The sequence below is a fragment of the Podarcis liolepis genome (assembly GCF_965112155.1).
Source record: "Podarcis liolepis genome assembly, chromosome: 13".
Lineage (NCBI taxonomy): Eukaryota > Metazoa > Chordata > Lepidosauria > Squamata > Lacertidae > Podarcis > Podarcis liolepis.
The window spans coordinates 35524877-35596965 of NC_139573.1; the positions used below are offsets into that span (position 1 = coordinate 35524877).

At 44.6% G+C, this 72089-nt stretch overlaps 1 protein-coding gene and 1 long non-coding RNA gene across 6 annotated transcripts; both read right to left on the minus strand.

Annotated features, from left to right (window-relative positions):
- Positions 1-3537: 3537 nt before the first annotated feature.
- On the minus strand, positions 3538-57830 carry SPOP (speckle type BTB/POZ protein). Of its 5 annotated transcripts, none has more exons than XM_083470135.1 (11): positions 57701-57794; positions 28928-28969; positions 19673-19817; positions 19026-19147; positions 15481-15632; positions 15213-15340; positions 11181-11358; positions 9623-9678; positions 8419-8541; positions 6140-6282; positions 3538-4917 (listed from the first exon to the last, which is right to left on the minus strand). In XM_083470135.1, the coding sequence occupies exons 3-11, from the start codon at positions 19748-19750 to the stop codon at positions 4773-4775; spliced, it is 1125 nt and encodes a 374-aa protein (XP_083326261.1). In that variant the 5' UTR covers positions 19751-19817; positions 28928-28969; positions 57701-57794; the 3' UTR covers positions 3538-4772. The 5 variants fall into 5 exon arrangements, with proteins under 5 accessions (XP_083326261.1, XP_083326263.1, XP_083326259.1 ...); XM_083470137.1 differs by lacking the exon at positions 57701-57794 and adding an exon at positions 56937-57318; XM_083470133.1 differs by lacking the exon at positions 28928-28969 and having other exon boundaries at positions 57701-57830.
- A 7680-nt stretch (positions 57831-65510) lies between these two features.
- On the minus strand, positions 65511-70046 carry LOC310690916. The gene is made up of 2 exons (XR_014518282.1): positions 69775-70046; positions 65511-68850 (listed from the first exon to the last, which is right to left on the minus strand). It is a non-coding gene; the product is annotated as an uncharacterized lncRNA (long non-coding RNA).
- Positions 70047-72089: the final 2043 nt, after the last annotated feature.

The window sequence follows — 72089 nt, forward strand, 5'->3', positions numbered from 1 at the left end:
AAGGAGGGTGAAGCGGGAAGAGAGAACCAGTTTTCAAAAGGATACACCGCCAGGTTTTTTTGCCTGACTTAAAAACCACTGCTAAGAAATGACTGTGTTGGGTCAAAGTGAAGTTTCACTCTGCCTCTGGAACCAGTGTGGGAAACTTGTGGCCTTCCAGGTGCTGCTGAACTACAACTCCCATCATCCCTCAACACTGGCCTTGCTCGCTGGGGTTGATGGGAGTTGTAGTTCAGTTGCACGTGGACCACCAATGGTTCCCTGATACATCTTAGAAGACATGGAGCAATGGTTACTCCAGAATCTGGTGAGTGGAGGCCATGAGGTTTCTATTTTTTTTGTGACTGGCACCTAAAAGCTATTCATAGACCTACCTGCCATATATCTGCCTAATACTCTTTTTCCAAGCAGGGGAACAGGCTGCTGGAGTCAGCATAGGGTACGGGTTCGAGTGCCAAGACTACGACTGGCAAGACCCAGGTTCAAAGTCCCGAACATCACCTTGACATCCCTGGAGGAAAGTCAGGCTACAATTCTAATACAGTGGTACCTCGGGTTAAGTACTTAATTCGTTCCGGAGGTCTGTACTTAACCTGAAACTGTTCTTAACCTGAAGCACCACTTTAGCTAATGGGGCCTCCCAACGTCTTCTTGGAGAAAAGCTAGAGTGTGGTGTATTTCCAATGGCAAATGCAGCCTGGATTAAAAAGTTACCCTGGAAGTAGACTACCTGGTTGTGAACTGTCAGGGCTGTTTCAGGGCCATCGTCATTGCTTCATCTTAAAAGTCCTTGCATGCAACTCTCTTTTAACTTCTTTTTCAAGGCAGCATAGCACAACATCATGTTGGTAGCGTGTTTTTTTACTGTGCTTTTCAACTGTGCAAAATGTTCCACGTACAAAAAGGCATCAGCAAAGCTCAAGGATGCAGGCCAGGCAGGGGAAAACATTCAAGGAGAGGCAAAGCAGGACTAGGGAGGGGTGTGGCTGAGGAGGGAGTATGGCCTGGCAAGAGTCCTCTGGGGCTGCATTTGGCCCTTTATGCTGTCAACTGCCCTGAGATCTATGGGTGAAGTGTGGTATACAAACAATAATAATAATACAGTGGTACCTCGGGTTACATACGCTTCAGGTTACATACGCTTCAGGTTACGGACTCCGCTAGCCCAGAAATAGTACCTCGGGTTAAGAAGTTTGCTTCAGGATGAGAACAGAAATCATGCTCCGGCGGCACGGCGGCAGCGGGAGGCCCCATTAGCTAAAGTGGTGCTTCAGGTTAAGAACAGTTTCAGGTTAAGAACAGACCTCTGGAACGAATTAAGTACTTAACCCGAGGTACCACTGTATTACATTATTAGCTCAGTAACCCTTACCACCGGAGTCAGTATTATCTGTGTACTGGAGATGGTGAAGGGAAGAGGCTGAGAGGGAACAGAGGCAGCAGCCCAAATCGTTCCCAATTATATTGTCCCACTCAGTTATGATAACCTTACTCCCAATTTACAGTTCTTTGCATCGGCTGCCAGCTGTTCCGCCCACACCCAAAACAAGTTGCGGCTTCTTACATCTAATTACCTATTCCTTCTCCTCCTCTCCTTTTCTCCTCTAATCTTTTTTAAATTCTCCAGCTTGGTCTCTCTGTTCTTCTGATAACTGTTCTACTTGTTAATTTCTACTTCTCTTGCTCATTTGCCTCCCTTTTCCATCTTGCTTCGTTTTATCGTTTGGGATTTTCCTCTCTCCTCATCTTGTGTCCTGGTGGCATACTCTCCTTTCCCCAAGAACTTTCTCAAAACCTTTTTCCCTCCTAGAAGCAACCAGTATGTCTGGAAATCAGCAAGAAATCTCGTTTATGTTCATGACACTTTAAAATTTCCTGTTTCAACTTATTCCTCCCCCCCCCTCCACTGTGCCTTGTTTTGTTAAGACTGTGAAGCTGTTGCCGTAGACTTCCTTTGAATTTGTACCAAACCTGGCATAATATTATATGTATAATATTACTCGCCGCTGTCTGACAGCAAAATTCCTCAGGGAAACGGCAAGACACCAAATATACATTTCAAAAAGCAAGTCTCTGGCCTCTGCTCCCCATCTATAGAAAGTGGGTAGCAGAAAACTTATTCACAAGGGGCCCGAATACAGAAACTAGGGTGTGAAACACTCTAAACGTGACCCTGATATTCTGCTCTAGAGTCACAGTGGAGGCCCCTAAAATAGTATAACCCCAGAAAGACCTTATTGGATTTGACAGCAGGCACGCTGTACAGCCTGAACACTAAGAGAACAGCTTCAGAACTTGCATAACTCTTACGTTCTCCTCTCAACTCACCTTAACTGAGAACGTGGGGACCTATTTACAGGGGAATCTTCCATAGAGAGTGATCTCCACCACAAGTGATTGCTACTAAAATCAGAGCCAAAATGTATCCAAACTCCAAGGTTCAGGAAAGCACAACCCATCTTCAAAACATGAAACAGCCCTATGAGGAACAAACATTTGTGGTAGCTGTCGAACGCTGACTATCAGTGAGAGAAGAAAAACTAAAAATTGCCGCTGTTGGTGAAAGAATGGAGAAGACGAGAATGCTCTGCAGCTATCAGGGATTCCCTGCAACATAAAACTTTGGGGTGGGGGATGACCCACCCACCAAGTTCATTCATCATCATCTTTTCCATCCGGCCCAAACTTATGTTCTTCCACTTATTCAAATGGCAAATTGAGACGAATGCAGCTGTTATCCAAATAATTCATATTGAGATATTGGTCATACTGTGCTGCTGTTTCCGGGAACTTCTCCTCAAGCTCGGAGCTGAAGATGGTTGTGAGCACACCTACCACCCTAAAGCTTGCTGCTTTAGGCAAAGTGAGGGGATTGGAAGAGGCTGGACCCCTGATTCTTGGTCCCAGGGGGCGTACTGAAGGGTTGGCTGGGTTGGCCCCTGCCAATGGTGCAGGCCCAGGGAGGGGGACGCAAAAATCTCGTCTCCACTCTGGCCATCCATGTGCTCCCCAGGTTGCTTTTCCGAGGAAAAAGGAAGGAAAGCAGGAAGGAAGGAAACAGACGGACCAACTGATGGAGGAGAGGAGGTGGAACAGAGCAGACCCGACCCCGGTGGCCATGGAGGAAGTCATTGGCACAGCGCAAAAGGCAACTTAAAGTAAACTTTTGAGATTCTTGCCCATGGCTTCAGAGGACCAATACATCTCCTTGCCAAGGATGCAAGGGAGCCTAGGTACACCTCTGCTTGGTCCAATCACTTTATGCAAAACTGAAGAGGGACAAGCCAATCAGGAGCATTGACCTCCTCTGCTAAGTCCAGGAGTGTTGGTGGGAAAGGTTGGCTCCCAGAACTAGCTCTTACTGAAATAGGAAACCAAAGTATCTTGGTGGCAGCTGCCCCAGTTCCTGGACTGCAAATAACATCAGCGTAAATAAAGCAGACACATAAACCAAATATGAATTTGAGGGGAAAGGTCTTTCTCTTTTTTTATATAAAAAAAAGTGAAAGAAAGCCATAAAGACAAGACAGAACAACACACAGTACAAAAGAGTAATTATATTTTCAAAAAGAAAAGGAAAGGGGGTGAAAAAAAGAAAAGCTTTACCAGTTATTTTGGAACTTCTTGCCTGTAAAAGGAAACTGGCTTAGAACGGAGAAGGACCAGAATCTTCTACAAACCAGCGGATTGGGTACAAACACTCGATAAGAATCATTTTTGCAACGCAGGACAAGAAACCTTTGACACAGTGTTCATGAACGATAAAATTTCTTTAAAAAACAAAACGAAACAGAAAAGGATGTGAAGAAATCACAGGAGTTCAGAGGAAGTAAACTAAAACAGGGAAAGAGAGATACCAAAAGAACAAAAAATCCCACAATATCTAAACAGGTAACCATTGTTCTTGGACAGCCAATTCCAAGTCCAGAGCATCACCAACAGTTCCTGAAAGCCGGTCATGGCTGTCTCCATCCTATCCAAGTCGTCCAGGGAGCGTATCCTCACACCAGCCCCTTCATCACTTTTTAAAAGTTGCCAGTTTGTGAGAGGGGCTCGCTTTTGCCGTCCATGTACACAAGTGCTACCGAGAGAGACCGGTGTCGCCTCATGGCTGGAAGGCGGATGGAGGGATTTCACGGCGGCCGGGAGTCTCTCCCTCTCCCAAAAGTCCCGATACAAATCCCATGGATGCTCCCGTGAGTGGGCTTCATCTCATCAAGGCAGAATCATTCCCCACCCCACCCCCGCATCCCCCGTTGTCATTTCCGGAACGAAAGAGAGTGTCCTCCTCGCTCTGATCATGCCCGACTTCTTGTTCTGTGCTGTCAGATGCGGAGGCTATAACGTCGTCCCTTTTCCTCTCGCCTTAAATTCCATTTAGCACTGTTGGGATCTGTTGTCTCAGGCCAGCACCCGGCCAACTCCTTAAGTTCTTGACTTGGCCAAGTCAAAAGGGAAACACACAGACATTGCAGCAACAGGGATATATTAGGTTGAACAGTCCCCTTTAACCCAAAGTCCACCCCTCCCCATTCGCCCCAAAGTTTATTTGCTGCTGATTTTTTGTTTCGTCTTAAAAGTCTGCACGCCTCAAAGCAGTCTCTTCCCCCACCCACCCACCCCCACAACAGAGTTAAAAGCTCCACAGGTTGCATCGTCTACCTGGTGGTCAAGGTTTGGAAAAGCAACTTGCTTCTGTTGCTACTTCCATGTTTTTTCTTTGTTTAAAAAGCCACACATACACACACAGGGTTGTGCGATGGGGTCCGGCCTTAGGATTGCTTCAGCCGCTTGCGTGGGGGTCCCAGAAAAGGGCACTGCGCAGAGGCCAACGAGCGATACGCCTCGGCCACCAGATGGGGGTGAGACACGACCATCGACTTCCATCCTGAAGTCTCCATGACGTCGGAAGCGTGGCTGGAAACAAACAACAAAGGAGCCAAGGTTACCAGTTTGGGGGGGGGGGGGGAATACACGCACACAAAAGTTGACAGTGAAAGGCAAAACACAGAGAAGGGAAGGGGAAGTTCTCAAGCTATCAATCGTATCAATACTTCTACTTTAGGGTTTCAGCAGCTGCTTTTATGTCTTGTATAAATGCCTTATCATCTGCTGTAGAAACTTTGCGGTGCAATGTAAGCAAGATGACACTACCTTGGCCTGTAACATGGGTAGGCAAACTAAGGCCTGGGGCCCGGATCCGGCCCAATTACCTTCTAAATCCGGCCCGCAGACAGTCCAGGAATCAGCGTGTTTTTACATGAGTAGAATGTGTCCTTTTATTTAAAATGCATCTCTGGGTTATTTGTGGGGCCTGCCTGGTGTTTTTTTCATGAGCAGAATGTGTGCTTTTATTTAAAATGCATCTCTGGGTTATTTGTGGGGCATAGGAATTCGTTCATTCCCCCCCTCCCAAAAAAAAATATAGTCCGGCCCCCCACAAGGTCTGAGGGATAATGGACTGGCCCCCCTTCCGAAAAAGTTTGCTGACCCCTAGCCTGAAAGAATCGAGGCTGCTTCAGGGGCTACCCCCCCCCACTTGCACCCCAAGTCAGAGGTGCTCGTTTTGCATTTAGCAACTCACCGTTCAGATGCAATGGGTGTGACATCTTTAAGAACTCAAGCAGTTCTAAAAGAAACATCCAATTCATCCAAGAAAGAGAAAGAGAGAGGGTATTTTGCACTGGTTGTCCACTGCAGAACACACCTGTCTTCTCTTCTCTTACAGGATTTGCTTTCGAGGCTCCTTGTTTGTTTCTCTTGGGATGCTTAAGAGAGAAAGAATATGAATGGAGCTACCACTGTCCCCCTTGGCAGAAAACAGTGGGGCAGAGTGCCCTTTTGGAAAAGTGCCTTCCACACTCCTCGCAGGAGGAGCATGCAACAGCCACTACTTGATTCTCCAGCCCAAGGGCAAAAAGGGAAGAAATTATGTTTGATAAAAAAGAAGCTGCAGATGCACCAGTGAGAGAAACCAAAACAGAGGAAGTGGAATAATTTTTTTGGGTGCACCAATTTTAGCTGGTTATGAGAGTACTTGAACACAAAGAGGTGCAATGGGGCTTTGTTCTCTAGGGTTCTTACTTGTCAATTTCCCCACATTCTGAGGGGAGGGGGAGAAAGGATAAAACCTGCTTACTAGTTGATGAAGTCAACCGCCTGAGTTTTTAGCTGGTCAGCACTGTGTAGATCAGCCAAGATGAGGATCTCTGCTGCATTTTCTACGGACAGGTTGCTGCACAGAGCATCCTCGCACATCACCTTCAAGCGTTCCAAAGCATACTTAAAAGAAAAAAAGAGTACAGAGAGGTACTGAAATAAGCTTGCCCTGAAAGAGGAAGACCCAAAAGAGGCTGTGCTGTGGTGGCAAAACTCCCTACAGGTGGGTTTTAGCACTGTTATTTTGAATGGCTTTTGTAGATGTGGTGCCCCACTTCCCTTAATCCTATAAAGTCTCTGTGCTAGCAGTCTTCTCCTTCTTGGAGCAAATGTTCCAAGTCTTGTGCAGTGCTTCTGTAACTATAGCATAGCACTGATACATGCAAAGTGTATTGTACTGTATTATTATTTTTTTCAATTATTCAGTAGTAATGTTTGGAAGCACAATATTCGGGAGGAAGAGAGATGCATATTCTGGGCAATTGTCAGCATATCTCACCAAAGTCTGAAGCCTTCTGGCTGGGGAGAAAAAACAACGAAGAGATATTTTAAGTTCTTTTGCCAAAAACACGCATAACAAGTGCCAAACCTAACTGGAGAAGCAGAATTATGCAAAATTGTAGTAGGTAATCTGCATAACTTAATTCTGCTTGCAGAGCTTGGGAGGGCTGGGCAAAGAGAACACACAAGCCCAAGCAGCTGGACGAAAGGTCAATGGAGTCTGGATCTTTAGGTACGACAACATCCTTTCCCATCCTCCTCAATAAACACTTCTGAAAGACAAAGCCTAACTCTCTAATCGCATCTTCACCCAAGAGCCCAATGGCAGGTCTCCAGGGTTTAGGATATGCACTGTGTTTTGTTTATAGTATAATTACGTATTTTCCCCAAGAGACTGGAGGAAGACAGAACAAGCTGTTCCCAAGCCTCTCGGGCAAATATTAAGAGGCTTCATGTGCTGCCATAAAAGGTTTTGCTTTCTGTTCTTATACAGACACCCTGGAAGGATTAGGGGGTGGGGAAGAGCTATATAAAAAGTCACAATTAAAGACCCCCTAAACCTTACTGTCTGACCAATGGGCTGGACAACTGCTGTTGCTAGGCAGGGCTGAAAATTAACTTGCCACTAAACCATCCCCAGAGGCCAATATGGGCTTCTGCTGGGCAAGTGTGCAAGACTCACTTGGCATCTGCTGCTGCATGGTAGTATATTTTGATTTTGTGAAGGGGGCACAAATTTCTATACCCCCCCCCCCAATTAAAACTGCGATATTCCATCCTAAATTCCCCGTGCTGCTTTTCTTCCCTGCATACATACGGCAGGGGCTTTTCACTGCTATTCTATTAACGACTTGAACCAAGGGTTGGAAACGCCAATTCTGAGAAGCCCAGCTTCTTCACCTCTGCCCTTTTGCCCCAACCTGCCACACACAGGTAAGGAACAGCACAAAACCTCACAATTCAGTGGCGTGAGATGTGACCTTGAAGCATCAGCATAGGGTCCTTAACTTGCAGGTACCCCCATATTCCTGGAGTTGTGAGAGGCTGGCTCTGAGGCTTTTTCACTGAGGCAGTGAAGTCTCATTTCACAGACATCACATCCCTTTTAATCAACTCAGTGCTGGGTCCAGGGGGTGATAGTGATTTACTTAAATGGCAGTGTACAAGAGGGGCACACACACAACAGAGCAGGGCACCCCTCTCTCTGTGCAATGAGGGGTGTACCTAAAGATTGCTGTCTCATCCTAGAAGCTTCTACAGCAGACTGTTCATCTTTCAGTGTGTTCCTGCAAAGATCAGGAAGCAAGAGTTTGTCTCTATTGGCCCTGCTTCTCCTCTCGCAGGTCAACATCTTGAGGATGGGACAGACTACTAGGAGGAGAGGGGTTAGCAATGCCTCATGGCTGGGCCTCTTGACAGCAGTGGGATGTGGCCTGCCTCAAGTATACAGCCACTCACAGCTTCCAAAATAGGCTGGGCGGGCCAAGGAAATCTCTTTGAACTGCGCCCAAAGATCCAGGAGTGAATCTGGTAAGACACCAATGGCATGTTCATGCCAGCGGGTCCCCCACAATTTCGTCTCCAGGAGAAGAGAACTCCTCTGGTTTAAAAAAACCCAAAAAACCAAAGGCCTAGGTATCAAGTATAAACACAATGATGTTGAAGCCACGGTTTCTCTGCTGGTCCCCCTCTCCCTATTTGCAAGAGAAAAAGAAAAGTCAACGGCTGGCCAGCCAGCCATCCAAGCATCCTGTGTACCTTATCAGCAGCTGCAAGCAAATCGTCGGCCATTTTGTCGAGGTTAGGTGCCTTTCCCGTGTAAATGAAGCACATCATTTCTTTAAAAACTTCAGGTTCCACATCGTTGATTTCAACTCGATTCTGCACCGGGGGGAAATTAGGGTTACTCTTCTGACACGCAGGCAACAGACCCAACTGTTGGTCTCCTCCCTCAGATCTCTCTCTTTTTTGGGGGGGGGGGGGCAAAGTAGAACTATTTGGAGAGAACACGTAAATATTTGGGGAAGAAGATGCAGAAGGAACAGAAATGTTCTAGTCTCCTTTGCCTCTTCCAACTACAGAAGAGAACATGGTGAGACTTTTCCTTAAAGCTTTGCTTTTCCACTGTCTCAGGCAGCAGCAAGAAGCCAGCGTTTACTGTTACATAAATGCCATCACAACTGTAAAACGCTGGCAGCGCAGGAGTATTAACTCATCCTACGGTGCTTTCCAAATTTCTTTTCTGGTCTGTCTTGAAGGTTCCTGGTGGCTTACAATATGCCCATCTCTCAAGGCTTAGTTTCACAACAAGGCTGCAAGGTAGGAATGGTGGGGACAGTGTATCTTGGAACGAAGGGCATCAGCTAGTAAGCTTCTCAACTGAACAAGCCTCAGACTTGCAGCCAGGACTTTAGCTCTGGCTCCCTGAAACATAAAAAACCGGAAGGCAAATGTCCACCTACATGCAAAAACTGGAAAGGGTAAATGCCAAAATACATATTAGGGCAATGCCTTTATTAGGTCCAGCAAGATGCCGCAAGATTGATGAAGGTTTCTGGAGCACTCGCAAGCTTGCACATTATATTGTGTGATATTTTGGTTGGCCTAGTAAAGGTATTCCCCCAACCTGGTTTTTGTTTCCATTGGCAGCGCTTGTTCCCCAGCCATTCCTCCGGTCAAGACCTATCTATCTAAAATACAGTTCACAATGTCAGCTCTCTAGCATTCCTTCCCATAGCAAGAGGCCTTGCCAACCTGGACACATGACAGCAATGTATTTTATTTCTGCTTTGAGCCTCTGTGCTGAGCAAGACCTTTGCAAGTGGAGGTCAAAAGTCTGCAGTATTTTTCAGCTACTTGCTGGGGGAACCAAGAGTTGTTCCAGCTCCTGAATTATCTCTCCCAGTCTGCAGATCAGCAAATGGCTCTTCCTCACGACCAGAAAGCTGCTCTGCCCACTTACCTTTTTACTCTCTTCCATCTCGTGTTCAAACATAGCGCTGAAAACCGGAGAACGTGCTGCGGCCAGAGGGGTGGGGTGGGGAACACAAGAATGAGAGAGAGAGAGAGATTGGGGAGGAGGGAAAAGAACACCACAAAATGCAATTAAAACTATGTGAAGAGATAACCTTCCTCTCCAGAGAGGAACTGACACATGCAATCAGTACCTGCAAATAAAGGTACCAATATAACAGGGCGTAAAAAATAAATAAAACGATCATGAGAGAAATGTTATCAAATGTCTTCCTAAGGGCATATGCACACTAGAGAAAGGAGACCAGCTTAAAACTAGCTTTTCCATCAGCCCAGCCCACCCCCCACCCAAGAGCAGCTCTGAAAATTGCAGTTTTGTGAAGGTGCAGACCACTCACAGACATTCTCTGCTCCATTCCCTCCCACTACAGTTCAGAGGGTTTTCCTCCAGGGAGCCATGGTGGTTAAACCGGCTTGGAGCAGAATATATACGGGGCCGTGTGCACCCTCTGCTTAATAAGAGAGACAAAAAACGTTCTGCTCCCAGGCAGACATCTTTCTGCTCCGAGAAAAGCTAGGTTCTGCAACACGCATGAATTATGCAAGTTGAACAAATTTTACAAGCTTGTCACAATTAATTCTGGTTTTGCTAGCCGCACGAAAGTGAAAAATCTACGCAGGGGCTTAGCTGAGGGGGGAACACTGGAGAGCATACTCCTAAACTACTCGGAAATCACATTGAGCAATCCGTCTGGGATTCCAGCAGGAATTGCCACACGCTTTCAAGTACAGTCATACCTTGGTTGCCGAACACCTTGGAACTTGTATGTTTTGGCTCCCGAACAATAGAAAACCAGAAGTGAGTGTTCCGGTTTTCGAACAATTTTTGGAAGCCGAACATCCGGCGTGGCTTGAACGGCTTCTGATTGGCGGCAGGATGCCGCGCTTTGGTCTTCGAACAGTTCTGGGAGCCGAACGGACTCCCGGAATGCATTCTGTTTGAGAACCAAGGTAAGACTGTATATCTCTGCAGTCATAAGACACAGAAACTTGCCTTTCTAAAGGGAGAAAAGAAAGCTGAATGGTGTATCCTAGGCGCCCACGGAACTGCATTATATACAGCAGGCATGTCCAACAACTTTGGCTTCCCCAAAAAAAGTTCAACAACTTTGGTCAATCTAATCTAATGCGTAGATCACTGCCAGTTTTTTTATAGTGGGTGTGGATCACAGTCTTCTTGGGAGTTGGACATGCCTGATATAAGTCCTAGAAGACCTCTGGCAAAGCGGTTTCTACAATTTGCACCTTCCCCGCCCTCCCAATAGCATTAAATGGGTTTTTAAAGCTGAGGTTTCGATGTGATACATTCCCACTGCCCCCCATTCCCCGGTCAAATCAATTGTTCCCATCTTATAGGACCCGCTATTTGGAGCCCCTTTCTGGAAAAGAAGGGAAGCAACCTCCAAAACACTCATCAAGGCTGTCGGCTTGTCCCTGATCAGTCCATCCGCCATCCTGCTAAGCCTCGCGCCCATGTCGATACCGACCTGCTAATATGGCTTTGTGAGCCTGGAACTCCTGGCCTGCCACACACAGGCAGCAGTCTGTGAAGCGAGAGTTTTCCCAGAGGCCTCCCAACTCATCAGCCAAGCGGCATTCAGGTACCTTCACCATGTTCATGGAGTTCTGGCCGGAGATATTGACAGAGTCCTGTACTACACTCACCTGCAAGGAAGTACAGGGGGTTAACAAAAGAAGAAGCAGCAGCACAGTGAACTTTAAAAAAAAGTGGGGAGGAGCACAGAGGTTCAGTGGGGTAGGGTGGAGGGAAACAAAACCCCACAGATGCTCTTGGTTAGGGATGTTTAAGACAAAAACAGCAATGCACTGAAAATAAACTCTGCTCCCACCCACATACCGGCACGGCTGCCTAAGGATTCCCACAGATTTTGATGGAATCAGAAGTTCATCTAAGTTCTCTCCTTTGGGATAAAAGGCAGGGCCATCCATTTCTACAGATTGGTCCAAGGCACTACGTGCCGCAAGCAAGGAGTAGAGATGTCAAAGAAAACAAATCTGCCGAGCTCCACATGGCTCCAGAAGACAAAGCTATCAGGCCACAAGCGACAAAAACCTCTCTACAGATGAATACCAACGAACACTTACTATATGGCAACCTACAATGGGGTACAGACCAACGCCAGGGAGCCCAGTCTTCTGTACGCTCTTCCTGAACCTCCTTGTTCCTCCTGATTTCATGTCAGGTATATGGAGGTGTAGTAAAATAAACGTCACCGCTTGGCAGAGTGTCACAGGCCAGCTTCCCAAGCAATTACAGACATACTGCAGCAGATTACCACTGTATGAAGTCATTTCGATTCAGCCAGAGTCACTAGCCAGATTCCTTCCTGACCGCACCTACATCTGTTTTATCAGTCCCTAACCTTGAGCACAACCCAGGCTCCAGGTCTTTCAAAAATGAAGGCTCAAGTTAACTAGTTCAGAGGTTCACAAACTTCCTCACCTGGAGTTATAAGCTATTTCGGAGGTGATTTTAAAAAAATTAAAATTAAAATTAAGTGATATAAGAATATCCCTGGAGCATGGAGGTACCATATGACTATCATGACTGGTTGCCTCTGATGTGACTTATCCTCCAGGAATGAGCATATTGCCCATTTTTAAAAGACTTCCAAGCACATGGCCATTACGGGAAAGAAGGGGAAGCTGATGTTGTTGACAGGCTCCCAACTCTCATCAGTTGCAGTTGGCGTGGCCAACAGCCAGAAATAGTAGTAGCTTCCCCATCCCTGCCTTACAGGGCCTTAAGGGCATGCTGAAAATTTTCACAGCCCAATACTCCAGCACCAATTGGAGGTTTGTTATCATCCCTGTTGGATGACAATACCCACATTTAAAATGTGTGCCCCACTCTGACGCTGCTTTCCAATGGGAGACAGGCAGCAAAATTTCAAATAAAATAAAAAAATACAATTTGCAAGCCTGCTCTGAATCCCCACCTCTGAAACTACTGCTTTTGAAATGTTAAAGGTAAAGGTAAAGGGACCCCTGACCATTTAGGTCCAGTCGTGACCGACTGGGGTTGCAGCGCTCATCTCACTTTATTGGCCGAGGGAACCGGCATACGGCTTCCGGGTCATGTGGCCAGCGAACCAGAGCAGCGCACGGAAATGTCGTTTACCTTCCCGTCAGAGTGGTACCTATTTATCTACTTGCACTTTGATGTGCTTTCAAACTGCTAGGTTGGTAGGAGCTGGGACCGAGCAACGGGAGCTCACCCCGTTGCGGGGATTCGAACTGCCGACCTTCTGATTGGCAAGTCCTAGGCTCTGTGGTTTAACCCACAGCGCCACCCGCGTCCCAAAGGAAATGTTGAATGTTTGAAATGTTACTTATCCTTATAAAGTGAACAGTTCAAGAATCAGTGATTTCAATGGAAGTTACGCATGCGCTTTAAAATCTCGCCCATCACAATTAGCAGGACTTAAATGTTGTGAGATGTTGGGTGGATTGTGTCTGGTACCTCTGAAGTCATTAAAATTAAAACAAACCCTGTTTTTTTTACTGAACAAAAACCGAGATCCTGAGAATGCTGCAAGTTGCTCTGAATCCTGCAGTGCAAACATGGAAAACAAAGAATCGGGTGCCTGCCTCTTTGAGAAAGCAGCCACTTCAAACTGGAAACGGATGCTGCAAGGATCTCAATGTAAGCTAACTGGCAGCTCCACAGGTACTAGACAGCAAAACAGGGGCTGTGCAAGAGCAGGTGTACCAGTATCTCATGTGATCAGGCCAAACTTGCAGCCTATGTTGCTGCAGGTTGACAGACGGAAGACCTGGCAGAACTAAAGCGATTTTTTATTTTTTTAAGACAGACAAACCCTCTTTCTCAGCAGTATTCCAAGTTTTAAATAAAAACCCTGGTAACAGTCTCCCAGCTCACCAAATGTTATCAAATCCTTAGAGAGCCTCAGCAGAGGGGAAAACACACACACACACACACACACACACACACACACACACACACACACACACTCAAATGGCATTCCTGCCAAATAGAAACACAGCTGTAAGCACCTGTGGCAAGAAACGGGGGGAAATTTGCTGAGCATATGGCACTAAATGGCAGGAAAACCTCCTGGCATCAGCAAAAACTAGCACAAGTTTTCATTTCTATGCATAACTTCTGGCTTGCCAGATCCAAAAGCTTTTTTCTCTGACAAAAGCCTGATACTTTCCAAGAATGAATCCCATGCTGTGCGGGGACAGACAGGCCACCTTGTCTATTGACGAAGAAGCCCCACACAGAGCGATGCAAAGGCCTGGAAGAAACATGATTTTCTCTACTGTGCTCTACCAGGACCCTCCCCCCCCCACCCCCAATCTATCCTACAGAAAAACTGAAAATGTTGGAGATCACTGACAATACTCCATCAAAAGTTGCTTTCTCTTTTGGCACGAGTCAAATGTTTTTTAAGGCAAGATTTTTTACTCACTCAAAATGTGAAACGTGAAGGTTCTGGTGTTAAGGCTACCTGAAGAACATGGCAAAAGTGTACGTATGTGACACTCAAACCCCAGATGCATTTCAACTCCTAGAGGTGCTGCCCTCTTCATCAGAGGACCATTTGGGGCCTTTGTTTTCTTGTACAGTGGTACCTTGGTTGTCAAACTTAATCTGTTCCGGGAGTCCGTTCGAAAACCAAGGCGCGGCTTCTGATTGGCTGCAGGAGCTTTCTGCACTCAATCGGAAGCCGCGTCAGACGTTCGGCTTCCAAAAAATGTTTGCAAGCTGGAACACTTACTTTTGCACCGTTCGGGAGCCAACTTGTTTGGGAGCCAAGCCGTTCGGCAAACAAGGTACCATTGTAAATTGCTACTTCCTTTCTTCTGGGAAATTTTGATCTAGTGTGGAGATACTAGAAACTAATACCCTGGCATCTACTGCCCTTTGGGCATGTACAAAACCAACACTGCAATCCAGGAGCCAAGGTTCACTGAATGGGGTTTACTTATGAGAAAACATGTTTTAGATTTCACTTTAACGCACTGATAGTTTTTGAGGCTGCAATCCTATGCATGCTTACGGGGGAGTAAGCGCCACTAAACAAGAGTGGGTCTTCTGAATAAAGATGTACAAAACTGTTTTATAAATTTCATAAAGGCAAAAAAAGGTAGTATTCCCCCTTCCCCCCAGATTTATGGAACTATACATTTCTAGTCACACATCTGCTTCCTCATCCTCCCCCTCCACAGGTTAATCCACGTAATTCACATGACAGCATGCCACAAGCGAGAAAAGGTGCTTGCAGAGAAATAGCTCCAGACAACTCAAGCAAGCGAGCCAAGCCACACCTTACGGAGGGAGTTACAAAAGGCCCCTCTCCCAAACAAAACACTCAGGGTCACCATTCGACTCCAACTACTGTGCTCAGTTCAGAAGGAGTGATGGACAAAGGGATTGGACATGCGACGGGAGCTGAGAAACGTCTTTGCAGCCCTTCTGCGGTTTTCTTCCAAATGAAAGAAAAGGTTTCGCGTCGTTTTCCCCTCCTTACCTCACAGAAGAGAGTGAGCTTGTCATCTGGGAGGAGTCCGTTGGCCTCATCCAAGAGAAAATCTCTTCTAATAAACTTCTTGAATCCCCAGTCTTTGCCTTGCACAAACCGGTAGGCTCGCTGACTCTCTGGAAATATATAAACAAGTGGGGGCTCTTTTTTGAAAAAGGAAAGCCAAGAGACACACAAGCAGGGCTCTCATTCGCTCTCGCTGCCTGTGTTTAAACGGCAACTGAAGCGCAAGGAACCGGCCACCAACTCTGCGTACCCATTGCTTTCGTTTCTTCTCCTTTTGCGTTCAGGATGGAGAACTTGAATTTGGCTCGGACTTCGCTCTTTGGACAGCTGACCAGTAGCAGATAGAGCGAAAGGTAATCTTTACTCTCTTCGTCCAAGCCCTTTGGATTCACACGCAAACACCTGCAGAAGCAGAAAGATAATCTTCATCTTCTCGATATGGTCTTAAACCTGCTGGCAGAAACAAGTTTCCACACACAGATCTGCTTGCACTGGGTGCACAAAAGAAAATGCAATGTAGGGAACAAGGGAGGCACAACCTCTGATAAGGCGATGCTTGCGGTTACTCCACAGAGATCCCAAAAGAGGAAAAGAGTTGTTTGGACTTTTTTTCTCTCCCTTGCGTGGGATTCGTGCTCCCACATCCTTAGCTTTCTTCTGGAGGAGCAAGGACAACCAGAACTAGATATTAAATAGGATGGAGATGCACCCAAGTGCTCTTCCTTTGGATTCCTCACTAGGTTGGATTTATCTTGTACGGGTCCCAGTTTAAACTGGCCAATGCCCATGGATTACGAGTATGGCTTGGCTCACTTGCTTGAGCCATCTGGAGATATTGATCTTGTGGTGTGCCTGTGGCTTAGATGGCATGGTCATGCCTTGCTGCAATCTGTTAGACAACACATTTTGGCCCCTTGCAGATGACAATATAAGATTTCTTAGCTACATTTTCATTTTTAAAAAAATAAATGTTAAAAATATTTTTTCATTATTACAGTTACCAGAACCACATTTACATTGAAATCAACATTTCCCTCATTCATATCTTACTTTATAATAAGACAATCATTTATGACTTCCCTTCTTGCCTTTTCCTGGTTCCTTTGATTTCCCCATTATTTCTGCATATTCTTATATAGCAATTTCGTTCTCTTTTCCTTTTATTATGCCTTTATTTTATGTTATACTGTTGAATTTACCTTAATCCTGCTAAATTTTTCACATATTTACAGTTATTTTCCAAATACTCCACAATTTTTTTCCATTTCTCTTTATATACTTGGTCCTCTTGTTCTTTTATTCTACTAGTTAAACCTGCTAGCTCTGCATATTCAATCATTCTTAGTTGCCAGTTCTCCTTGTTAGGAACCTCGCTCACCCTCCATTTCTGTGGCAACAAAATCCGAGCTGCAGTATAGGCATACATAAATAAGTTTTCCTGACATCTGGGTATTTCTGCCTGTACCATTCCCAAAAGGAATGCCTCTGTTTTTTGGGGGAAAGTTTTTTTAAACATTTTTCTCATCTCATTGTATATCATTTCCCAATACCCTTTAATTATTTTGCATGTCCACCACATATGGAAGAATGTTCCTTCTACTTCTTTACATTTCCAACATACATTGATTCCGATTTGTACATCTTAGCTAGTCTACTGGGGGTTAAATACCATGTGTGAACCATTTTCAAACAGTTTTGTTTCAACACATAACATGCAGTAAATTTTAAATCTTTCTTCCATAATTTCTCCCAATGGTCAAATTCTATACTATGCCCTATGTCTGTTGCCCAATGAATCATTGATGATCTTACCAGCTCGACTTTTGTTTCTTATTCCAATAACATCTTATACATTCTAGATAATAACTTTTGATTATTTTCTAATAAATCTCTTTCAAATTGCGAGCTTTGGTCTGAAAATCTGTTTTTCTTATCCATTTTGAATCACTCATTTAATTGATAATATTGTAACCAGTCTGTTACCTGGCTACTATACTTATTTCCTCCATAGTCTAGGTTCCCTTTCTAAAAAATCCAATAAGTCTCTTTATGTCGTCTTGTCTATCCATATTCATTCTCTTCTAAACAATTGCTTCTATTGGCGATAACCACAAAGGTGTCTTCCTTTCCAGCAAGTTCTCATACTTCTCCCAAACTCTATATACCTTCTTTCTAACCACATGGTTTGAAAAACATTTATGTATTTTAGTTTTCCCATACCATAGACATGTATGCCAGCCAAATTTGAGATCATGACCTTCCAAATGCAATCGGTGGGTGTTTTTCAATACAATCCATTCCTTTAGCCAACAAAGACATGCTGCCTCATAATATAATTGTAAATCTGGCAGAGAGAAGCCTCCTCTTTCTTTACTACCTATCAAAATTTTATGCTTAATTCTTGGTTTCTTCCCCTGCCAGAAAAATCTAGTGATATCTTTTTGCTGTTCTTTGAAGCAGTGTAAATTGTTGACCACTGGGATGGACTGAAATAAAAACGTTTTAGGTAATATAGGCATTCATTTTAATGGCTGATATTCTACCCACTAGGGAAAGTTTCATTCTCCCCCATATTTCCAACTCTTTTTAAATCTCCTTCCACACCTTTACTTAATAATCTTAAAATAAGTTGAGATTCCTCACAGCCAGCCATATCCCTAAGTACTTCACCTTTATACATATTCTTAATCCACTCACCATTTCCAGTTCTTTTTTTGAATGGTCACCCATGTTTTTACTAATATCTTAGTTTTTTCTGCATTTATTTTAAGGCCCGCCACCTTCCCAAACTTTCTTATATCCTCTAATGCCTTAGGAAACCTTTCAAGTGGCTGTTCTACTGTAAATATCACATTGTCAGCAAAAGCCTTTAGTTTATAGGATTGTTGTCCCACCGAAATTCCTTTCACTTCCCCGTTCTTTCTTATACACTGTAACATTACTTCCAGCATCAATATAAACAACAGCGGGGATAATGGGCAGCCTTGTCTAGTGCCTTTCATTATTTTACAGTTATCGGAGAGATTATTATTTACAATTATTTTCGCAGATTGCTCCATAAAGGTAAAGGGACCCCTGACCATTAGGTCCACTCATGACCAACTCGGGGGTTGCGGCACTGATCTTGCTTTATTGGCCGAGGGAGCCAGCGTACAGCTTCCGGGTCGTGTGGCCAGCATGACTAAGCCGCTTCTGGTGAACCAGAGCAGTGCACGGGAACGCCATTTACATTCCCGCCAGAGCGGTACCTATTTATCTACTTGCACTTTGACATGCTGTCGAACTGCTAGGTTGGCAGGAGCAGGGACCAAGCAATGGGAGCTCACCCAGTCACGGGATTCGTACTGCTGACCTTCTGATTGGCAAGTCCTAGGCTCTGTGTCCCGCGGATTGCTCCATATAGTTTGCTAATTTCTGTTAAGAAGGTATTACCCACTTGCATCTTTTTTAACACCTTGGTCTTAGCTGCATTTTCAATATGGATGGATGGTATTGAGAGTCACAAGTAAACCACAGGGATATTGATATGAAGCATGTTTGTATATCGTTTCTCCTTTCCCCTGAAGGTCAGGGCAGTTCATTGCTCCAGTCATTCTGAAGACAACCCCACGAGTCAAGTCATTATTGTGCCATTTTACAGAAGGCAGGATTGAGGCTAAGCATTAGCAACCTCCCCAAGGCCTCCCAGTGAGTGTGCAGGTAAGTAGGGGTTTTGAACCCAATTCTAAGCACCACAAGCTACCAAATGCCGTGTTTGTTGCTGGTCCCCATTGTGCACTGTATAATGATCCTTACCACTTCAATTTATCATTAGCTCCTGATGAAAATGTTGAACTTTTGATGACCTCTCCCATTTCCTCCCGGCAAAAGCTGAAGTTGTTGATGGTCCACATGTAGGAAAATTTGACCACTTTGATCTTAAGGGGAAAAAGAACATTAGAAAGACAGTTACAAATAGCAAGATGGTGGAAAGACAACATAGCTTATTTCCAATGATGATACATTAGACCAGCCTTTCTCAACCTGTGGGTCCCCAGGTGTTGAACTACAACTCCCATCAGCCCTAGCTAGCAAGGACAGAGCTCAGTGATGATGGGAGTTGTAGTCCAACAACATCTGGGGACCCACAGGTTGAGAAAGGCTGCATTAGACTATTAGATGGCTCAAACAGACCTTAGCAGGGTATCCAGAACATGGAAAGCAGGGAAGCCATTCCTGCGAAACTTGACACTAACATCACACGGGTCACGGGATTCCCTGCTTTTACACATCAGATTCATCACTGTTAAAAGTGGGCAGAACTCAAGCTTCAAGTTTTAGAAAGCATCACAGGCTGCCCAAAACACTGGCTCGGGACCGTGACAATTTGAACAAGGCACCAAAGATGCCAGCCAGTATTGCTTTTCACTAAGATATTCTTTGCCCCTAAAATGCGGACTTACTTGAGTGTAACACCAGCTCTCAGCAACAGGCCCACTTGACATCTCTGCCGGAGGAGGAGGACTCGGTACCCTTGACATCGCCAGTTTGGAGGTCAGACAGGATTCCACAGGTTAGTTAAAGAAATCTGTGTGTACAAACTTCACCCTGATTAAAGAGGAAGAGGGATATAAAGGTTAGTTAAAACTTCCCAGCAATTGTTAAGTTACCTCAGAATAGCATGGGTTCTGGCTAGTTTTCCAGTGCTTTGTTTTAAAAAAATTGTCTTATTACTGGAAAAGGTTAGGCACTGCAGATTTCCCCACCTCTGTTACCTTACTATACTGTCTCTACACCAAGTTGAATTTGCGGAAGGAAGATAATGCTTCGCAATGTTTACTACTTACCTTAATGCCCCACTGCGGGCCACTAGTTTCTCAGCTACACTAGTCAAATAAGGGTGTTTTAAATGCATTATAAACATGCAACACCAGATTGTGCTACTGAGCACGAAACATTTCTATGTACCGTATTTTTTGCACCATAACACTCACTTTTTTCTTCCTAGAAAGTAAGGGGAAATGTCTGTGCGTGTTATGGAGCGAATGCCTGCGGGTGGCGGGGGGGATCTGCTGCAGTCATGAGCAGAGGATCCATGGTTCCCCTTCCTTCCCTCCTCTGTGGTTACAAAGCATGGATCCACATGGATCCTCAGGATTTTTGCATTGGGCTACTCCAAACTCACTGTCAGATCACATGTCTGTGGCCACAGCACGAACCACAAAAATCATATATCCACTATTTCGTTTAGAATATTTCTTTTCTTGTTTTCCTCCTCTAAAAACTACGTGCGTGTTATGGTCTGGTGCGTGTTATAGAGCGAAAAATACGGTAATTTTACATAGGGTTTTCCCACCCTTCCTTTTGCTATAACGATTTATTTTATGACTTATTTATAGCGGGGTTTTTCCTGTGCGTAGATCAGGACTCCTCTTTTACGTATGAGAAACTGAGGAATAAGGAATTACAAAAGCAGAGATGGGATCTGAATCAAAGCATAGCTTTTAGCTAGTTGAACAAAGTGGCTGTCAAATCATGCACCACGGATGGGTTTGCAACTTCAAGAGAACAACCGAGAAAAACAAGAATCATGAGCCTACTGAAAAATATGGACCTTGTTTTCAATCCACAGGAATAAAAGGGGACGAGCAAGAAACAAGGTAAGAGTCATGGGACAGGTACAAGGTCTTGCACCACTCTACGTACAGAGACAACTATAATTGTTTTATCCCACGCTCTACCTGAGCTTTTTCAAACACAAGCTGACATTTAGCAGCGTTTGAACAAAAGGAACCTGGGGCCAAACCACCATCACAAATAATTCAAAGATTTTCAGTAGCAGCCCTGTGAAGTGTTGGCTTGCATCCAAACAATACAGCCCTGGAGACATGAGATGCATTCTTATTCTTGCCCACAAGTTACCCCTAAACCTAAAAGTAAGGAATATCACAAGGCTCCCTTCCAGAGTCAACTACTGCACCTTTCGTAGCACTTGTACACTGAAACAATATAAACCCACTTCAGACTCACTCTAGCTAGCTAACTCAGGTGCTTCGCTGGCTCCAAACTTTGCATCATTAACATTCAAAATAAAGAGCACTGTTAAGGTACACTGTACATTACTTTAGAGAGATGGCAGTCCTTGCCCCAAGGAGCTTACAACTGCAATTTTACCAGTATGTGAGGCATTAGATTATGGGGATTGAAGAGACTGGCAAGAACAACAAAAGCTGCTGCGTGCTATACAATTATATGAGTCTATGAACCAAGTTGAGAGCTATGTTCAATTAAAAATAAAGTAAAATTAGCGAACTCTTGCAAATGAGAGGCTGGCTGCTCACTATTCAATGTCTTTGGAAAACCATTATTCACACAGGCCTTTCTTTGCCAGTTGGCTTTTACTGATGTTTTTGACCTCTAGGTTAGATTAGTGAAATGCGTTATATGTGGGGCTGCCTCTGAAGACAGTTCAGAAACTTCAGCTAGTGCAGAAATCAGCAGCCAGGTGGCCCACTGGGGCAAGATGGTTTGAGCATATTACATCAATCCTGGTTTGACTGCACTGGCTGCCAGTTAGTTTTGTGCCCAATTTAAAATGCTGCTCACAGCCATAAGCCTTAAATGGCTCAGGACTGCAATACTTCTGAGGACTGCCTCTTTCCATATTAACTGACCTGGGCCCTGCAATCATAATATGAAGCCCTTCTACGTGTGCCTCCTCCACGAGAGATCCGGAGGGTGACAACATGAGGCTGGGCCTTTTCTGCAGTGGCTCCCTGTTTGTGGAATGCTCTCCCTGGAGAGGTTTGGCTGGCGCCTTCATTATACTCCTTCAGGCATCAGGCAAAATTGTTCCTCTTCAACCAGGCCTTTGGCTGATTGACATCTGATGCCCTTTTAAATGTGTCGTGGGAAGGGGAGGGATTATTGACTTGTTTTTTTCCCTTATTTTTATTATGTATTTTGTGTTTGTTTGCATTGTAATTTTATGTTGTGAACTTGCCTGAGATCTACAGATGAAGGGTGGCATGTATGTATAAATGTTGTAGTTATGTTTTTAGGCTGTGCACCGCCTTGAGATATTGAATATGAAAGTGTCTAAGCATAAAAACTTTCTTAAAAAATAAAATATGTGGCTCACTTATGTTGGGAAGATTATACAGTGGTACCTTAGTTTTCGAACGTCTCGGAAGTTGAACGTTTCGATTTTCAAACGCCAAAAACCCAGAAGTAATTGCTTCAGTTTTCAAACGCTTATTGGAAGTCAAATGTGCCACACAGCTTCCGTATTGAGTTTTCTGGAAGTAAATGCTTCAGTTTTCGAATATTTCGGAAGTCGAATGGTCTTCCGGAATGGTTTACGTTTGAAAACCGAGGTACTACTGTACTTTAGATTTGCTCATCAAAGCCTTGCTCACATGCTTTGGTGGAGTAGCTCAGATAAAGAAGAATTGCAGGTCCTTTCCTTTGTGCACTGTGGCTTGCTGCTTCCCTCTACAACCAGCACCATCCTTTTCTCAGACTTGCAAAACTATGAGCTACCTGCCCATCCAAAGCAATCTGGGTCCTCTGGGAGCAGCACAAGGCTCTCTCTTCCCATCCCTCGTGGCTCCCTAACACACTTGGCTGCTAACAGCTGGCAAAATGTGTGTATCCACCAGCCCGACAAAATCTAAAATTAAAAAAAGAAAAAACACACCAAAACAATCAAAACTGCCACAAACAGCAGAGGTGCGAGAGATAAGCTAAAGAAAAAAAACAGATGTTCTCATAGAATTTGCAATGGGGGGAAAGGGGAGAAATGAACAGAACTGCTGTTTTTTGTTCACGTTCCAAAAACAACAAACCTCTCTCATATATATATTTTTAAAATTGGCACATTAGTTCCAAGCTCTGATACAATTTTCAGATGCTTTCTACCTTCCAGGGTGCCGAAGATATAAACACATTCTTTCTCTATTCTAAGTAGAAAAACTGACACAAACTCCTTAAATAACAGATGTACAACCATCAGCGATCCAAGACAATTGCCTTCCTGTACACTTTGCACTCTCCAAAAGGCTGGTAATGAGATGAATGCTACCTCTACAAAAATCTTCATGTTAAGTAAGGAATAAGCCTGTTTTCCTACTGCAACAACAGTGTTTTGATATAGCACCCTAGTTGGGGTGTATCAGGCGTCATGCACACAACACCCGGACAAATCTGTTCACTCCATCCCGCAAAGGGTCAAACCTGCACATCAGAGTGTCATTTTCCCTTTTGCTGGGAGCTACAACTGGCAGGTCTTTAATCCAAGCACTTTTTCCACTGCCATGTACAGTGGTACCTCGGGTTACATACGCTTCAGGTTACAGACTCTGCTAACCCAGAAATATTACCTCGGGTTAAGAACTTTGCTTCAGGATGAGAACAGAAATCGTGCTCCGGCGGCGCGGCAGCAGCAGGAGGCCCCATTAGCTAAAGTGGTGTGTCAGGTTAAGAACAGATTCAGGTTAAGTACGGACCTCCGGAACGAATTAAGTACTTAACCTGAGGTACCGCTGTACTTCTCAATAGCCATGCCAACAAGCCAAAGCACTACTGAAGCCCCGCTTTTATTCACTTATGTCAGCAGCAGTTGCTTTAGCTGCCGTCACATATGCTGCAGTGTTTAGGCAGTGCTGCACAGTGGTCGGAGTGCTGAACAAGGTTTCGGGTGAGCCGAGTTCAAATCCCCTCTCGAGTATAATTCATGAGGCTCACTGGGTGCCCTCAAGCCTCTGCCACTTCCCCTTCCATCTCAAAGCATTGGTGCGAGATGAAAATGGCGGGGGGAGAAGTACAACTCTGAGCAACCTGATGAAAGAATCACAGAATCACAGAGCATTGGAAGGGGGCGACGAGGGTCATCTAGTCCAACCCCCTGAAATGCAGGAAACTTTCACCCATCGTGGGGCACAAACCCACGACCCTAAGATTAAGAATGGGCATAGGCAAATTTGGCCCTCCAGATGTTTTGGGTCTACAACTTCCATCATCCCTGACCACTGGTCCTGTTAAGCTAGGAATGATAGGAGTTGTAGTCCCAAAACATCTGAAGGGCCGAGTTTGCCTATGCCTGATTATAAGAGTCTCATGCTCTACCAACGGAGCTATCCCGGCTGACAGGGTGGGACAAAAATGCAATAATGCCACAGTTGAGCACTCTCTACACACAGAAATCGGGCAACATGAACTAGGAATGGAAGATTAAAAATTCAGGTAGGTAGCCGTGTTGGTCTGATGCAGTCGAAATTTAAAAAATTAAAAAATTGTCCAGCAGCACCTTAGATACCAACTTAGTTTGTTCTGGGTATAAGCTTTCGTGTGCATGGTATCTGAAGAAGTGTGCATGCACACGTAAGCTTATACCCAGAACAAACTCTAAGGTGCTACTGGACAATTTTAAAAATATATATATATTAAAAACCACTGCTAAGAAATGACTGTGGTGGGTCAAAGGGAAGTTTCACTTTACTTCTGGAGCTGGTATGGGAAACTTGTGGCCTCCAAGGTGCTGCTGAACTACAACTCCCATCATCCCTCAACACTGGTCTTGCTCACTGGGGTTGATGGGAGTTGTAGTTCAGTAACATGTGGAGCACCAATGGTTCCCCCATATGCCTTAGAAGACGTGGACCAGAATCTGGTGAGCAGAGGCCACAAGGTTTCCATTTTTTAGTGATCGACACCTAAAAGCTATCCATAGACCTACTTGCCATGTATCTGCCTAATAACTCTTTTTCCAAGCAGGGGAACAGGCTGCTGGTCCCAGCATAGGGTACGGGTTTGAGTGCTTAGCTGTAAATGGACCCCTTCATTTTTTTAAGTAAAGCTGCATGTTTTAAAATCCACGAAATAATACATTTAAACTACACATTTCTAAATATTCTCTCAAATAAACACTTTAAACTTTTTTTAAAATACTTAAAAAGAACAACAATGCCCATTTACACCACAAAGAACTCATAACCCACCTACTTTCAGCAGCCAGAAACACCATAACCAGACACTGGAGAGACCTGTCAGGAGTAAGCATGGACCAATGGTACCAAATAGTATGGGAAACAGCCCTACTAGAAAAATTAACTAATAAACTGAAACTGACACGGGGACAAACAGAAGAAGACACCTTCACCCCGGTATGGCTCCCCTTTATCACATACACAGCCCAACAGGACAATGACAATAATCCACCAACAGCATACAAATCAATATGGCTAACCTGATCCAAAACACCCACCCACCCCACTCACACACGAAAGCAAAGATCACCACAGCCAATCACAAACAAACAATCACACGCTAGGCCAACCCCAACCTCTCTCACCACCAAAGGAACACAAGTGAACAACACAAGCAACGCTGACACCAAACTCTACATACATTAAGCATAATAGAAACACTGCCACCCGACCCCACCCCTAACCATCCTCCCTCCCTCCACCCCCTTTCTTTTTTTCTTTTCTTCTTTTTTTCTTCTCCCCCTAATGCCTCAACAAATGAAACGGATTTGTAAAAATGTTACATGGGGGGGAAATACGAGGCATTACACCTACCTCTGTAAAACAAGAAAATCCTTAATAAAATATTTAATAAAAAAAATACTTAAAAAGAAGAAGTCAAAAACTGTTTCAGAACATATGAGAATTGCAAACGCCAGAGGGTAACTAAGTTCCAATCAACACATTGGTCCAAGAGATGCAGGTCAGGTCATACTGGAATGAATGAATGAATGAATGAATTTATTAATATGGTCACAGACCAGCATCAACACACACAATATCACAGATCATAATATATATATATATATATATATCAGAAATATAGAGGACAATTTGAATATAACAAGGATTTAAATATAAAAAATTAAAATTAATTATTAGCGTGCCCCCCTGTAATTAACATTTAGGGGTTTGGTCATTATGGGATACCACTTGCTTCCTGCAATTAATTGCAGACGGACAGAATTTGGCTACATTTCATGTAGTCTTGGGATTCTTGTCCTCTAGCAGTAGTTTTAAACTATGGTGTTCCGATTCTTTCCTGGACTTTTGCAAAACAGGTGTAATAAAAGTCAAACGTATATCCTCATAAAGACGACAACGTAGTAGTACATGTGAAGCAGTTTCAACTTCCAACGAGCCACAAGGGCAGACCCGTGCTGTGTATGGTTTACCCTCAAATCTGCCCTGAAGTAAGGCAGAAGGGAGAACGGGTCATACTGGAACAGGCAAATTTCTAATTTCTCAAGCATCCCTAGTTGGAACATAATGCCTGGGGCTTGCGTGACAGGCAACCTATGACCTGATTCTCAGGTGAAATGAAACCACTGTTTAAATAAACATTAACCAAAGCTTATGTCTGAACCCAACACAGTACCTTAACTATGGTTTGTTCAGGAAAAGAAACCATTATTTGTTGCTGGCTTACTGAACTTAGCTATGGCTTAGCAGCACATGCAAACCCAGGGTCCTCCTTAACCCATAGCATGTGGTCTCTTTTATCACCCTGCCCAAACAGCACACCAAGTGACAGAGACATCAGGCAAGAGTGGCTGGAAAATAAAGCCTCTCTCCGTGCTCAGATCCTCTTCACTGGCACTTTCCCTGAAGCCAACATTGCTGCTGCAACACACACACCATTGACAACCACACCTGCACTCCCCCCACAACACCTGCTGCTAAAGTTTTTTAAGCCACACGTGTCTCATCCAATTTCCAAGTAACATTCCTGCACAAAGACCTTTGGAGCGTCACGTTTGTGCTGCTAGGGTGGGCGCTTCAAACAGGAAGATGTTCACACCTCTGCAGAACTGGGCAGCTTAGCAGGGTTGGGATTTTACCAGACTTTTTAGCAGCTGGAAAAAGTGTGCGTTTTAACACGCACAAACAGAAATTGTACGGGTCAGAGAGTTAAGATACAGAGGGGTGGTGAATTTCTGTTTCCAAACAAATGCACTTTCCCCACGTAGCTAAAGGTTCTCTGCGACTTTACACTTTGATAGCGAAGTACAGAAGAGAGTCTGTTGAGTAGGGTTCAAAACCTCAGGTGTGGATCCTGAAATTCAAGCCAGCCAACAGGTGAAACGACTTAAAAGTTTGCATTAGTAAAAGCAGTCTTTCAGCAGCAGAGTGCTTACTAAGCGCAAAGCATAAATTCATTATGACACTTGATTGCTGGTTGGGGAAAGGAAAAGAAAAACGCATGGTTGTACAGGGGAAGAAAGGGGTTTGAAAAACTAAAAGCTTCAAAGGAGTAGGGGCATTTGTTTATTGGGAGAATGGAAGGGGAGAGCAGCTGCTTAATGGCAGCTGCACTGAAGATCGCAGAGATTTCCACACCCTCGCTCTCACAGCCAACTAATAGGAAGGGAAATGGTGACACTGTGAGGCGATGCCGGTCTATGAGAAACAACAGACTTAAGGGATGTAAAGAAGAGAAGCAGCTGAGGGTGGGCAGAGTATGACAAAACAAGCCATAGTTACTTTTGCATTTCACATCACACTATGTTCGTTTATATAATCCAGAATATGCACGGCTGACAAAGCCCGGTTGGGCGAAACAAGGAATTATCCTGGAATCCTTGTCTTATTTTCTGCATATGCCATTCTTCCAAGTTTTTCGTCTGATACCTGCATACAAGGAATTCTTAAAAGCATCTTCTCGTGGAACACGACAAGCTTGATATAAGAATTCCACACCGTGGATATTGCCAATATAAGAACTGAATAGATTGAATTTCCTGATCAGTCTGCTGGACTTTAATTTCTAATACAGTGGTACCTCGGGTTACAGACACTTCAGGTTACAGACTCCGCTAACCCAGAAATAGTACCTCGGGTTAAGAACTTTGCTTCAGGATGAGAACAGAAATCGTGCTCCGGCAGCGCGGCAGGCCCCATTAGCTAAAGTGGTGCCTCAGGTTAAGAACAGTTTCAGGTTAAGAATGGACCTCTGGAATGAATTAAGTATGTAACCAGATGTACCACTGTAATATGTTTTGTTTATATAAGTTGGTCTATAGAACCATATATTTTGATATATGTTGAATTGCATTTTAAAAAAATTTATATAGTTACATACAGCCTGTTACGTATGTGTTGTTATCAGTACAGCGGTACCTTGGGCTAAGAACTTAACTGCATGTAACCCGAGGTACCATTGTAGTTACTTTTGCCTGCAGAGAATGACGTCTGGTTGGTGCAATCAACAACTGTTAAATAAGTCGCGGTTTAAGAATGGCCTAGCATGACATGCACACTGCACCTATGGCTTATGAAAGGGGCCCGTGGTGCCGGTGCACACTGCTCAGATTGCGCACACCCAATCTTTCCTGTGTCACGCCGGAAGGAAGGAAACCAGAGGGCTAGCTTAGCATTATGTGCAAACCACAACCTGCGGCTTGTGTCTGTCCAAGCAAACCCCCTTTTGCTTGCTTACTTGTGGTAATCCACAGTTTGGCTTCCCATGGCAACAGCATTATTATTATTATTATTAAACTGAATTTATATACCGCCCTATACCCCGAGGTCTCAGGGTGGTTCACAGAATAAAATCAAAATATAAAACCACAAAATATGTAATCAAAATAAAAGCAACAACCCAATAATGCTTCCCCCCTCCACAAAAACCCTTCACATTTTAAAAGGGCATAGAAACCAGGCCACTGTAGTTTCCTAAAAATACCAGCTTACATGTAACGTGGTATCCCAGCTCAGAGAAGCGCAGAGACAAAGCTGAAAGAGAAAGAATGCCAAAGGCTCAGATTTCAATGTGTGGCTTTCTGCAGCCTCTCCCACATTTCCATAAAACTATCTGCCTGCATGTTCAATGGTGAGGGCTACTGAATTTGCCATGTGGTATGTGCCTAGTGTTGCTATGAAGGTAACATCACTAGCCTATAAATCTGACTGGATTAGTGTGAACTGTTCCGAGAATTGCTAAGGTTGAAAAATGGTATATATTTTATACAAATATAGAGTGGCTGGGGAAACCCTGTCAGATGGACAGGGTAATAATAATCATAATAATTCTACAGGTAAATACCGTATTTTTTGCACCATAACACTCACTTTTTTCCTCCTAGAAAGTAAGGGGAAATGTCTGTGCGTGTTATGGAGGAAATGCCTACAGGTGGCATGCCTATGGATTTTCCTCCTCTATAAACTACGTGCGTGTTATGGTCGGGTGCGTGTTATAGAGCGAAAAATACGGTACTTACAGAAGACACATAGGAAATAATCCCTCTTGTGGTCTTTATTTTTTGTTACTGCTAGTAGTTTTTACATCCCACTTCTGAAGCAGAAAAGCATTCATAAAGCAACCCACAATACAGCTAAGATTATAGATGCATATTTATAACATAAAGCGTAATAAGAACTAAACAATACAGTTGGTAGTGTTAAGCTAAGTTTTACTCAAATAAGACCCACTGAAATTACCGTACTTTTCGCACCATAACACTCAGTTTCCCCCCCCTAAAAGGTAAAGGGAAATGTGTCTGCGTGTTATGGAGCGAATGCAGGCAGGAGGAGCCACTCTTGCTGGCTGTTCGGCAGCCTCTCTTCCTCCGCTTGGCTTGCTGAGAAGCCGGCAACAGCTGAGCAACAGCTGAGTGTCGGGAGACAGCCTCTCTTCCTCCTGTCTGCCTGCTCTATGGTTTTTTGGAGAGGTGGGAGAAGGGAGGCAGCTCAGAAGCCAGCAGCGTGTAAAAGCCAAGGTGGGGAAAAGGAGACAGCCTCTCTTTCTCAGTGTCTGCCTGCTCTATGGCTCTCCCTTACACAAATGTAAGCAGCTCTTACTCTGCTTTCTTTACAATGAGCTGGAAGGAGGGACAAAGAGGGCATTCCCCTTCCGTCCCTCCCCCAGCACCTCACAGGTAAATTCAAACAAAGCAGCTTACAAGGCTCATGTCCCTGAGTCTCCTCCTCCTCTTTTTGCTCCGGTTCAAGGCAAGGCAGCTGCACAAATGTGAGTTCCCCCCCTCTCTTCCCTCCCTCCCTCCCTCCCTCTTCCAACTTCAAAAAATATTGGGGGGACAGCCAGGTAAGCCCCACTCACATACCACAATGGGGGTGGGGGATGACTCCCTCAAATATTTAATGGGGGGTGAAGGCACCTAGGCCTATAGGAGTTGGCTGCTTTGCCTAGGACAAGTGTGAGCTCCCCCCCCTTCCTTCATCACTGTATTGGAGATACCATACATTACTGACAGTTCCTTCATTCACGTGGTTACAGAGCATGGATCCACATGGATCCTCAGGATTTTTGCACTGGGTCACCCCAAATTCACCATCAGATCACATAGCATGTCCATGGCTACAGCTTGTACCAAATAAATCATGCACCCACTGTTGCCTGGGGCTGCAGTGGTGCAAAAACGTGGTTACAAAGCACGGATCCACATAGATCCTCAGGATTTTTGCATTGGGCTACCCCAAACTCACCGTCAGATCACATGTCTGTGGCCACAGCATGAACCACAAAAATCATACATCCACTGTTTCGTTTAGAATTTTTTTTTCTTGTTTTCCTCCTCTAAAAACTATGTGCGTGTTATGGTTGGGAGCGTGTTATAGAGCGAAAAATACGGTAATATTCACAACTTAGCCATGATCACATTTGGGCTTTAGAGGCAATCCCCAGAATGTAACGCCCATGCAAATTGCAGGCTTACTGAATTTTTGCAAATAATGGGAAATTCTAAGAGCAGGGAATTCCAATGCTCCAGTCAGGAAGTATGAAGTGGCAATGTCTTCTGTTTGACTCTGCACATAGTTTAACCAACAATTTGCAGAGTCATTTGTGTATGTTTGTGTGTGTAAGGGAGGGATGACAAGATCCACCTTTGGATATGGAATGGCACAGATTTTTGAGTATATAAAGGTCTAGGGGCATATTTGGGGCATGGTTTTTTAGTCAGAAGTTGGCCACAGGAAGGGAGGGAAGCCAAGTCCTTCACGTCACCAGGCCAAAGTTGGGAAAAGGAGCTCCTGGCCACAGGAGCTTCCTGCGGCCAATCAGAAGCTGCCCTTTGGTTTCCAAACGTTTTGGAACCTGATCGGACTTCCAGAACGGATTCCGTTCGACTTCCAAGGTGCAACTGTATTCCATATAACCACCCTGAGCTAACCAACTCTCATCTTCTTTCCTAAATTGCTGCTCCATCTACCAATCCAGCTTCTTGCCCCAAATTAAATCCTACACTAAGGACACTAAGAGGAAGGTGGGTTATCCTGCGTGTCTGGGGAAGGAAAACTAAGGAGGAGATTCAGGACGGGTTTCCATTATATCATATAAAAGGAAGATTTGCTAAAAACCAAGAATTGTCAACTGTGTACCCCCATTGCAAACCACACAGACACACACACACCATGTTAAAACAGAAAAAGGGGGGGGGGTAGTGAATCCCAGCACTGTGGAAAGAAAAGTAAGAAGTAACCAACAGAAGGTGTTAAAAAAAAATCCATCACAAAACAGACAAATCTGCACATACCATACACATCTGGCTTAAAGCAAGCTGATAAGAGTATTATCAACACAGTTCTGAATCACCAAGAGAAAATTAAATAGATTTTTCAAAAGGCAACAAAGCTTTCAGAAACACAGCAGATATCGAGATTAGCCTGGCACAGAGAGATTACCCGCCACGCTGCTTCACTCTCTGAAAAGAAGATTTCACACACTGCCATGCCAGGGCATCAAATTACTACTTGGAATGAGCCATTAATTTGAATCCTGCTGTGCAGGACTCTGCATAAGCAGAAGCTTCCTAGGTTTTTACACACCCTTAGGACACCACAAGATCCATGGAAGCTTGCTGTGAGATGAGGGAAGGGAAACCTGTGCAGGCTCAGGCATTCCTCCCACTCCCACTAAGTGCCTGGCGGTGGGTGGCGAGGGTGGCAAGAGCAGCAAGAACCCAACAGGGGTTGGAAATGGGCAGCTGAAATCAAGCTTAGAGGCTCCTGAAATTTCCCCAACCAAGTCCCAACAATAATAGGGATTCGGACTCCAATTTCAACTCCTAACAACCCGCTAGGCAGGACAAACCAAGAACTAAGGTGTGTACTTATTGTCGACACACAAAGCCAATTTGAGATGCTGACATTCGCCTGAGTGAGGCCAAAATGCGAAGCAGGTGGATTCTTCCTGGATTTGATTATATCGAGAAGCGGTGTTGGGGAGCGAATGGAATGCCAGACTAGGATCTGGGAGACAAGGGTTCAAATTCCCAATCAGCTAGGAAGCCCACTTGGCGGCCTTGGGCCAGACACACACACTCTCTCAGCCTAATAGAAGAAAACAGGAGTAGGGAGACCCAAGCATGCCAACTGGAGCTCCTTGCTAGAGACACAAATGTAATACATAAAGGATAGATCCTGTAGAACAGGAGTTGAGACTGCTCACAGGGTCCTTGCTACTCCCTATACTTGCATAAGATAACAATTGCAAAAGGTACAAAGCAAAGTCTGACGTTGAAACTAGTTCTGGGGCTCAAATTAAGACCTGCTGCCAGCAGGATAATAAAAAATGTCATGCAAATGTCTAGGATTCCTCCGGATTATAGAGGGGGCTATGGCGTGGCTTGCTTTGCATGATCTCAGGAAAAGCACTGATTATGTCAGTAAAGAACACCCCCCTACTCCCATGCCAGTGTGAATCCCTAGAAGACTGTACATTAGAAATGACCCTGGAAGGAATAAGCCCCCCTCATCTGTTCCATTAGCACTTTTGGCAAATTTGGGTAGATGAGATGCACTAGGAAGCTGGAAGGGAGATGTGGTTTTAGGGACTAGCAACAGGTTGTATGAGAAGGAGAACAATCTGAACAGAGGAGGGAGCAGTGGAAGATGGCCCATTAGGACAAATGGAAGTCTGCTCTCAGCCAGTCTGCTTACTTACTATCAGTCTAAGTTTCTTCCACTTTGGTTTCAGTACTGGCCTTGTAGAACTTGGCAAGGAAGAGGATGGCAACAAAACGAATTAGTTGGATCTGCTGCCATCCGTTCTGGCTGCACTTACGCTTGTCTTCTGCCCTACCAGCCCCAACTGGAACCAACAACCACTTACAGAGAGTTACATCTAAAAGACTGTAAGATTTTTGCATTTGATCACAATGTTATTAAAGACTTGCCTGGCTTTTTAGAGTTTCTTCTTTAATTGAAGCCCATGACGAGAGAGAGAGAGAGAGAGAGAGAGAGAGAAATTCTCAAGGTGTCTAAGTCAGGCTTCCATTAAGACGTGCAAGCATTTGTTAGGACATTGTGCCTCTCCCATAGGCAGAAGGAAGCATTAGACGGACTCCACTATCCAAGAAAGCAGAACTGGGGGAAAATATGTCCAAGCCCTTGGCACCAACCAGCATCTAGTGGCCAGGGGAATTTCACCATCCTGACCAAACTGCTGTTGCACTATGTGGGTGGACACTTCTGGCAGACGTTTGCTTTGCTTTGCTTCCTTTGCAAATTGAGAGCTGGCCTCCTGCTAATATTTCTGACATGGCCCTCAGTGCTGCACACAGATCACAGCCATGACTTATATCCTAAGCATTTCACAGAAGCTCTCCAATGAATTTCCCCCTGATGGTTCATTTCCTTTCTTCAATTACATGGTCACCTATTTCAGGCTGAAGATCGCTGAAAACAACAACAGATATGTTTGATAGCTAGGTTCCTAAGAATGTTTTGCTGACATCCAGGAATTTGGACTACTGCTTCAGGTTTTTTTTAATTATTGCTTAAAAGAATTTTATTTATTAAAAGTGATTCCTAAATTCCCAAACGCAGAGGGAAAGAAAAGTCCTTGCTCACTAGAATGCCTAGAAATTTGAACAAAGAAAAATCCAAAGGTAAAGCTGAATTTCTCCACCTACACCCCAAATAATGCTTATACATCTTTAAGTTTCTAATCAGGGGTCCACAAATGCACTTGTCAGCAGAAAGCATCTCTTTTACTTGGAGAGAAAGTCTGTGATGAGAGCAAACTGAGCGATGAACAGCAGAAGCTCATCTGGGACCTCACAGTGGTCTTCAGAGACAACTGGAAGTAGCAAAACTTCTAGCTGGTCCAAATGCTTTCAAAGGCCAAGAGAACTGCAGGGAGCAACCTCCATGCCTTCCCTGAGCTAGGAGGGCAGACGGAACTGACAGAAACCACAAATTTTGGCTGGCTAACCAAGAAAGTGTGCAGATTTCCTGTTTCGCTGCAATTTATAAACTACCTTCAACACAAATCTTATACTGAGCAAAAAGGAGAGCCTATAATACTTTGAGTACAGTAAAAGATGAAAAAGGTAAGGGTACAGTATTGCCCTGCTGACAAATTCTGATTGTGATAAAACACAGGTGCAGCTAATGACTATTAATAATACTGGAGGACTTCAACAACGCTCAAATTAGTTGGGTAAATGCAATTTTGGATCATGAAAGGAGACACAAAACTGTCCAGGCAAAACAAACAACTGTGCCTTGGAACAAAGTCAAGAAACCGACAAGGAGAAGACGTGTTAAGGTAAAAGGAAGCTGAAAGGTATAATTAAGAGGATCGAATCTCTGCAGAAAGCTTAGAGGTTATTTACAAACAACCTAATCGAGACTTAAACGACATAGAAAAGAAAAGACACAAACAAGGCCACAAGTTTGCCGGTTAAGTAGATGAATGGATAGAAGGTCGCTTTATTGTATACATGAAGAATCTTTTTTCTTTTTAAGCACAAATTCTGGCAAACCAGATAAGAAATGACAATAAGGAAGTTGTTTAAGCTGTAAATGTTCAAAGCTATAAAACACTAAAAAACAAAAAACCCTTTAAATTCTTGAAAAGCAGGAAACCAGTCAGAGGCAGCAAAAGTGTTAAATGAGAAAAAAGGGAGAAAGGGAGAAATGAAGGAAGATGAGGATATTTAGGCTGTGTACATCCTGCTGTTTGCATATATTATGCTCCCACTGTTGATTTGGAAGCGGTGTCCGCACGATGTTAACCACAATCCATCCTATATCTATTTCATTGTTTCTTATGAAATACTGAATTTTGATGTTTCCCCACAAATCACCTTGGTTCAGAATTGGAAAAAAGAATCACCTACCTGCTTTTTAAACCAGTGATAGGTACACAGTCCCCTTTTCTCAACTCAGACTGAAGCTGGGTTGGGGGGTGAATGCATCACAATGCATTATTTTGTAAGAAACTGCAGGTATGAATTGCAAATGATGTTGTGCGTACACCAATTCCCAAATCAGCAGCAGAAGCGTACTGCATGCAAACAGGTGTGTGAACAGAGCCATAGGCTATATTTATTTGACTCATAAAGCTGAGATATGAATGAGCTTTTTGGCCATGCCATTGGTCCCTTTGCTTCTTTCTTTATGTAAGGAAACCAGAAAGTCTTCCATTATCTATAGTTTCGCAGTTCATCCAAAGTGGGAAAAGATGGTTAATGGCCAGAATATGAAGCAACTTAAAACTGTGCCTTCATAGCCTGGCTTGTTCTGAAACAGCTAACAACTGTTTCCCAGATTCAGGTAGGTAGCCCTGTTGGTCTGACACAGTCGAAATAAATAAAAAATTTGTCCAGTAGCACCTTAGAGACCAACTAAGTTTGTTCTGGGTATAAGCTTTCGTGTGCATGCACATACCCAGAACAAACTTAGTTGTTTCTAAGGTCCTACTGGACAATATTTTTGTTTATTTCAACTGTTTCCCAGTTTAGATGAAACGGGAAACTACAGATCACAGAAGGTTTCCTGGTTTGCTTGCTTCCCTGCAATGGAAGGAAGATCAGAAAGGCAGTATGCACCCCCATACTGCTTGTTCATCTCTTGGCTCATTAAGATATTACTGTATTGTCCAAATTAGTCCATTATGTGCACTACGCTGGCAGCTGAATCATAAAAATAGTATCATGAAACTAGAAAATGTACAAAAGAGGCTTTTTAAATCCAGAAAACGTGACCCTGGGAGCGCATGAAAGAAGAATATAAAACCATAAAGAAGAGAAATTCCTCTCTTCCAAAAGACCTGAAGTCTGGATCATTCCAATGAAGGTTCACAATAAATGGAAGTCCTACTTCATCCCAAATTAACTTGTGGAATTGAGTGCCACAAAATCCAGTGATGACCACGAGAGAAGGTGGCTTTAAAACAGATTAACGGACAACAGGTGTCTCGACAGCTAAATAGAACTGTGATGTTCAAAGGCGTTATGCAGAGGCTGGAGATGGGGGTAAGTATAATAATGTCCACCATTTCCTGCTTGTTAACTTCTTAAGGGCACCTAGCTGCCGCACTTAGAAACAGGCATCCTTAGGTCGGATCCAGCAGCGTAATATTTTGTGTCCTTACAATTAAGCTAGCTGTGAACAGCCATGTATTCCTAGGTTTATTTATAGTGATCGGCTTTGAAACCGGGGGGGGGGGGGGGGAGACGGGGACTTTGGTGCTTCATTTTGCACTGAATGTTCTGAAAACAACAGAGTTGTATCATTGGTCTGCTGCTGTGAGCTGTTCATCAAAAGTTCAGTCAAACTCTCCTCTTCCACTTCCTACCCATGATCCTTTAATTGTTGGTGTCAGTGATTTTATCTAGAGCTCATATGGGCAGTTTTGTACGCTGGAAGCATGCTTCTCTCTGAATAGTTTCCATTGTCGTATTTCTTTCAGATCCTAGTATTCTGAAGCCTATCTACATATCAGAGCAATCCGTGAAGTACTGTATTTCCACGAGCAATTTTGGGGGGGGAGGGGAAGGGGGTTAAAAACATAAACATGTGATCCTTTGCTTTCATTCTCAAGCACAGAGAGACTGGTCACATTCTGAATGATCAGTCTGATAGTTTGCTAGGCTTTTTCTTTCCTTTGCAACACAGGATTGATGAAAAGGATATGTGCAGAGTACCTTTTCTTTGGTACGGAGTAGCCACAGAAGATTGGTGGAGTGGGCGGAATTCTGGATTACGGAACATTTTTATTCTATTCATTTCTAAACTGAAAACTAAAACAGTAAGTGTATCTATGCGGTAAACAAAATCTCAGTTAAAACCAAAACGTAATGAATGAAACCAAAGAGCATAGCTACAATGTTGAGGTGGTGTGCATACAGAAAATCAGAGAGTTAAATTCTAGATGGGTCTCAGAATGCAGTGGTACCTTGATTTTCAAACGTAATTCGTTCTGGAAGACTGTCTGACATCCAAAACATTTGAAAACCGAAACTCCAATAGCCGACAGCTAGGATCTTGCACTCAGCGGAAGCCGCGTAGCATGTTCGACTTCCGAGTTTGAAAACCGAAGCATCTACTTTTGGGTTTTCGGCATTCGAAAACTGAAACATTTGACTTCCGAGACTTTCGAAAACCGAGGTACCACTGTATCTGTCTTATTTCCCTGCTCCCCAGTAGTCATGGGGCAGTTCTTATTCTGGGCTTCTCATGGTTAGACAGACAGGTTTCAGGAAGATACAATCAGCAGGGCAACCGGATCCACCAAGTTCTCTCTCCAGGTTTTTACTGAGCACTTTATTTTATTTGGTGGGGAAACAAGTTTGACAGTTGTGCACAAAGTGCTGGTGACTCTGCTTTAACTGTGAGCCAACTCTGGATTTCTCCAGAGGCGAGGGCTGTTGTTTTGCATCTCAGAGCCCAGAATACTGACAGAACATGGGACAAGGCAGCTTACACAAGGGGGTGGTGAGGCAGCTTGACTTTCTACTCTTAACTTCTGTGGCTTGGCATGCAACCACATACCTTCCTGGCCTGTCCCCCTGGCTTCTTCTTCTTTTTTAACAAACACCTGGTGTCCAAATTGTTTATCAAATGCCCGCCTTGAAGCCTCTGTGCATTCCAAGCCCTGTCCAAAATTTGCAGCTTGTTCCCAGAGAGTAGATGTCAGCATAGCTAAGGAGAAGAGGGAAGAAAACACCTCAACAGATGAATCCTAACCAGAGGTCAAAGTTTCTCTGGCCAACTTCTAGCCAGGAGAGAAGACAGGAACAGAGGTAAGTTCTCCCTCTCCCTGCGGTTGTTTATTATTTCAATTTAGATCCTGCCTTTCTGCACATAGCACTCAAGGCAGCTCGCAGTAATAAAAATATAAAAACAATTTTTAAAGTCAATAACAATCTCTGTAAAAGTGAATCACCAATAAAACGAAGAAGAGCAGATAAAACCAATTCTCTCTGCACGCCTCAGATTCCTTTTTTTTCTTCTCGAGAACTTGCGGCAACGCAACATTTGAATCGCCAAGAGCACTGTTCGCCACGCTGCCGAGGCATATCAGAAATGGGGTGAAGCAATTTCAGCAGCACAGCCCCTTCTCCCCTAAAGTAAAACAGTTTATGCAAGAAGGAGGACGAACGACTATCAGCACAATCCTAAGCACGTCTATTCAGAAATAAATCCTAATGAATTCAATGGGGCTTAACCTCAGCTAAGTGGGGTTGGAACTGCGGCAAAATCAGTAGTTTGTGGCTAACTACAGTACTTTGTTACCAATATTATAAACTCAAATCTATAATCTAATTACCAAATGGCAACTTAAACCTAGGCTGGGGTCGCCACAATGGAATGAATGTCTAGGCACTGTTTCCTCTGCGTTGTTGTTGTTGTTATTTCCATTTCTATATACTGCTTTATATTTTAAAGAACAAAATTACAAAGAGGTATACCACATATTAAAACATTAAATAAAGCAATCCAGAATAAAACAAATTCAAGCTTCAAGGAAACTATTTCAGATCCTTCTCTAAGTGACATTTTGCTTTCCCCAGTTGCCAGCTTGGCATCCAGAAATCTCCACATGGTCACAACTGGACTGCGCCAGTTCCAAAACGCACCTGGCGCCTGGCTAATTTCGAACACTATCTGTCATCCTTCAACACGGGGGCTGCTCAGAAGCAACGGCATACCTTTCTAAGTCCTGGCTTTAATTCCTCTGACACATTTAGCTCCCACACCTCTTCAAAGCTATTTACAAACTTAAATAAAGCACCAGCAGTGTAATCCACAATTCCAAAACTAGCAGAGCCAGCAGCCCTATTTAGTCATTACTCACAGAAACAGGCAAGACAAGCGGGGCTACACTTTTAGCCCCACATCTGCTGTCATGTGGTGCCTTCCAACTTCCCACAAGTTCAGAGCAAACCTTTAAGAAATCCTTCCAAAAGTTCAGGGTAAATGTCTGCAGCGGGGCAAGTTACAGTGGACTTATAAAAGCTGGAAGAAGCTGCTCAACAACTGGCTGGGGGCTAAATAAAGGCAAAGCCCTGCAGCCCCTTTGTGCCCTTGTCCCATCATGTGAGTACCGACTGAACGGCGCTGCTTAAAACAAACTCTGCACAATTGCAACTCAGATTTTAAAAGCCTGAATCTTCAGAATGAATTTTCTGGGTGCACATTCCACAGCACTGGGACTACAGCAGAGCAGACTCTGCCCCCAATGGCTGCTGCCCCATAAGGACAGGATTCTGTGCATTACCTTGTGGGCCAAGCTACTGAAATCTATATCCAGGTGAGAAGCCTGTTCTACCTTTACCTGGTGTTAGATGCACATTTTGGATTTTTAGCAGACGACCAATGTGAACTCCAAACTTATATGTGTCATCTTTTCCTCTAAGCTTGCTTCCATAGATTTATTATGTATTGACGGAAGTAATATTTCAGTTCTCCTAAACTTATCGCCAATCAGGTTCTCCAAGAGATCCTAAAAACCAGTCTCTATACTATTTGCCATCTTTTCTACAAATAAATATGGGAAACCGCCTTAAACAAAGTTGGTCCGTGTAGCTCAGTACTGTCTACACTAACTGCCAAGGGATGCAGGTGGCGCTGTGGTCTAAACCACTGAGCCTCTTGGGCTTGCCAATCAGAAGGTCAGCGGTTCGAATCCCATGCTGGGGTGAGCTCCCACTGCTCTGTCCCAGCTCCTGCCAATCTAGCAGTTCGAAAGCACGCCAGTGTAAGTAGATAAACAGGTACCGCTGTGGCGGGAAGGTAAACAGCGTTTCCATGCACTCTGGTTTCCGTCACCGTGTCCTGTTGCGCCAGAAGTGGTTTAGTCATGCTGGCCACATGACCCAGTAAACTGTGGACAAAGGCCAGCTCTCTTGGCCTGAAAGCGAGATGAGCGCCACAACCCCATAGTCGCCTTTGACTGTACTGTACCGTCCAGGGGTCCTTTACCTGGCAGATGCTCTTCAGCATTTCATGCAGAAAACACTCCCAGCCTTACCTTGAGATTGAATCTGGGACTGTCTACATGCAAAGCAGATGCACTACCATTGAGCTGTGGCCCTTCCTCAAACTATGAAGTCTAAACTACAGTTGGCAATGTCATTTCCACCAATGTGGAGGCTTGCCAGAGTTCAAAACAGACTTATTTCGGCAAGAGCAGGAATGGGAAAACTGTGGCTCTCCAGACAGTGGTGCTAGACTCCAATTCCCACCAGTATGGTCAGTGGTCAGTTCTGATTAGAATTAAAATCCAGCAATATCTGGAAGGCCACAGCTTCCCCACCCCTGGATTAGAGTCTCATTTTCATTTCTGATGTGGGAAAGTCACCATTTTTAATACAGAGGACATTTCTTCTCCTCAATGTGCACCCATGTAAAATGACTACAGGTATGTCACGTTCTGAACAAGTTTAAGAAACCCACGTTTTCTAAGGTATGATAAATCTAACTTAAGTGTCATAAGTTTACCATTTTGGGGATGTAGGAGATGCAATTATCACCTAAACATTAGAGCATGATTTTAATTGGCTACCGTTTCCATTTCAGAGCTGGCTTTTCAGACAAAGCTTTTGAAATGGAGCAGAAACAAATAAACAAGCACTGATATCTAGAGAACACGGTTGGCTGGACCCAAACAACATTAGCAGAGACAAATGGATCTGGGGACCGCCCACACCAAAGATAGTGAAATCACTCCTAATGTGAAACCTTTAATAAAAGAGATAGGTGTTAGGGACTCAGGAAGGGGGGGGGGAAATATCACACAAAAATGAGAAGTATCATATTCCATAGATAATGGGAAGGTGCAAAGGCACTAATGTGAAAGACACAATAGAACCAGTATGGCAAAAGCAAGGGGTTTGATGTATAATTAGGAGAAGGATGCACACTGATGAAATAGGAAAAGGAGTTTGAACGTCAAGCTGTAAAAGAAACCAAAGAAAAAACACTGCTCCATTTATAAGGAGGATTACTTAGCAGGCCGGAAAGGAAAATTGCTGTTAATGCTGTTCTTCAGCGTTGCCAGAGCTATATAATTTGGTATAAAGCTGTTGCTAAAAGAGAATGAGAGACAAACGTAGCAAAATGAGAGGGATGGGGAGAAGAGGTAAAGGTGAAATGGCACCTAGCTGTATCCCTATGGAAGCAGCAACCTATGATGTTCGGCGGCAATGCTTTTGGCTGCTCTTGGTGGCTAAAGGATGCCCACATGTTTCACCCTTCTTGGAGCAGCAAGGAATACAGCTCAACCAAGTGTAGTTGCAAAGGGGAAAGAACCAAACCAAAAGGACAGATGGAAGGTAACAGCATGGAGCACATTTGACTCTAAACATGCATGCCTTGCCAACATATTTTCAGACTTCATGGAAAGAACTTGGTGCATCTTTCAAAAGCAAAGTTTCCAGTGTGATCTCCCCAAAGTGGATTGGGAATTTGGTGTGTGTGTGCGTTTGAACTTTCAATGCTTTGACTTTACTACAGACCTGAAATGGATCAGGGCCCCCACACCTACTATTTACATGGAGAGAAATCTCCTGCAGAAACACAGCTGGGGGTATTAGATCAGGGTCTTCCTGTATGATGGATGTGTATATTTAGTTGAAAAAACTGAATAGAGTAAAAGATTATGAGTCACTGGGGGGAGTGTGCATGTATGAACTTATTTCTAGTTGCTATTTTGTTAATATTGTTTTATTAGATTTGTAAATGCCTTATTTATCTGTTAATCATGTAATATGACTTAGGCTGTAATTGTGATGTTTAGCTTATTTTTTAATTGCTGGTTTGTTAACAGTGTTTCACAGATTGCAATTGTTTTGATGATTTGTTAATTATATGATTTATGCTGTATTTGTAATGTTCCATTATATTGTTGTTATTTATGGTTTGTAAGCCAAGTCATTTGAATGGGAAGAAATACAATCAATTGACTTCTGGAATGATAAGTCATGTTCAGTGTTAAAAACTCAGATATATAATCTAATTGACAAATGGCACTTTAAACCTAGGTTGTGATTGCCACAATGGAATGTCTCGGAGCCATTTTTTGCTTGCAGTGGAATTATTTATCATCATTTCTATACCACTTTATATTTTATAGAACAAATCTCAAAGCAGTTCACAACACATTGAAACATCAAATAAAAGAATAATTCAAGCTTCAAGAAAAATATTTCAGATCCTTCTCTAAGTGACATTTTGCTTTCCCCTGTTGCCAGTCTGGCATCCAGAGATCTCCACATGGTCCCAACTGGACCTGTGCCAGTCACAAAATGCACTTGGCTAATTTCTAACACTGGTCCTGTTTGTTGTGTTATCTGCAACAGATGAAGTCAGCGGTTCTCAACCTGTGTGTCCCCAGATGTTGTTGGACTACAACTCCCATCATCCCTGAGCTCTGGCCTTGCTAGCTAGGGGTGACAGGAGTTGTAGTTCAGCAACATCTGGAGACCCACAGGTTGAGAAAGGCTGGACTAAGTCTTAGAGCCCCTCATCTTTAAGGTGCCCCAACACTGTATTTCTGTTTTCAGAATTCATGACCTGGTAACACTGTGATCACTGGGTAGAGAAGCAGATGCCTTGAATCAAAGCAGGAGAGAGACATTCCTCTCTTTAATGCACCAGCAAATAAGTTATTCTTTCCACAGCCTCTTACCAGAAGTGCACCCTTTGGCAAAGTGAAGTTACACAAAAACCTCCAGTAGGGCCATAGAAGTACATCGTTTTAACAGTCCACACCCAATAAGGATCTTTACAGACGCACAGAAAGACTACTTGCCGTATGCATCTTATTTCTTATTACGAAATAAAAATCCGAAGGCTCTATCAGGGCAAGCTGCAGTTCAAGAGAAAAGACAGTAAAACATAAGCAGCAAGTGCTCAAATGCCCTAAGGAACACGCCTATCTGGCAAGAAAGAGATTGCGGGGTCCAAAATTAAACACACAAGACTCAGAGCGAGAAGTTGGCCTGGCTCCAGCAAACGTTAAGAAAAGCTCTTATGTAGGGATCGCCACATTAACTTCAGCGTCACAGAGCTGTCTTGGAAGGTAATAAAGTGATCCACACATGTGAAGCTGCGTGTGCGCACACGTTCCTCAGGACCTGGCCAACAAAAAGGGTGTTAATTAGCTCCTCAGTTGCAATATATCAAGTATCTGTAGTTAAAGTTGCTGAGGTTGCAGGCTACAGTTGCGGAATCACGTGGGATTAAGATCTATATAACAGCTGCATGTGCACCATTTAAGTCAGTGGTTCCCAAACCTTCTTCCCATAAACCGCTTGAAAATTGCTGAGGGTCTGGGTGGACCACTTAATAATTTTTCGGCCTTTTGTAGCAATTGTGGTGCACTTGCCAGATGCTATACGATCTTCAATTGTATTTTTACAAGCCACAGACCACCTGAATGAAACTCGTGGGCCACAGTGTGGCAAACCCTGATTTAGGAAATCTGAGTTCAGTGATAATCAGTTCCAAAGTTAACAATTTCTTAGGAAACACTCATTTTTTACAGTGTGCCTTTAATTACTGGCCTTCACCAGGTTCTCCAAGTACTTGCTGGGAAAACTGGGTAAGTTGAGGAGGCAACTATATTATTCTTTCAGTGATAAAGAACCTCAACTAAACCTTTACGCTAGCAACTGATTTTTTCGTAGCTAATACAGTGGAACCTCAGGTTAAGTACTTAATTCGTTCCGGAGGTCGAACCTGAAACTGTTCTTAACCTGAAGCACCACTTTAGCTAATGGGGCCTCCAGCTGTTGCCGCGCCGCCGGAGCACGATTTCTGTTCTCATCCCGAAGCAAAGTTCTTAACCTGAAGCACTATTTCTGGGTTAGCGGAATCTGTAACCTGAAGCGTATGTAATCTGAAGTGTACCTGAGGTACCACTGTACACAGCCCTCTCAGTTGCCAATATCAGGCAGGTGAATGATCAACATTTGTGACACATTTGTAGGGGCCTGTTGATTGATTGATTGTTAAAACGGCTTCTAAGCATTTAAATGGGGGGGGGAGAGAGTAATGGGGCTTGGGCCCTCACTTCCCCTCATTCACTTGCCAAAGTGGGTTTCTAGTAGCTCAAATCAGCTAGAAAAGGAGAGCTTCCTGATTAAAGATTAAGTCTAGACTAAATGAGCAATATAGTCCAGAGAGTTCCCTGTATCTTGGGCTAGCTGGCCACTCTACTTAGCAACCAGTGCTAGAAACTGAGATATATAAGGTAGGTGCCAAATGGCTCCTTAAGCCAGGGTTGCGGTCACCAAAACAGAATGCCTAGTTGCCATTTTGGGGTCAGACAGCTTGAAAGTCATATTTTTCAGTACAACTTTTTGGTTTCTGAAATTTGTTCTGATTGTGCAGATAAAATATAACGGACAGAGTTCTACAGGATGTGTTACTAGTGTGTGAAAACTGTCAAGATCCAAGGATCCCCAGGCATGCACTTCCAGATGGTGGAAACGTCAGGCACCATTCTGGAGCCCAGGCATCTTCACTTGGTTGCAAGTGGGCCAAATGCGCCTGGCAAATTTCAAACACTGTTAGCAAGTATAAAGAATCATGTCAAAGACTGTAATATTAATCATATGTAAAGATAGAAGACAATGGACCAAATGCAGGAACATTTTGAGAGAATTCACAAAGATGAAAATCTGAGGCATCCTCTTAAGCAACTGTTTTGGTACTTGGTTAATGATGCTCAAGTACAATTCAGATGTGCAGGTGATACCATGTGCCAGATACAGGTACATGCATATATAAATCACAGCTTTCCCCTTTAAAACGTGTGAGCATGGAGAAATTGGGTACCTGCCTCCAATACCTAGATGCAAATATGGCATCTTCCCAAAGTGTCAGCGCCACTTCTCCACTGAAAAATGCGGGCAGGTTGTGATCAGCTTGCAGGGAATAAAATGGGAAAGATGGGCTCAAGCCTTCCCACACTCATCACTGGAGACAGGGAGATTGCAAAAGTGTTGGGCATGGGAAAGGGTTAAGCACTCCCACTCCTGTCTACAACTACTTCTGTACAAATCACACTCTCTCTCTCAATGCTACTCTGAAAAAGAGAAATAGAGGCAGCTGGGGCTTGGAAACACGACCTGCTGACAATGTGTAGTTCCCCCACCCCCATTCTTCTTCTTTTGTATATTTTTATAACTAATTAGCAAAATATTATAACAGCCACATGTTGCTCCAGCTTAAGAAAGCAAACATTCTTCGCAAGCCCTGCAGTTTTGCAGGGTTTTCATCAGCCATCATTAAACCAGGCTAAAAAAGAATGCAGCCTAATGGATATTTAATTTATACCCTCAGATGAGAACTCCAAGTGCTCTCCTGCAAGGCTCCAGTATTTCAGCTGTTTCCCAAAATGTCTTGATTCAGGACAACCCGCTGCTCTTCTTCTGAACTAAGCACAGCAACTCTCTAGTGCCTACTTGTGTTCAGACTTTGACACAAGTTCTTTCCCTTAAGCCGTGCTAACTTATTTTGCAGCATTTAGCCAACTCACTTTTTGCAAGCTACAAATGAGAATTTCTACTTCTTTTCCATCTGCAGAAGAGCTATGACCTATTACTACCACTGCACATTGATTCAGAGTCGGTGCTTCTGTGGTTACCTTGACAAAAGACCTTACACTCTATTATGTGTTCGACAAAACAGAGGTGGAAGGGAGAAGTTACGGATGGAGAAACTGTGATTGAGAAAGAGGTTTGCTAGAGCAGTCAATGAAGGGAGATGAAGGAGTTGCTTGAAGGAGGCGCAGGAGGCATAGGGAACAGAATGGAAGAAGGAACAGAGAGGAAAAATCAAAGAGTAACTCAGGGGTTGGCAACCTATGGATCATTGGTCACAAGTGGCCCACGGGGATTGTTTAAATGGCCCACGAGCCGCCCCCGAACCAAGCCGGTCGCTTGGTGAATCCCCGCGCGCTGCGCTAAACCAGTGCAGTGCGGCGCAGGGACTCGCTTCCGCAGTGCCTGAAATCATGGGCGCGTGTGCTATCTGGCCTACAGAGGGATCTCCGCTGGAGTGAACCAGCCCAGGCGAGGTAAACCTTGCAGACCCCTGGAGTAACTAGTAGACTACATAGAGCAGCCTTTCTCAACCTCTGGGTCCCCAGATGTTGTTGGACTGCAACTCCCATCGCCCTAGCTAGCAAGGCCAGAGCTCAGGGATGAAGGGAGTTGTAGTCCAACAACATCTGGGGACCCACAGGTTGAGAACCGTTGACGTAGAGAAAGTGAAAGAGGTGGAGAAATTATACACACACCCCTATATGACACCCTATAACATAAAAAGTACTCTGGGCACTTTACAATAAATAAGTAAAAAATCAACTGGCATTCCAAGTAAATAAATATAAAGGAAAATAAAACAATTAAGTTGGAGGACCTACATAAATACCACACAGAAAGCACAGAGGACACATTCCAAATTAAAACAGTGTTTGAAAAAGAGCCTGAGGCTAAGGTATTTAAAGGTCTGGATGAACAAAGAGGTCTTCACCTGGCCCAGAAAAGACCATGACACCATGCAAGTCTCCCAGGTAAGGTTATTTCACAACCTCTCACTGGTGGTTGCCCGCCACAATTCATTTGGCAGCAAGAACTTCCAGGTTCAGGGAGATACGTGGAAGGATTGAAGCAGAAGATCTGTGAGGAGTAGCCAAAGTACAGGGAGCTGACGGAAAAGGATATTGTGATCACAGCAATTGGAGAAAGATGGATTTAGCAGAGGCATTTCAAACTGACTGGAGTAAAGGAGAGACAGCAGGAGGGGAGGCAAGCAAGGAGGCAATTTTATTTTATGTATTGGTTTTATTTCAAGCGCTGATACCTGTACAGAGCCCTCTTGACTGGGCAAGTTAATCTAAACTAAATAATGTTTGTTCTGGCTGGCTGAACTAACTGGTCCCAGCGGAGGGTCTATATCAACTTTGCCTCCCCAATACGGAAGAATTTGAAGTGAGTGGGAGAAGTGTTATCACAATTAAGGGATAACTAAATGGGCATTTATCTCTTTCTATATTGTAGCAGGAGGAGGCTGGAACTGGGGCGAGCTGACAAGTTGTGAGTTATTTATAGTAGAGCTACAGCCAAGAAGTTGGACATCTTGGCTTTCATTCGTTTAGAATGTGGGCTCCCAGAACATGATTCTTGTTTAATAGTATGAAAAGGTGCCCCTTCCCAAAGCCTTTTGATGGGCCAGGCTACAAAGCTAAAACTCTTGCCCAGGCCAGAGTGGCTAGGGAAACCCAGCCAGGTAGGCAGGGTATAATTAAAAAAAATTTTATTATTATTATTAGTAGTAGTAGTAGTATTAAACAAGTTAGCTACCACTAGATTTTTCCCTACATTAGGGCTGGGTGATATCTGCTTTCCAACATCGTAATATCTTGCTAGCTAAACTTCGCGGTATGGCGGTATATTAAGATGTCAGAAAGGAGGCGGGGAGGAAGAAGGCAGTTGCTGGTCAGAGATGTTTGGCATCACCTTGCAACAGCTTCTGCCTCTTCCTGGCAAGGCTAGGTGGGCGCCGCCGCGCCAGGTGGAGTGCTCACTCCTACGATAGGCTCACTGCGGCACGGTCCCGCTTGGTGCAAGGAGGAACAGAGGGAGGAGGTAGCCTGCCAGTGCCTGTGCAGCCAGGGAAAGAAATGAAAGCACTGGCTGGCTGGCAGGCAAGCCACACTTTTTAGGCTGGCGGCTGGGCTGTGGAGGGAGGGAGTGGGTTAGCAGCAGGCGACTATTGGGTGGCCTGACTGAAGTGTGTGGTGTTGGCTGTCAGAAGGGCTGGGGGGGATTCGCAAGACACTGCCGGATCGGAAATTCCGTAATCAGTCTCTCGGTTTTAACTTTAAATTGTGGTTTCAAGCAATGTATTGATACATCGCCCAGGCCTACCCTGCACTAGCAAGAATACTTGCAATGCTCCTTGAGAATTCGCACATCTCCACTTCTCTAGGACTAGGAGCATTTACAAATCTAAATGCAGTGCAGAAGGCAAGTAGAAACTCAAAAAGAATGAATCCTTGGCAAATAGCTTTCTAGCTTTTCTGAAATATGTATGAGTCACAACAGAAATCATTCCCAGTCAGGGTTGGTTTTTTATTTTGGTTGTTGGTTTTTTTTTTGCCTGTTTACTTATTTTAATGGAATGCAAAATCACCCTGTCTTTCTCTAAAAAAGAGATCCTGGACAGGTATAATAATAACAACAACAACAACAACAACAACAAATTTTTATTTATACCCCGCCCTCCCCAGCCAAGACCGGGCTCAGGGCAGCTAACAACCAATAATAAAAACAAGTTGATTAAAACACAATTTAAAAGATTAAGACACAATATTAAAACAATCAGGGAGAAATCTTATCATAGGAGGAGAAAGGAAAAAGAAAAAGGGGGAGGGAATCAAACTGATTCTGAGCCAAAGGCCAGGTGGAACAACTCTGTCTTACAGGCCCTGCGGAAAGAGATCAGATCCCGCAGGGCCCTGGTCTCAAGAGACAGAGCGTTCCACCAGGCCGGAGCCAGTGTTGAAAAGGCCCTGGCTCTGGTTGAGGCTAATCTAACTTCCTTAGGGCCCAGGACCTCTAGGGCAGTGTTTCCCAACCTTTTTTGGGCAAAGGCACACTTGTTTCATGAAAAAAATCTCGAGGCACACCACCATGCCAGATGGGGAAAGGTCACTTTTTACTTATGTAAAAAATAAATAAATAAATAGTAACAGCATAGAAGGTAATGGTTAGGCTAGCATCCCTCTTCCAAATATGCTAGGTTTTTATTTGCAGGGACTGTTCTACATGGGAAAGCATTCAGCACTGTCATTCTCCCATCTGCCATCTGAATTGGTACTATTCTGGGTCAACTTACTCTGCTGCATGTGTAGATGAAAATGGCACCAAGTGTGGGGGAGGGGGCAGAACAGGTTTCAGATACAGGATATTAAGCATACACGTACTTCAGATTGAACTGGTTGCTTGCTTTGCAAGTTTTCATTTCCCAAATGACTGCCTTGGCAAGCGCAATACCTACCAGGCTCAACGCCGGTCTCGCGCTGCCGCTTCCCACGCTCTCAAGGACCCGGGAGGAGGAAGGCGTGAAGGGAATCCCGAAGGCGCGAAAACCTCGTGCATGCGCAGGCCTTCCGCCTGCGGCAGCCCAGTAGGCCGGCCGAAGCGAGCGGCGATGGGATGTGGGAGGGAGCTCGCTCGCCGCCCCGTGTGTGCCTATGTGGGGCACGTTACAGCCCCGTGACGTCAGCGCCACGCAGGCAGCCAGGCAGGCAGACGGCGAGAGCCCCGCGCTGGGCGGCCTCTCCTCGCCGCCGCCACCCCGCCTCTCGCCGCCCGACTCGCCCGCCTCCCTCCCACGGCACACCAGGCAACGTCTTGCGGCACACTAGTGTGCCACGGAACACCGGTTGGGAAACACTGCTCTAGGGTGTTGCTATATATGGACCACAGATATGTAGAAGAGCACTCCCCGCCCCTTTGCCAATACAGCCACTTGTATGACACAGCATGGCTTGAGTGCTTAATCTGTCATGCTACTTATCCCTCAACTGTTCCCAGGCAGTGGATGAGTAGCTATGGGTAAGAGAATGGTAGCCCCCAACAGCAGGTCAATATGTAGGGGTGGGATCACACCATGTAGGCGGAGCTCATTGCAGGGACACTACAACAGGCCTTAGTAGCCACCATTATTTTTCCTCTGACCAACAATTCCTGCCCATGCATGTTTCATTTGTCCTACCCAGTGTAAGTGCTGTAATATCATGCAACTAGCGGTGAGGGTTGCCATCATAACTCACAGTAGTCAGGGAGAGGGCAGTACTTAGAAGTCAGCATTATGTTAGGCCAGTAGTAATGAGCAGGAGAAAACAAAGTTTAGCATGTAAAGCTTTTCTTTTTTTAAAAAAAGTGTTAGCAAACTTTTAAGAGTCTCTGGTGTTGTCTCATTTGCAGGCCACAATGTATCTAGCGCTCTACTGCCTAAAGCAATTTAATTAGTCCTTGATCTCACAATAAGAGGCAAGAAACAAAACACTTGATTTTTCTGTAGCACAGACTTAAGAACAGTGGCACAAAATGCAGAACTTTGGAAAGGGACGGCATGGCATCTTACTAGAGTGGTACCTCAGGTTACATACGTTTCAGCTTACATACACTTCAGATTACATATACTTCAGGTTACAGACTCCGCTAACCCAGAAATAGTGCTTCAGGTTAAGAACTTTGCTTCAGGATAAGAACAGAAATCGTGCTCTGGCGGCGCGGCAGCAGGAGGCCCCATTAGCTAAAGTGGTGCTTCAGGTTAAGAACAGTTTCAGGTTAAGAACGGACCTCCAGAACGAATTGAGTACTTAACCCAAGGTACTACTGTACTCTACTAGATCCATCAGACAAGTCACACCACCAAAGCCATGCCTTAAAACATGAATTGATGCTAGTTACTAAGCAAATCCAAAACATGAACTGCTGATAGTTACTTCGCAAATCCATTTACTAAGCAAATACCCAGGAGCGGAGGACCTCTGGGCTGCAGGCTTCTCCACTGGGCCCACAACGGGGCCTAGCATATTTAACACCTGGCAGGTGTGAGGCAGGTGTAGACACGGATGGGCTGAAAGGGGGTTTGCAACCACTGATCGGTAGTAGCGCCACCACTATCAAAGTTTTGCGCAAAGCCCCATGCAAGACCTGATTTGCAAGACCTGAAAATCAGCTGTTCATCAGTGTATGCAAAATGCAGTGCCTTTGCCAACACGCTGTTTGACCTCTAACTGCATTGGCAAAAATGGGTCATCTAATGCCATTGTGACATCAGATGACTGGCATGTGGGCAGCCCTGCCCTCTTGTCAAACTTGGCCAGTAGAGAGTAAGGGTCATAAAGATCCAGCCCACCAACAGAATGCACTTCCCCATCTTTGATTTATGCCGTATCTACTTACTATGGTTTGCTGCTTGTATATCCAAGAGGAGCCCTAATTACACAGACACAGAAAGAACCAAAGTATACACATCTGTTAAGTTAACAGAACTATAGGATTTGATCCAATCCATTTATTGTATTTAGGGCAGGGGGGTGGATGTATAATCGAGTGAACAAAGCAGTCAGATATAGATTAAAGCTCACCTCAGCTACATTTGGGTGCAATACTAAGCCACAAAATAGCATATGCTTAAGCATACTGGGCGCAAACTGTGTGGTGAGGCAAGCAGGTCAGAGTGCTCCAGTTTCACACCTCCTTCAGTCAAGCAAACAACAGAACAGATAGTTCAGCATTGCACCTGAACCAGCAGGTGTTTCTCCCAAATAAACCACAACTGGGAAGCCAAGGGGAAAACTATGGCTTCCCAATCATAGCTGATCTGGAGAGAAACTTCCAAGTGCTGGTTTGGATGCAATGATATAAACCAGCTGCTCTGTGGTATGAGAGGATCAAAGTGGGGGAGCTCAAGCTGCAGGCACCAGCACACAGCTTGTGCATAGTATTTTAAACATCCTATGCGGCCTAGCACTGTGTCTGAACACAGCAACTTTGTGGTCTTGAGTAAAGTCACTTATCTATCAACCTCCATTTCCTATCTAGAAAAGGCAAGCAGCAACAACCTCCCCTCCCAGGTCTCTTGGAAGTGCAAAGGCTATGGAGCAGTTTGAATTATTAGAAGCATTCTCAGATTGATAAATAGCAGGAAGTACTAGCAGCAGTTATTTTTCAAAATGGTAGCTCTCACGGCAAATGTGCTTGAATTTCAGTTACAAGAACCATCTTAGCAAAATTGTATTTGCATGGCTTAGCATAAGTTCTTTCAAATTAGATGGCAGCCCCTAAAAATAAATAAATAGCAATCTGCCTTTCCATATATGTAAGTTATATCTATCACATCAATGGCTAGATCATAGAATCATAGAGTTGGAAGAGACCACAAGGGCCATCGAGTCCAACCCCCTGCCAAGCAGGAAACACCATCAGAGCACTCCTGACATATGGTTGTCAAGCCTCTGCTTAAAGACCTCCAAAGTAGGAGACTCCACCACACTCCTTGGCAGCAAATTCCACTGTCAAACAGCTCTTACTGTCAGGAAGTTCTTCCTAATGTTTAGGTGGAATCTTCTTTCTTGTAGTTTGGATCCATTGCTCCGTGTCCGCTTCTCTGGAGCAGCAGAAAACAACCTTTCTCCCTCCTCTATGTGACATCCTTTTATATATTTGAACATGGCTATCACCCCTTAACCTCCTCTTCTCCAGGCTAAACATGCCCAGCTCCCTTAGCCGTTCCTCATAAGGCATCGTTTCCAGGCCTTTGACCATTTTGGTTGCCCTCCTCTGGACACGTTCCAGTTTGTCAGTGTCCTTCTTGAACTGTGGTGCCCAGAACTGGACACAGTGCTCCAGGTGAGGTCTGACCAGAGCAGAATACAGTGGCACTATTACTTCCCTTGATCTAGATGCTATACTCCTATTGATGCAGCCCAGAATTGCATTGGCTTTTTTAGCTGCCACGTCACACTGTTGGCTCATGTCAAGTTTGTGGTCAACCAAGACTCCAAGATCCTTTTCACATGTACTGCTCTCAAGCCAGGTGTCACCCATCTTGTATTTGTGCCTCTCATTTTTTTTGCCCAAGTGCAATACTTCACATTTCTCCCTGTTAAAGTTCATCTTGTTTGTTTTGGCCCAGTTCTCTAATCTGTCAAGGTCGTTTTGAAGTGTGATCCTGTCCTCTGGGGTGTTAGCCACCCCTCCCAGTTTGGTGTCATCTGCAAATTGGATCAGGATGCCCTTGAGTCCATCATCCAAGTCGTTGATAAAGATGTTGAATAAGACCGGGCCCAAGACAGAACCCTGTGGCACCCCACTAGTCACTCTTCTCCAGGATGAAGAGGAACCATTGATGAGCACCCTTTGGGTGTCAGCCAGTTACAAATCCACTGAGTGGTAGCATAGTCAACTACTGTTTTAGATTTCACAAACGCTTCCTTGCCCAATCACCTGCCTTTAGCCGCTGGCTGAGTTACTATGGCACATAAAACATTCAAAAATATTTTGTTCTGAAGTTCGGGATGGGCAGGCAAGGATCATCCCATCAATTTTGGCATGCTAGGATCTAATAGATCAGTGGAAGGGACAATCTGGATTATACTGTCCCTCAATCTGGACTCAACAACCACCTAAAATGGTGGTGGTTCTTGAAGGCAAACCTTCCTCAGAGGAGGTCACGTTCTTCCCCAACGCCTCCTGACTTACATCACTGGCATTCACTGACCAATTCTCCATTAAGGCTGCTTGTTCAACTGCCCAGGGCAATTGTTAGAGATTACACATGTAGACAGGTGTCTAACCTGTCTATGTTGCTGGGCTGTATCATTTCAGACTGCAGATGAAGATTAAATGCCTGAATGCTTCCCCACAGAAAATACTCTACAACACATTCAGAACTATTATATCAGGGAAGAGATTATTAGCTAATCTTCTCCCTGACACGTTTGCAGTGAATGTGAAGGGCCTATTCAGTGGGAGAGTATTCAAACATTTGATTCCACATGCAGTGTCAAATGGTACAGCACAGAAGCAGATAAAGCATGTGAAACTTCTACAATAGCTCTCTGCATCAGGTGTTAAAAGGAAAGCATTTCAGGGGAGTTTCTAAGCAGTGTTAGAAACTCAGATATATAAGCTAATCGCCAAATGGCACCTTAAACCTAGGTTACGGTTGCCACAACAGAATGTCTAAGTCCCATTGCCCCACCCCCACCCCTGAAATTTATTCTTCATTTTTATACCATTTGATATTTTAAAGAAAAAAATCTCAAAGCAGTTTACACACAGCACATTAATACATCAAATAAAACAATCCAGGAAAAAAAACAAATTCAAGATTCAAGGTAAAATAATTCAGATCCTTCTCTAAGGGGCACTTTGCTTTCCATAATATATATATATATCCAGCTGCCCCACAGCAGAAGTACCCTAGGAAGCCAGTGTGATGTAGTGGCTGGACTAGGACCTGGGATAATCCCTACTCAGTCATGAAAATCACTGGGTGACCTTGGGCCAGTCATAACCTCCTAACCTACCTCACAGGGTCATTGTAGGGATTGACTGAGGAGAGGAGTGAACCATGTACCCCCTGGAGAAAAAGGTAGGATATTAACGCAAAAAAATAAGGTCTTCTGCTTAAGAAAGCTGGAGAGGCCAGCCAGCTGGAGATGTCAGTCGCTAACCTGGCAACCAGAGATCTCCATGTGGTCACAACTGGAGCAACTCCAGTCAGAAAACGTGCCTGGGGAGTTTCTAACACAAATTCCAACATCCTCTTAACCCCCTGCCCCATCCTTTTCTTACAGTATGTTTGGAGAAGGGTGAGAGCTGCCACCCAGAAAGACAGACACCTTCAGTTTGGTCTGTTATGTACCCTGGAATGTTCAGGCAACCGACACTGATCTGTTTCCTAACATGCCAAAGGGAATTCTACATTCTCTAGGCCAACTGCCTTCCCACTTTGAATAGATTTTTGAATGATGCTTTGGTAGTTGTAAGCCCACCATTTTACAACACAGCTTTTAGCTTGGAACATCCCTGGCTCATTAGCGGTCTACAGAACAGGCAACCTACTCCTGTACAGCAGCCATTATTCCAGACCTTTTAAGACAGTCCTCCAAATAACTTTACAAAATTACTAGTTCACACTATTTTTCCCCACTAGCTTTGCTGCCCACACATGTCAATGTTAATGATGTTTGGCTGAAAAGAAAATAAGAACCACTTTACAAAAACTTCCCTGCCTGATCACTTGGAAGCAATTCATACCCATCATGGGTGCCTAGTTGAGTGGCTATTTTTTTAAAACCCTGCTTTTAACTTATCACTCCCACCCTCTCTGCATGCCATGCAGTTGGTAACTTACCCATAAATCCCCTCACAGCTTGGTGAGAAATGCTGACAAGAGTGATTTGGCGTGATGCTAGCACATCATCATCTCTTCCATCAACTCCTTGTTCCAGTAACACTTTACTCTTAGGTTTCTCTCTACTCTCACCCACTTCCAAACATAACTGACTGAGCTAAGCTTTCTCCAAAGAAGTATGCCAAAATACCATGGTAAGGCACACTGAGAGATTTCACACTCACATCTTAGTTATGGTCCTCTTCCCAGAAGTACCATCAGAGCCTAAGTCTCAAAATATTTAGCAAGTGATGGACGATCTTCGTTTAGCCAAGTGGTCATATGAATGAGTAACGAATGTTAACAGGTGTGGGTTTGGGGGTTTTTCGTGGAGGGTATGTCCAAATGGAGCGTTTTTAATATTAAATGCTGTTATACATTCAGAACTTTTGGGGACTGGGTGGCTTAAAATTCTAAAATCTCCTGATTATCAGTTTGCTTTGCACACAACCCTTTATTAAGTACACTCAGATGCTTATTTTGGTTGTGCCTCCAGATGATTTGAAAACAGTTTGGATGAGTTACATAGGCGCTACAACAACATAAGCAAGGCAGCACTTTTGTAAGTCAAAAAAAGGCACAGCAACAACAAAGAATGGAGGTGCTGACAACTTCTGTATTTGATGGTTTGTCCAGACATTACGATGGTCAGTTTCAATGCAGGAGAAGATATTCCTAAGTCTTCAGCAGCCGCAGAGCAGAAAAACTTTCAGCAGTTGCAGCTTTACCCATTACTACAAGACTGTGACAGCTGAAGCTGCAAAAAATTCTCCCTCATATGCAACTACCACACAACACAGGAGCCACTTTTGATTCTTAATCTAGTTAGTCCATTTATCTGCTCTCTCAGACCTCTGGGAGTAGTGGTAAGTTAAACTGTGAAATAACTATTAAGCCTCTCTTCTTTTTCTTCCTTTCAGAATCGAACTCACTGCACCGTATTCATCATGAAAATTATCACTCTTTGCTGGATCAATGAATGGGGCGGCAAAGTATATGAAAAGGGCCTCTATTTTGTTTTCTAACACTCTCTACCTCAAAGGCTCTAAGTTTTCAAAAGTAAACTTACACATTCCACAACTCCAACTGACTTGTGTAGTGGAGGAGATTTTAGAACAAGAGAGGGAACTCAAAAGCCAACTCATGGAAACCTGTCACAGGGCACACCCACCCATTCATTGATCTCTGATCCTAAAGTTTCCGATCCCTACCAAAAATAAAACAAAACTTGATGCTATCATTACCATTTTAACAGGTGTGGGAAGTAGAAGCCCTTACCCACAGAATACCTGGCTTTTTTCTCCCCCAGCCTCCAGGCTTTTACCAGTGATTTCACACCATGTCTCCCAAATCCAAAACCAAAACTCATTGGGTCATACAAGATCCCAGTCAAGGTTTCAAGGATCAAACGCCGCCGCTCCAGACAATTCCTTTATTAGCAGATCTATTTCTCCCAACCACTTTTTCCATCATTCAGTTAGAGGGGGTGGGGGGTGTATCAGAAGGATGGAGCTCTTACCTGTTGGCCTCAGTAAGTAACTTCTGCCACTTTGTTCGCTATCAGAATAACCAGGGGTGGGTAGGCCAGTGACCCAGGCAGGTGAGGTGAGTGGGGTATTAACGTAGGCAAAAAAAGACAACCCCCTCCCTCTCTACTCCACCATCATTCCTGGCCCCCTTCTTCCTTTCCCCTTGTAAAAGCTTAGCAACAGCACTCGTGGCTCACTATTTGGCAGCATGTCTCCTCTTGCAATTCTTTCCCCCTTGCGCAGCTGCGGAGGATCATTATTCCGCAAGGCCCCTGCAGCAACATTATGCGCAAGCGCAACAGGAAAGGGATAGGAGGTGCGGGAGGGGGGAGAGGAGATGGGAGAAGGGAAGCCAGGAAGCTGCAGAATGTAGCTGTTGCCCTTCCACTCCCCTTTGCGCAGGCGCAGTGGGGCGGCGTGCTACAAAACTTTTCGCGCCGCATGCGTGCCCTGGACCCCACCTGCGCCTCCTTCTCCCGCACGACGCCGAGTACACAGTAAGGCGCCTGCGCAGCTCCCCGGCAACCGTTTGAACCTAAGGCGCATGCGCCTGCAGTTCCAGCGGCACAGAAACCATACGGCGCGCGCATGCGCACCTCTCGCCCGAGGCTTCTTTCTCTCTGCCCCGCCCCTTCTCCCTGCGTCAGGCCTTTCGAGCTCATTATTTTGCGGCCGGTCGCCCGCGGCCGTTAATATACGTCTCCCTTTATCCCTACGGCACGGCGAGCCACATCCGCCGCCCTTTCCACCTCACCTGACAGCGATATGCGGTAGCTGCGACCGTCCCCTTGTGGTCTCCTCATAGCGCCCTGACCTGACACATCCGGGACTCTCCCGTGACGTCGCCACGACGCTTCATTCACTCAACAGGCGGAGGGGAGGTATTGCGCATGCGCCGGAAGGGACCTTCCCTGGAAAGAAAAGTTGGCGGGAAAAACAGCAATTCGTCGAAATTCTGATTTTAGATTAACGGGGTGAGGAAGCGTAAAGGAGAGGTGCGGCAGGCAGGCGGTGCACAGTTCCTCAGATGCGTTTAAAACCCCTGGCTTCCTATTCTGAGTGACTACACGTATTGTGTACGAGTTACATATGTCAAAAGCACAACTCTTTAAGTGCAGACCCTCCAACATTTCTCTGATAAAAATAGAGTCCTCCTATTCTATTTCTTCTATTAATATTAAAATTTATTTATTTGGTTTTTCAAATTAAAATTTTACAGTCACATATCCAACATACAACATAAAAACAAGATGCCAAAGAATCTCCTGGACTTCCTTCCTACCCTTTGGGGGTCCTGTTGTTAGTCATTTCCTCCTGCATCTTTTATAATAATCCAAATCTTTTACATCTCCAATATTTCCAAAATTCACCATTAAACTACAAGTGTTATTCCAATTCTGCTAACGATTTAAACTGTTTACAATGCTTTTTAAGATAAATTGTAAATTTCCCCCATTCCTTGTTAAAATTTTGGTCTTCATGATTTCTGATTCTTCTGGTCATTTTTGCCATTTCGGCATTGTTCATTAACTTAAGTTGCCATTCTTCTCTGGTAGGGACTTTATCTTCTTCTTATTATTATTATTACACCCTGCCCATCTGACTGGGTTGCCCCAGCCACTCCAAGCAGCTTCCAATGTGTATAAAAGCATAATAAAACATTAAGCATAAAAAAAAATCCCTATACAGAGCTATCCTCAGATGTCTTGTAAAGGTTGTATAGTTATTTATCTCCTTGGCTTGGGAGGGTTGCATAACTCCACACACACACCCCAACGTTTCTCTGATAAAAATAGGGACGTCCTAAAGAAAAGTGGGACATTGCGGGATCAAATCAGAAACCGGGACGGCTTCTGTAAATCCGGGACTGTCCCTGGAAAATAGGGACACTTGGAGGGTCTGGTCACATACTTTGTGGACAGCCTCAGTCAGTGCGTCACATTCCCAAAATTGGAGCAGATGAGCCAATGGTAGCTGAAGAAACGGAAAGGGGCAGAAGCCCCCCACCTTTTCTGACTTCCTTTAATGCTTCCACAAATGACAATATTTTGGGAGTCCCAAGTCACAAGGTGGTTAGATTGGTCTCAACTAGGCCCAGGGCCTTTTCAGTACTGGCCCCGACTTGGTGGAACCCTCTGTCACAAGAGACTAGGGCCCTGCGGGACTTGACATCTTTCCGCAGGGCCTGCAAGACAGAGATGTTCCGCCTGGCCTTTGGTTTGGACTCAGTCTGACCCTTATGTTTACCTCCCCTTGTGGTTTAGATCTATGGGCTACAGTGGTGCCTCGCAAGACGAAATTAATCCGTTCTGCGAGTCTCTTCGTCTAGCGGTTTTTTCGTCTTGCGAAGCAACCCTATTAGCGGCTTAGCGGATTAGCGCTATTAGCGGTTTAGCGGCTATTAAAGGCTTAGCGGCTATTAAAGGATTAGCGGATTAGCGGCTAAAAGGCTATTAGCGGTTTAGCAGCTTAGAAAAGGGGGGGGGGAGCGAAAAAAAATCGGAACACTTGCAAGACGTTTTCGTCTTGCAAAGCAAGCCCATAGGGAAAATCGTCTTGCGAAGCAGCTCAAAAACGGAAAACCCTTTCGTCTAGCGGGTTTTCCGTCTTGCGAGGCATTCGTCTTGCGGGACACCACTGTATTTTTAAAATGAGGCTGCATTTTAAATTGCATTTTAATCTGTATTTTAAATTGCCCCCCCCCATTATGTTTTTACTGTAATTTTTACTGGTGTTGGCTGCCCTGAGTCCGGCTCTGGCCGGGGAGGGCAGGGTATAAATAAAATTATTATTATTATTATTATTATTATTATTATTATTATTATTATTAATGCAAAAGGAGAGACCAGAATTCCAATCCTCCTCTGAATCATAGAATTGTGGAGTTGGAAGGGACCCTGCGAGTCATCTAATCCAGCCCCCTGCAATGCAGGAATCTTGACTAAAGCATCCATGACAGATGGCCAGGCCATCCAATCTCTGCTTAAAAACCTCCAGTGAAGGAGAGTCTTCATTGTGTGTGCAGAAGAGCAGCCATACCGAAGTGTGGAACAGTGAGTGGCCTTTTCATACTGTGATTGCAGGGAAAGAAGCTGTGCTCTTTCAATGGGCACGCAGCTCTTGTCAGAAATAAATGTATGGTTGCTGCTGGCAACATGGTGTGTTTATGAATTCCTGCTTTTAATCCATGAAGCAGACGGTTTAGGAGCAAAAGGAGTCCTTTGATTCTGAATTCTGAGAGTCACGAGCAACCTGTATCAAATTAAAACTCAAAGGTACTGCCTACGCAGCATGGGCTTTTGAATGAAACTTTGACGGGGTTAAAGATGCAGACTTTCAAGGTGCCCACAGGCAATATTTAATTCTTCTAAGGTAGGATACTGCAGGTTGTTGGTTTTCCTTTTAACAGCAGGCTTCTTAACTCTACCTTGCGCTTACTATTACAATTGCTTTTCTTCCTAAAATGAAATAGGTGAATCAATCTTATTGTTGTTCCCATATTACAGATCAGGAAACTGAGGCTGGATAAATCTACCCTGCCTTGTTCTTGAGCCCATACTGGAAATTCTACCAATCTGTCTCCAGTTCTCATATGTGGGAGAATATCCACTGAGGAAGGGCAGAGAGCATAAAATGCTTAAGAGAGTTGTGGGTGTGAGTGTGAAGATTACAAATCCTTTTAGATAAAACATGAGGGTCTTTACTTGTATCATGTATACTCTTCTTTCTCTCTCCTTTGGCGATACTCATAGCCAAATATGATTGTCCTCCATGAACACAATCTTAACAGTAAGTCTGTAAGTGACTGTGGAGGTCAATTCTGGATCCACACATCCTTCCACAGTGGGGACATAGGTTTCCAGGTGGGAGTTGATCACGGTGAGGGTGTGCTAAGCGTGCCTTCCTCTTTGCATGTTTCTCCCTTTCGTCCTGAGTTTGAGCATCTTCAGAGTCTATGACACCTTTGGTAAAGGCTGTTCTTCAATTGGAGTGCTTGCAGGCCAGTGTTTCCCAGTTGTTGGTGTTTATACCACATTTTAAAAGATTTACCTTGGGTGAGTCTTTAAACCTCTTTTGTTGACCACCAGCATTACGCTTTCCATATTATTATTTTTTGCAGTTCATCTTTACTGGTTTCTTTTAACAAACATTCATAAAATCACATTATAACATTTCAAATTTTCCTGTCATTAAACATGTGATCCTAAAACATAATAAGGAAAACAAAGGTATATTCTTAATCATTTGATTCATTTGTATTCCATTTACATCTGACTTCCCTCCCCTTCTTACTTGGTTCCTCTATTTTGCTTAATTGAGTGCCTGTCATAACACATCTGTATACATAGTAACCTACTTTTCTACTATACAGTATTTTAATATTTCACCTTACAAGAGTTATTCTAAACCAGTCAAAATTTATACTTCTCCATAATATTCTTTTCGAATACTGTTTAAATATATTCCAATCATTTTTAATTTTTTGTTTCATTTGATCTCTTATCTGTCCTGTCAGATTATGCATCTCAGCACACTCAGCATATGCTTTCCATTTTTAAGTTCAGAATAAAGTACCGTATTTTTCGTCCCATAGGACGCCCCGTCCCATAGGACGCACCTAGTTTTTTTGGGGGGAAATAAAGGAAATTTCCCCCCCCTTTATTTCCTCCCCAAAAGCAGGTCGGGGGAACCGAACCAGGTCGAGGAACAGCGGGATGGCGGCGCTGCGCCACCCTGCTGTCCCCCGAGCTTGTGGGGCTGGCCCATGTCTGCCCGGCGCGAGGGGCGCTCTGCATCAGGGCGCCCTGCCCGCCGGGCAGCAGGCTGCTATCCGCAGCGTGGGGAGCCCTGTGGGGAACTCCTGCAGGGCTCCCCACGCTGCAGATGTCTGCCCGGCGCGGGGGGCGCTCTGCTTCAGGGCGCCCCTCGCACTGGGCGGCAGGCTGCTATCCGCAGCCTAGACATCCCTGCGGGACCTCCCGCAGGGCTGCCTAGGCTGCGGATGTGTTCCTGAAGCCTGGAGAGCGAGAGGGGTCGGTGCGCACCGACCCCTCTCGCTCTCCAAGCTTCAGCAAAAGCCTGCATTCGCCCCATAGGACGCACCCAGATTTCCCCTTCATTTTTGGAGGGGAAAAAGGGCGTCCTATAGGGCGAAAAATACGGTAGTTGCTTTGGAAGAAGATACTCAGGCATCTGAACAACATGACCAGTCCAATGAAGTTGATGTTGAAGAATCATCGTTTCGACACTGGTGATCTTTGCTTCTTCCAGAACACTGGCATTAGTTCGCCTGTCTTCCCAAGTGATGTGTAAAAATTTTCAGAGACACCGTTGATGGCATCTTTTGAGGAGTTGGAGATGGCGTTTATAAGTGGTCCATATTTCACAAGCATACAGTGAGGTTGGTGAGTACAATAGCTTTGTAAACAAGCATTTTGGTTTCACTGCAAATGTCCCGGTCCTCAAACACTCTGCACTTCAATCAGGAGAAAAGCTGCACTTGTCGAGGTCAGGCGATGCTGGATTTCAGCATCAGTGTTGGCCCTTGTGGAAGGATAACTGCCCAGGTAGGAGAAGTGATTGACACTTTCCAACGTTACACCATTGGGTTGGATTTGTGGGGCTGCAGAGGGGTATACTACACGTCAGCAATAGAGACATTTTTGGTCACCCTGATCAAGTGAATATAATCCGTGTGTGGAAGCAGATTTCTTCATGCAGATCTGCTATACAAGATGCTCCAGTGTTGCAACTGGAGAGGCAGGGAGTTCGTCTAGCAGCTTTGGAATATACTGTACATGGAACCCTTTCCGTCTCCCCCATTCATATCCCCCAAGAGTTTGTCCTGTATCGTGCTAGACACTGTTGATCCATGAATACAGCCACTTTTCTACTGTTCCTTTGAATCTCTGGAGCAGGAATCCTTTTTCCTGGACAGTTGTCAGTCTGTCTTCACAAACAGAAGCCATAGAAACGTTATGCATGCTGACTTCATCACCTGTTTTGGTTCAAATCTGCAAAAGCAAAAACCCCAGAAGGTGATAGGTTTAAATAACAGGAAGAGGAAGATTTAAATGACAACAACATTTTTCTTCTGCTCCACCCATCTGACTGGGTTGCCCCAGCCACTCTGGGTGGCTTCCAACAAAAATACAGGAAAAACAACAACAGTAGCAGCAGCAACATCAACATTAAAAAGCTTGCCGAAACTTTAGAGGTCTACAAAAAATTATATAGATGCTTAACTCTTTGACATCTGGCGGCACTGGAGGGCATTCCACAGGGTGGGTGTGACTACCGAAAGGGCCTTCTGCTGGTTCCCTGTAGTTTCGGAGCTGGACCTCAGTTTCTAGGCTGACCTCGGTTTCCCTGTAGTTTCCTACAGTTTGCTGTAGTTTCGGAGCTGGACCTTAGTTTCCAGTTTCCATGGTGTGATGGGATGATTAGCTGCTTGTGCGTAAAATCGTGATCCCTCAGAGTTTGTGCAACTCCACAAACCTCTGTGTGTGACAGAGCTCCTCAGACATGTCTGCCCTAGTCACTTGCAGATTCCGACAGTGGTTGTTTTCGGAAGCGCTTCCAGCAAAGAAGCTCCTTAACGGAAACACGTCTTCTGGACTCACGACGTGACAGCTTCCGGCGAGGAATGGGTCTCCCTATGGGAGCTTCTGACACCTCCCCGCTGTTCTCGCTGGGCGTGTCCCTGAGCCTTCCCTCTTCCCTGCTAGTCCCTGCTTTAGCTGCTGCGTCTCTCTCCGCATTCATGAGACCTTCCTCCAGAGACCCATCTCTCCCCCTGCTGGTCCCTGCTTTCGCTGCTGATTCCCTCCCAGCCTCCGTGAGCCCTCTCCCCACCTGTTCCTCCGATGGCAGTTCCCTGACACATGGCATGGGAGTTCAAATTCCAGTTAAGCCACTCTTTCTCAGCCTTGGTCCCCTCAGATAATGGTTGAGTATGATAAAGTTCAAGTGTCACCCAAGTACAGGAAATGCAATCGGTATGGAAAACAAAATGCCCACAAGTGAGTCTGAGGCACCTTCTACACAGAAGACAGCCAAATGGCATTCTGCAGTGAATTGGTTCACATTCTTACCACAGAGACATTCATATGGATATCATGGTGTAGATGAAAGTCAGCAAAGTCCCAAAACCAGTGAATGAACAAAACTGGGCAAAGGTGCTGTGTTAAACTGCATTATCTGAGAGTACTGATAGCCCTCAGAGGCTGAAAGGATAGAAGTGAACCATGAAATGTTTCCAAAAAACATTAAGAGGTATTCTGGGTCATAAGATAATTGTTGAGGTCAGTCCCGCATGCGGATAACTGTACAGTGGTACCTTGGTTCTCAAACGCCCTGGTACTCAAACAACTTGGAACCCAAACACTGCAAACCAGGAAGTAAGTGTTCCGGTTTGCGAACTTTTTTCCGAATCCGAACATGCTCTGTTTTGAGTGTTAAGCTTCCGATTTGAGGGCCACACTTCCGTTTTGAGTGTTACGCTAAGGTCTGTCTGTTTTTGCTATTTATTTTGCGTTTTTATTTTTGCAGCTCTTTTTTTTCATTCTTGTGATTGTGTGGAACCCAGTTCAGCTATGGATTGATTGATTGGGCGGCTGCAGTACATTGTTTACTGCTTTCATTTTATGGATCAATGGTCTCGTTAGACAGTAAAATTCATGTTCAACTGCTGTTTTAGGGGTCGTTTTCAAAAGTCTGGAATGGATTAATCCATTTTGCATTACTTTCTATGGGAAAGCGCACCTTGGTTTTGGAACACTTTGGTTTTGGAACGGACTTCCAGAATGGATTAAGTTTGAGAACCAAGGTACCACTGTACAGTGGTGCCTCGCAAGACGAAAAGAATCCGTTCTGTGATTCTCTTCGTCTAGCGGGTTTTTTCATCTTGCGATGCAAGCCCATTGAAGGATTAGCGGATTAGCGCTATTAGCGCTATTAGAGGCTTTTAGAGGCTTTTAGCGGCTTATCTGCTGATCGGATCAGCTGATAAGCGGCTTAGCGCTATTAGCGGCTTTTAGCTGCTTTTAGCGGCTTATCTGCTGATCGGATCAGCTGATAAGCGGCTTAGCGGCTTAGAAAAAGGGGGGGAGGGGAAAAAACCAGCAGGAACTCGCAAGACATTGTCGTCTTGCGAAGCAAGCCCATAGGAGATTCGTTTTGCGAAGCACCTCCAAAATGGAAAACTCTTTCGTCTAGCGAGTTTTCCGTCTTGCGAGGCATTCGTCTTGCGGGGCACCACTGTATTTGGAACTTAACCTCACGACCCATCACTGCCATATGAGCTTTGACGCCGGGGTCCATGGGGGAGCCACAGAAATCGTCCAGTGCACTACCATGACATTCTTAATGATCATCTGAACACTTTGAGACAGGCTAGGGATATTTCTCCCACTCTTTGAGAAGCCGCAACAGACCTTATGAGCGTTGACGTGGCTTTGGTGGTGGCATTTCGACAGCCTTTTGTATCCCCAAGTTTCTAAACCGATGTCCTTGAAAGCAGTTGCGTGTGCGGATTTTTAACAGCATCTGCTTTTTTTAAAAAAAAAATAAAAATAAAATTCACTTCCTCTTCGGTTTTTAATTATTTTGTTCCTCCGTTTTTGCCTTTCAATTTACTAAAAACCTAGAAATGTAATTAGAGGGAGGTTGGGCTGCGAGAAAGCTGCCAGCATTTCTACATCATGATTAAATATATCAGCCGTTCCTTTAGTGAGAGAAGAAGAAGGAAAAAACATATAAAAAGAAAACCCAAACAGGATTCGCGTAATTATCTCCCCGTTATCCAGGAAAGAATCGGTAACACGTACAGATAGACTTATTGAAAATGCAGCACTAATTAAAAACTCATATAAGCTCCTGACGATCGAGACAGTACAAAAACCGGTTATTTAATTATTTCTTCTTATTTGCTAATCTTTGTCTTAGCAAAACAAACAAAAAACTATTCCAAACAAAACCCTGCCACTGTTCACTGGAGGGACTTAATAGGACTTTTATCTATGCAACAGTCAAAGCAGACAATGGGAGCTCAATTTGATTCACCTCTCCTTATGCCACTGGGAAATCTTTGCAACTGATTTTTTCTGAAGGTAATCTAAAAAGGAATGTTTTTATGTGTGTTCAAAGGAAGTGCTGAGCTACATTCAGAGGACTTTCATTTTAAAAAATGTATTACTTTCCCCCACCTTTTCCCACCCCTAAGTGCTTAATTTCTAAAAAGAGAGTTGCATTGTAAGCCACTCTGCATGTGCCCAGAGGCTCTCACCACGCTTATTGCTTCCCATGCTGCGCAGATGATCATCTGGTGAACCCCATCAATGATTAGCTCTTGCTTTTTCCTGTTTCCATATGTACCTAGTTATGTCAGAGCCAAACATTATGTTACATGGGAGGTGCATATAATTTTATTTTATTTTAATAAAAAGCAGCTGCAGGAAGTTGGAATCACAAACAGAAGAACAGATGAGGGAACCTCTCTGGCTGATTTCAGACCATAATTTGTTAACCTGCTGTTGCTTCGACCCTGATCCTACTCTCCCTCAGCTGCTTTTCGGTTAAAACAATAATCTTCTGAGACACTGGCTGCAATCCCAGACCCTCCAAGTGTCCCTGTATTCCAGGGACAGTCCCGGATTTACAAAAGCCATCCCAGTTTCTGATTTGATCCTGGAATGTCCCGCTTCCCCTTAGGATGTCCCTATTTTAATTGGAGAAAAGTTGGTGGGTATGGAGTTATGCAACCCCCAAGTCAAGAAGATAAGTAACTAAAAAACCTTTAGAAGACATTTGAAGGCAGCCCTGTACACAGTTTTTTTAATGCTTTATGTTTTTATATATGTTGGAAGCCACCCAGAGTGACTGGGGCAACCCAATCAGATGGGTGGGGTATAAATAATAACACCATTATTATTATTATTATTATTATTATTATTATTATTATTATTATTATTATTGATGTCCCTATTTTCATCAGAGAAATGTTGGAGCATATGCAATCTTATACTCATTTACATTGGGTATGAGTTCCAGTGAATTACTTCTGAGTAGACATGCGTAGGTTTCCATTTTATTACGCACATTCATCATGCAACTTCTAGTTAGGTCTGCTGCGGCCAAACTGAGCTTGATTGCAGGAAAAATGTGAATAGATTGCCTGGATTATTATTATTTTTTAAAGGAAAAGCTGCCATGGAAAGCTTTCATCCATGTGGAAAATGGCAGCACTAAGCGATGGTTGACAAAAGGTACATGTCATGCATGCAGCAGGGAGGTTAACCAATGTTGCAGCCCTGATCCTTCCCCTCACACAGCTGCTTTCATTTTCTAAACTATCACTGGGAAACATGTGGCCTTCCAGATTTTGCTGGACTGCACCTCCCATCACCCCTGACCATTGGCTTGGCTGGCTGGGGCTGATGGGAGTTGGAGTTCACCAAACATCTGCGAGGCAACAAGTCCCTCACCCCTGTTTCAAACAGGCTGTAGGAGATCCAATAAGAGATTTCCCAATATCATGTCTAATTTGGCCTTTGCTCAGGCAGTAAGCCTATATCTGGACTGTACCACTTCAGGTTTACCACACCAGTGACAATTAAGCCTGGATAGCTCAGTTGGTTAGAGCATGGTGCTGGTAACACCAAGGTTGCAGGTTTGATCCCCATATGGAACAGTTGCTTATTGGTTGGACTAAAATACTAGATGTTCCTTGGGGTCTCTTCCAGCTCTGTAATTCTGTGATCTAAGCCAGCTCCAGGTCGTTGTCCCCTCTCCCCCTAATCCTGCTTCCTACGCTGATCTTTTAAACAGCAACCCCTTGTTCGGTCCCAGCTCCTGCCCACCTAGCAGTTCAAAAGCACGCCAGTGCAAGTAGATAAATAGGTACTGCTCCAGCGGGAAGGTAAACGGCGTTTCCGTGCGCTGCTCTGGTTCTCCAGAATCGGCTTAGTCATGCTGGCCACATGACCCAGAAGCTGTACGCCAGCTCCCTTGGCCAATAAAGCGAGATGAGCGCCGCAACCCAAGAGTCTGTCACGACTGGACCTAATGGTCAGGGGTCCCTTTACCTTAGCTAGACAATTTTTTGCCTTTTGAAATTCCAAGATTTGCTATGCTGCCCTTATCACTGCTGAGATAGAACCAATTATTATTATTCGTTACATTTATTATTATTTTGTTTTTATAAAAGTCTCAGAGCTACTTATAGGGATCTAAAATATAGCAATGCCATAGAAGTAGACAGGAAACAATTAAAATGGACAGTGGGTTCTGCTTATCCATGTTTGTACCATCAGTTTTTGTCTGTAGGGCTTGAATAACTGGGTGAGATCCTTGAGGAACCGATACCTAACAATCTGTGTTTTCTCTTGGTCCTTTTGGCTAGTGAATGCTAGCTGGGAGTGGCACAGGGCATTTAAAAACACACACACGTAAAATATGTTAAATGCAGTGAACTCAAAATGACTCTCTAGTTGTTCCCTTTTTTCCTTTTCCTTCTGCTTGGTCCTGAACCACATCTGGGTCTCAGGTGCTATTCTGAGCCCACCAGAGAAAGGCCAAGGATTGGATTGCAGCAAGCCAGTGGCTTAGCGTTGCCAAGGCATGGATGTTTCACACACACTGACGGGAAAGGGCAGTGAGATTGCTTAGCAAGTGTGTTGTGTGTTTCCATCTGCGGCTAGTCTAGTAGGCAACATCTTCACCATCCCCAGCGCCGCAGAATCAGAGATTCAAAAGTTTCAAGCTTCCACATCGCTCTCGAGGAGGGGAACTTGGTCTTGTTAAGTCAACCGCCGAGCTCTTTGGTTTGTTGGTTTCTTATCACCTTTAAATACGATCTGGGGATTTTAATTGCATGCCGTCTGTGTGATGCTCTTATATATACACCTGTTTGGGGGGAGGTAGGGGGAGGAATATCAAAGTTAATTTCTTAGAGAGGAGGTAATTATACTTTAAAATGCTCAGTTGTGAGGCACCGGCTCCCTAGTGCCTTTGAGTCCGTTCTTTGTTTCTTATTAGGAGCATCTCCGTCCTCTCCTCCTCCTCCCCGGCGAGGCCTGTCTCTTGTTTTCAGCGGCTGCCTGCCTTGAAGATGCTTTTGATCCTGTATTCATTAAAAACTGATCCTGCTGCTTCCCAACAGCCCTAATGGTGTGTGAAATTATTTCCCCCTTTCTCAAAGACGCCACTAATTCAGCTAGCATCCACCTAGCTGGCGAGCGCTGGAGGGGGGGGAGAAGGCTGGGGGTGGGAATTGTCAAAAGCTTCTCTGGGTTATTTAGATCTGCTTCTACCGCCCGACCCTCCCCACCACACCACCCACTCCTGACGCCCCCAGCCCCCAGCAGAAGAGAAATTAATCTTCGGCTTTATCTCCGCAATCTTCTTTTGCAAAAGGAGAAGTGAGAACTGTCTTGATGAAGGGAAGCGAAGGGCTTTTTATTGCTGCCTTTTCCCCAAGCCCCCTCCCCGCCCCCCGCCACCAATCTGCAGGTAGGCAGAGAAGGATAATTGGCCAAAGGGCACGGCAGAAGAAGAGGGTGATCTATCTAGTATGACAAGTGGCAAGAAGGGATGGCAAACAAACAACGGTAGCAAAGGAAAGGCGAAGCGAAAAGTAGGCCTTAATGGGAGGACAGAGGAAGGGAGAAAAGTGGGCATCACGCTCGCGGAGACAGCTGTCGGTTTTCTGGCGCCAGGAAAGGAGGAAAATACAAGCAGTGTTGTGGGACCAGCGTGTTTACGAAAAGGCCTTGTGCGCAGAAGATGCCCGGGAAGGACCACACAACAGTTGGCAGGGCAGAACTTCACCCGCCTTAGTGGCGAGGGATGCAGTCCAAGCTGGCCCTGCATCCTGGGTGGCTCAATGGTACTTTCTCTCTTGCGCATGCAATTGTAAAGGAAGTAAAGGATGCCCCTGCAAGAGAGTCTCGTGTCTCCAGAAAGGCTGCCTTATTGAATTGCTGCTTGAGCTGCAAGACGAAAAGAACAAACAAACGAAGTAAGCCCTAAAAGCTATGGCAATGCAGGGAGGGTACGGCATGAATCTACAACAACAGGGAAAAGAAGATTATTTTTTTTGGAAAAAAAAATCTAAATATGACTTACAAGTGCACTCTGTTCATTTCCCCCAGTACTTGGGTTAGAGGACGACTGTGGTGATGAAGGCTGCAATGGGCTGTGTATGTCACCTTAAGCCACTTGGAGGAAAAGTGAGATAAATGTGTAGTAATGATTAAAAAATGGGCCATATCCAGTGCTGGCCATACTTGGCACAAAAGTAGTCACTTTTGTCAATGGTTCCCCACCAAAACTGGCATGCGTTTGGGCGATCTAGCACAGTGCAGTATAGTCTACATTAGGAGAAGCCAATATTATGGACATCCTCCTCCACCATTGCCCTCTGCTGACTGGGGCTCATGGGAGTTGTGGTCCAAAACATCTGGAAGGCACCATGTTGGAAACCTCTGGTTTGCACTGATGAACAGCAGCTCACCAGGACTTCAGATGAGGAACATTCTCAACCATACCTGGAGATGCTGGGGGGGGGTTGAACCTGTGACCCCCTGCCTGTGAAGCTGATGTTCTACCACCGAGCTACAGCTCCCCCCCCCTCAAGGAGATGGAAAACTCATCATATGGACACCACCTCTGTGACAGAAGAGTTAGACCACATTTTTGGTGGGAGGGATTAACTTGTTTCCCAAGCAGTTTTAGTTTCGTGTTGTTGTTTTCTGGCGAGGGTTATGGAATTTCTTCTGCCAGCAGATGAAACAAAGATTTCTCTTTTCACATTCCCAATCTACTGTGCTGTAAGCTCTGTCAAGCACTTTACTCTCAAATTGTAACTACCACATTCAGGCTGCATAGAGATTGGTAAGGCAACAGGTTTATGTGACAGGGTTCTCTCCAACTCCTTGGGGGTTTCCAAAAAAACACACCAGCTGCCTGAAGCTCGATTTTTGGCCCTGAGCTCTCATGGGAGCTATCTGACTCATGCAAGATCAGGAGACCCCCCAAAATGAGTGCTTGTTGGTCTGGTGCTCTGGCATGAGACAGCTGATTTGTGCAAGACCCCTCAAAACGAGCTTATTTTGGCTCAGTTCTCTGGCGCAAGACAAAAGAGCACCGGACCAAAAAACGGGACATTCCGGCACCCAATCAGAAGCCGGGATGACTTCTGTAATTCTGGGATGTCCCGCTCAGAATAGGGACAGTTGATAGCTATGCCTTCATCCTGCACTGGCCAGGAAAATAGATTCCCTCCCACTCAAGCTTTAAATATTTACATGTGAGGTCATGGCAGCCCCCTCCGGTTTAGTGCTCATTCTTCCTCAGTCCAATTTTATTTATTAAGAAAATGCTGAAAATGGAGTTGCATTGGGGACCAGCCGAGACAGGAAGAGATGAAAGAGAGAAGAGATGGTCTGCCAAGTTCTTCCCCCCACGGATGCCACATCTTGGCTGGCTAAGAGATAAAGCTTCACCTTTTCTAGCTTGATCTATCAAGCAACTCCTTCCTAGAGGACCTGCGGAGGCAGAAGCATCATAATCTGCTGTTTGGTTCGGTATCCGTGTGAATAGCCCACTCATATCTCTGCAACGACCGAGAACTGACAAGGCTCCTCAGAGGGTTTCCTGCTAGAAGTACATTTTTAGAAATGAAACAAAATAAAAAGAAGCAACACACACACAGCAGCCAAGGGCAGCTTCTGAGCAAAAGCAACTGTTTTAGTTAAGACCAAGGCTAAACTGGCAGGGAATGAGAGCGTAAATACAGAAGAGGGGCGATATTCTGTCTGAGCAGCAACCCAGCCATTGAGAAATGGTCTCAGGTCACTAGGCAATGGGCTTTACTGGGGGAGCATCTACTTTCCATGAAGGTGGTCCCACATTCGATCCCTGTCACCTCCAGGTACGCCTCTGCCTGAAACCCAGGAGCTGCCACCAGTGCTTTCTGCAAGGATCGGCTGCATGAGCCACATGTTGGATAGCTCAGTTGGTTAGAGCGTGGTGCTGACAACGCCCAGGTTGCAGGTTCGATCCCCATAAGGGACAGCTGCGTATTCCTGCATTGAAGGGGGTTGGACGAGACGATCCTCAGAGCCCCTCTATGACTCTATGTC

Coding starts and splice junctions, on each gene's coding strand:
- SPOP (XM_083470133.1), bottom strand. CDS start 19,750: ATGTCAAGGGTACCGAGTCCTCCTCCTCCGGCAGAGATGTCAAGTGGG. Junction 9,679..11,180: donor TCACAAAGCCATATTAGCAG/GTCGGTATCGAC, acceptor CTCTGGCCGCAG/CACGTTCTCCGGTTTTCAGC. Junction 4,918..6,139: donor GCGGTTGACTTCATCAACTA/GTAAGCAGGTTT, acceptor GTTTGTTTCCAG/CCACGCTTCCGACGTCATGG.